General features: G+C 38.5%; 3 protein-coding genes and 1 long non-coding RNA gene across 4 annotated transcripts; 1 reads left to right on the top strand and 3 right to left on the bottom strand.

Annotated features, from left to right (window-relative positions):
- Nucleotides 1-12367: 12367 nt before the first annotated feature.
- On the bottom strand, nucleotides 12368-13618 carry LOC139730288 (neuropeptides capa receptor-like). The gene has a single exon (XM_071641165.1). It carries the CDS (start codon nucleotides 13478-13480, stop codon nucleotides 12368-12370), a length of 1113 nt encoding a protein of 370 aa, XP_071497266.1. The 5' UTR covers nucleotides 13481-13618.
- A 14735-nt stretch (nucleotides 13619-28353) lies between these two features.
- Nucleotides 28354-33986, top strand: LOC139730313 (uncharacterized). Its single transcript, XM_071641186.1, has 2 exons — nucleotides 28354-31438; nucleotides 33202-33986. The coding sequence occupies exons 1-2, from the start codon at nucleotides 31353-31355 to the stop codon at nucleotides 33950-33952; spliced, it is 837 nt and encodes a 278-aa protein (XP_071497287.1). The 5' UTR covers nucleotides 28354-31352; the 3' UTR covers nucleotides 33953-33986.
- A 3006-nt stretch (nucleotides 33987-36992) lies between these two features.
- On the bottom strand, nucleotides 36993-44790 carry LOC139730312 (uncharacterized). The gene is made up of 3 exons (XR_011710916.1): nucleotides 43510-44790; nucleotides 42514-42606; nucleotides 36993-40597 (listed from the first exon to the last, which is right to left on the bottom strand). It is a non-coding gene; the product is annotated as an uncharacterized lncRNA (long non-coding RNA).
- A 612-nt stretch (nucleotides 44791-45402) lies between these two features.
- LOC139730311 (putative nuclease HARBI1) lies at nucleotides 45403-46349 on the bottom strand. Its single transcript, XM_071641185.1, has one exon. The coding sequence runs from the start codon at nucleotides 46194-46196 to the stop codon at nucleotides 45594-45596; it is 603 nt and encodes a 200-aa protein (XP_071497286.1). The 5' UTR covers nucleotides 46197-46349; the 3' UTR covers nucleotides 45403-45593.
- Nucleotides 46350-72089: the final 25740 nt, after the last annotated feature.

Below are 72089 nucleotides of genomic sequence, written 5' to 3'. Positions count from 1 at the left end.
ACACTGTTGGTGCAAAATTGCACCGGGGACGTTGCGGCGCTCGTTGGTGGCCGAATACTGGTGCAGTAGACATTTGCATTCAACCCTTGCATTGAATAATTCCCGTAGACACTAATCATAGGGGTAATTGCCTAGGGGGTACGTAAATTTTGTTTTTCTTTTTTGCTACCATCAAAGATCGTACACTCATACGACCTTTGATATTTGATGATTTTTCAAATTAACATTGATTGTTTTTTTCGTTGGAGGAGCATTTTGCTCGGTCGCAGTCACACTGCACGATATGCGTGCTCAATGTCAATGCGTGTGCAAGGCCGCTGAAAATGCATCGCGCTCTACACTGTTGGTGCAAAATTGCACCGGGGACGTTGCGGCGCTCGTTGGTGGCCGAATACTGGTGCAGTAGACATTTGCATTCAACCCTTGCATTGAATAATTCCCGTAGACACTAATCATAGGGGTAATTGCCTAGGGGGTACGTAAATTTTGTTTTTCTTTTTTGCTTTTGTGGATACCATCAAAGATCGTACACTCATACGACCTTTGATATCATCACACTCTCGGCTTGCTATAATCAAAATATCCCGCAAGAAAACGGCGTATTTCTCGATTTTTAGCGCTTTTTCCGCGACCCGTCGCGTAGACAATACTCTTAAAACTGGACTTAATTCGCGCGCGCTTGGAAAAGTTCCGATTCTGCACTTTTGACGGTGGAATTTGGGATTTTCGATGGATTTTTGGAGGAGACTTAAGGACTTTCCTGTACGTGAATGAGTGTTAATACCGTATGTGTAATTATGTGATTTGCGTGTGATGTGACTGTAGAACCAAAGATCGTACACTTCAGTGTACGATCTTTGGTAGAACTCACTGGCTGGTGATAAAGCACACTGGCAATTAAGTGGCCGAATTCTGGTAGATGACCGAATGCACATTATGTTTACCCCGACTTTGTACTTAGGCGTGGGTCTGCCGCCTTTGACGGCCCCTCTCTAGTTTGAGGTATTTTGAATATGAAAGCATGAAACAGTTTCATTAATTCCATGATTAATTTTAAAGTTAATTTCCAGAGTTTGGACAAATTCGAACCCTCTGTACAAAATTAAACTTTACACAGGAACCAATGATGCGTATGTGAGTGTGTGTGCTTACAACGACCCTGAACGATATACATGCATACCACGAATAGCACCAATTCAGAGCTCTGTTGACTAGGCTTCTGGTCTCTTACTCCAGGGCACATGAATGCTTTATTAGTAATTCATGATGGATTGCCCTGGGCACTGCTAGTCTGAATTCATGGTAAAGGGTAAAATGCATGTACAAGAAAAAAATGCAAGCACATGTCATACACTACATTTCAGGATAGATAAAGACTAGATGTGATAGTGGAATTTCTCATGAATATGTAATAGAGCATTCAAATCCTAGCCATTGTTCAGGACCATTGTCACACTCCCATACACACCAATTGACCCCTGTACAAAGTTGAAGTTTTGTTACAGAGGGTTGAAAATAGAGCAAAATCTGAACCCTGATTAAAAAAGAAATCTTGAATAATGAAACAGATTTATGCTTTCATTTTTAAATTACCTCCAACAAAATTGTACACTATTCAGCTATTGCTCATATTAATGTCAGTGTTATCTGATATATAGATTTCGAACTAAGGATCAAAAGTGGGATATTTACACATCTACACATTATGGATACATAAGTATATAACTTATTTGCATACAACTGTGTATGTATACACACCAAGATTGCATTGACGGACACCAATAATCTTGAATACCTACCGAGACAAATGCAGAAACACACACACACACATACGTACACATTCGTCTTTCACAGTTCCCATTATATTCTTTCATGCGCTTACTCAACTGATGCACGTTTACATTTTTTCCCTTTTTTATGTACCCCATTTAATTATTGATTGAATTTAATGAAATAAGTCTAATTCAAGTCAATCAATGGATCATTTGTATAAACAATATTCTTAAGTTCATTATGATTGGTCTTGAATCTTGGTAAAACTGTGTTTGTGGATTTTCAGCATAATGGGTAGACACAAATCTATTTCTATTGTCACTATGCAATTATCTGCTTAAAGCGATCAATTAATACACGATTGATTGAAACGGAATTTAGTCCGTCACTTTGGTTACACCATATGTTGAAATTCACACTAATATCATTTTATTTATTATTTCCTTCGGTATTTTTTTTTGTATCTCAGTTCCGAGGATGTCTGTGGACAATTGTATTTAGATAAAAACCATTTTTGAATGAAATCTCATTAACATGTGCCAAACAGCTCTGGTACCGCGTGAAGGGGAAATATAAAGCAAGGTAAAACTAGCATATAATAACACAAGGTTGGGAAATTGGCTCATTCTCCTTGGGATCCAAAAAGGGACACGCATACACATATACATACACACACACACACACACACAAACACACACACACATACACACACACACACACACACACACACACGCACACACATACACACACGTACAATCCTTCAATGGCGAATGGTGAAAAAATCTGCAGGGATATTAAAAGCTCGCTATGTTTTTTTTTTTTTTTTTCAGAAAGGTAAAAGATTTGATGCATTCCGACTATGAATGTCTTATGAATGTCTCATTGCAACGGGTGTTGGGACAGGAAGATCCTAGTAACACTCGACAATAGATTTCCATCTCACTAGTCGCTATTCTAAAAATACCCTCAACCTTGTCATCGTTGGATCCACGGGGGAAAAAAAGAAGAAGTGCCGGCACAAACAGAGCGTAGATTCATCAGGCAAATGAAATCACCGTGACGGTAAGGGTAATAGAGGGACATTCGAAACAGGACGGGAGAGGGAATATGTTGAGATGAATAGGAGTGTTTTTTAAAGAGCCATCGGGTAGGGGGAGACACTGATCCAATCATTAACCCATTGCCTCCGAATGACACATCCTACACTTCTCTTTGCGCAGACGATGGGTTGACCTATCGTGGATGCCACCTGCTCGATGTTGATACCATTCGCACGGTTCGCCCCTCTGCGCCAGGAGAAGTCGGTCCGCTGAACGGAACCAGATTCGGTTCAGGCCCCGATGATGACTGATTGGTTCCTCAAGTTACTTTGCGAGCAAGGAGGCAATGGCAACATTATACAACTAAAAGTTTGTGAGACCATTGATCGTAAAATGTTGTTGGCGAAGACATGGAAACTCAAGTATCGTGTGTTGCTGCTACGTTGTCGTTTTTTTAAGCTTCGTTTTTTGTCCTAAAGTCATCAATTTCTATGTGTATCAAATTAATGTGAATAAAGTCTTTGATGTTTCACAGGTATCGCTGTCGTCATGACCACATCTTGTCAGTTCTCTCTGCATCTTTTTGTCTCTTTTACCTTGCCTTATTCCTCTTCATGATCCCTTTCCCCTGTTTCACTTCGTCACCCTCTTTCCCTGTCTGTCTGTTCATATTGAATGGGTTACAGAGGAACCGGGTTTGCTTATTGGCTAAGTGCGGTCATACGCAGAGTGCCTCGTTATTATTCGATATAGCATCCCTCGGCTACTTTGCCGACCACTTAGGGATGCTGAAAGTACAATACGCCATTACGAGCAAGGCGGAGAACGTTAAAGTAATTGTGAAGCAATACAGTTAAAGATAGATCATGGTCTGTTACACGCCTCTGTCGTCTTTTCGCTCCATTGGCCATACCCCATCGCTCGTTGATGCATCCCATGTCTCTATTATAGCTGCCACGTAAGCGTCAAGTGTCTCCACGTCGGCTGCTACAAAATTGACCTGTGTGCTTGTAAGCGGACGCAAGTAACGATAACAGTAGTATACAATAAAGCGGAAAGATGCAAATGACATTATAATCAATTTCAGTGTAAACAGCGTGGCATCGATTTGATTTGATTTGATTTGATTTGATTTGATTTGATTTGATTTGATTTGATTTGATTTGATTTGATTTGATTTGATTTGATTTGTTTTGAGTTGATTTGATTTGATTTAGTTCCCCCTGCCCCACCAGAATTCCGGAATTACAAAATGGAGAGAGATTCTTTTCATCGAAGATGATATTTGTTTAACCGTCGAAATGATGTTATATGGTATGTAGAGTTAAAGCAGTATAAAATACCACCATAAGTCATAAGGGGGTAAACATCAACACTAATTAATTTCCATCGGTGCTTTATCATCTTTGTGGCTCGATAAGAAAAATGGACAGTTTCGGAATTGAAGGAAAAGCCATCCACACTTTTACAGTTTAATGTTGTGAAGAAAGGACACTAATAGAACAAGCGAATATAACAAAAATGATATTATGGATGATAATAATGATATTGTGTAATTTTGTACATTATTACTGAAATGATATAAATTATGCCCCAAACACACGTGTTTCCTTTTTGAACTGAAGAATTCTTGACATATTTTTGCGTATGATTCGCACAAGATGAAAGCTTTTGCAGGAAAGGACTTAAATGTCCAGGCACCATGTCAGCTGGCTCGTGTTAGAAAGATGAGAGAGCGAAAAGAGACGGGGAAACTGAAATTTCTATCGCGTTACCACTAAAGGGAGCCGAAATATAACCACGAGATTCTGCAACACGATACGTCGGATACAATGAATCACAGATTAGGAATACGTGAGTGAACTTTTGATTGGAGTTTTTTTTTTCTCTCTCTCTCTCTCTCTCATCTGTGACATAACCTTAACAATCGCTGTGTATAGTCTTGAACATTCAATCTCTTCAAGGTTCGTGTTTAATGATATGAATCTTAACTTACTTTACCTTATGAACAGTTTTGTTGCTTGCTTGCTTGTTTGTTTGTTTGTTTGTGCTCGTTACACAGGGATTTATACATTTGAATGGATGAAGTTGTAGTCAAAACGGGATGAATAATACTGTCATCTGTTTTTACTATTGGAAAGCTCACAACGAGTAAGTGAAACGGTTCGATTTATTCCGCGGCCGAGTTAAGAGCCGGCCATTAATGGTGACCCACAAAACTTCTTCAATTCTATTTCCTCTTTCATTTTGAAGTATAGGGTCAATCTCTTTGCGTAGAGGGACACTTGTTTCAAACGCTCTGTCCCACAAAAATGCTAATCCATTTGTGGAAGATCATCAGATGGGAGTAATCAATATCATCGACGAGCCCCAGAATGCACTGACTTCTTTCATTCCCTTCTCTGACGAGCGTCTGGTTGTCACGGTTTAATAAAAAACAATACATGTATCATCAATTTCAGCACTGCTGGGCTATGATGGCCCAGATGATATTATATATCGATTCGCCTTCGAGGGGACTTTAGAATATCAGGATTACAAATTGGCAACCAGCCAATGAAGGTTAAAGATCAAGAGAATATTTGATGAATTGTATGGACAGCCTGAGGGCCATTTACCTCAAGTCTTGCGTTCGCTCGCGAAGAAAAGAAGGAATACAGATTATTTTCAATTCGATCTTTTTAACCTTGCAAAACAGAAATTTATGCTGAATCCAATGCGCCACATGCATGACATGGCTACAACGATATTTCCATATGTCTGCCATCATAAGCCTGTCTTTGTCATCAAACTTGAAAACTGATGAGCAATTCCCACATTTTGTTCAAGTTTGCTTCAGCAGATCAAATAAAACCAACTAAAGAGTAAATGCTTCATCAAAATCGTACTTAGCATACGAAGTTATGGAATCTAAAATGGCTCATACTTTCTCGAAACAGTTATACAAGTGGCAAATACAATGTGCAAATTACATGAGGCGATAATTTTATCATCTTACAGTCTTTCGGTGACTTACATACACAAGTCTCCAGTAGCTTTTCGTCATGAAATAAAAGCTGAAAGAAATGTATCCTTCATGAAAGATTTGATGTTGCAGTGTCGTAGTGATTGATATTATCCTTTTCAGACCGAACGAGTTATAGTTACTCAATTACATATGAAATACATGATGTTTTGCTGATTTCGTTGCGCACAAAACAAATGGGAGAATTGTGACTTCATGACATCAATCCCTTAAATAATTGGTTTATGTGCGAGTTCATGCCGTGCGACAAATATTACCTCGGTGGAATCTTGAAAGGAATGGACCATTCAGCGACCTTCTCATTTGTCTTTATTTGAAGTTACATTTTTCTCCCATTCTCTATTGTCTTTTATTACTCAATTTATCAAAGTCGAATCGGACACTTAAATCTGCAGGCCATTCTTGTACAAAATGTTCTCCTTTAAACTTTTTTTTTCCACTGAAGCACTTCAAGGGATCATTTGCTGACTTTGATATTGTACAAACAGCTGTTTGGTTAAAACTTTGAACTGTCACATACCTGAGGCACGTCCTACGAAACCTAAACATGCGTGACGAGAAAGGGCTCAGACTATGTTCAGATCTGTAAACACACACAATATATCCAACTATCACTTTTTCGATATTGTTCTTTATATTCCCTGCTTTCAATTTAAGCAAACATGCAAATCTAAGCAGAGAAGATTCTGAAAAACTGCGGAGAGCTTTTTCTTGATCATTAAAACGTGCTGAACATTAGTAAGTGATCCACTTATCAGACTAGGTACATTTGCTAGATATGGAAAGGTTGTTCACAAACTACATTCGAAAAAATCTTAAACAACTTAGCTCATTTGACACTTAACATGCTTAAGATGATAATATCGGACACTAAGACACAGGAAAGCAAAAATGTCTAATCAAATGAATCAGCCAATTGTGGCAGTATTTGTTTTTTTATTTACCAAATCAAAAAGAAAATATGACACACTTTGTCTCAATGTTCACTTTAGAACTGCATGCATGCACTATCAACTACACGAAGAACTATTTATGCACAGAGAGATTGAAGTAATGTTCGATCATTTGTGTCGTAATTCTAGTGACGCCATAGTCACCTCAAAATGATCAATGACATAATATTTGAAAACGACGAGTTGATCATTTTCAGTGCTGTGACCTGATTTTCACAGACAATCACCAACAACAGAGTTCACAGTGTTTATCTTGAAACCAACTTATTCCGCTTTCGGAATTGCATCTCCGGTCATTATGTCAATCTGTGGGGAGAAAGAAACAGAATTCGAAGCAATGGCTTCACACTTCGATGCATTTGATCAAAGTTGCCTGCACTCTGCCGCGCAGATCATGCACAGAAACCTCCTGGGACCCCCGACACACAACCGGCCTGTGTGTGAATGCTACGTTGTATATAGCTGTGCCATTCAATGTCTTATTTTCTTGAAGGCAGTGACATTTGTAGAATATCTAGTTTCCAAAAATTGTCCTGCTTGGTCCGCTAGAGGTGTCTACCATTTGATGGATAACCCAAGATATCAGCGCATAATGATTCTCCCTGTGGAGCCTGTACAAACATGACAAAGAATATCAACCAACAAAGTTGGAAATTGCTGCGCCGCTGCGAAGCACATACAAACCCTAATGTAAGAATTTTACCGCAGTTTTCACGTCAGCCGATCTTTAAGGAAACAACTGACTCAAGAACCTGCTCTACGCTTAGATTATTCATCGTTCATTAAATCACAAATGCATTCATCTTTCAATAATGGGGCAGCCAGTATTGTTTCAGGACAAAACCTAGTTTGATACACTGAGTTGTACAGAAGAAGTATGCACGGTAATACAATCTACATCCAAAAGGCAATTACTCATAGTGATAGCTATTATTTAGATAGATTAGGAATTATTCTAAAATAAAATGACCCGGAAGTGATTATGAAAGTCCAGAATACAAAATGACACTGTTCACAAACAGAGGATATTAACTGACCCCCGCCACGCAAGAAAGCGAGCCCGATACGCCCAACACGTCTCGTTTATCAAGGTCTTTGCACATCGGTATTGATAAGCCCCACGGTAGTTGAAGCACCAGGAATGGGGATAAATTTTGATAACAACAGTCAACAATTCACGAGACACTGAAAAAATGGAAAAAAAAGAAGAAGTGAAAACAAGGAGTTGTGTTGGCAGATAGGGACGTCTTTTATCCCTATAAAGGAGAAACAAGGTACCCGTAACTGGGGCAGCGCTCCTTTCCTTTGAAAAGCATGAGCGTATCCAGAATTCTATCATAGCACGAAAATATCCATCTCTCGTGATGTACGAGTTACGTGGTAAATTGAAGTGTGAATTTTCAGGATGAAGCATTAACCTCATAATCTATGCAGTTAAGTCACGGCGTTCGTCAAACATCATGAACGCCCCATGACAAACAACAGCAAATACCATATAAAATATCCTTTATAGATACTTAAATCATCTTTTGACTGACATTTGTGTAGACAATTTTCAGGCATGCACTATACATTTCATGATTAAGTTTCCGCGACACTTCTCTTTTTACAGAACTAGAGCGTATACACACTCAGTGGAGGACATTTACATTCGTTATACGTTGATAAAATATGGTACATATCAGTTTACAGTTAAATGCTATAAAGTCAAGACACTTATTTAAACATGTTGCATTTGTGACATCTTTGTCTTGTAGTGGTATATTATCTATAAAGCTATCTCTCATAAACTGACTGAGTATATGTTTTATCTAATAATGGAGAAAGTATTTATTTCCACTAATTCACACAATTTTGGAATACTGTGATGGTAATGTGAAATAATTTTCATCATTTGTAACTGGTCACACTGGGCAAACTTCGCACATATCTGCATACTTTCCAAGCTCCAGTAAGATTTGATAGATGATTCAATATAAATGAGAGAAGAGTAAATATGAATGACTGGTCGTGTCGTTGATAATATCATCAACCGGTTGAGTAAGTTGCTCATTGCCTTGCATCACAGTCAGTGACAGTCATATTTACCTCATATTAGACAGATTTGTAAAGTCCTTACTATTTCATCCAACCTTTCAACGATTCCAACACAGAACGGATTCCTTGCCGCGAGTGTAGGCCACAGGACTCACAGTCGTTACACCAAACGTCAAACTTCTATTAAAGAATAAGTTAGAAATAATTTCAAGCCCTTTTTCTTTTCTTTTCTTTTTATACAGAAGAAGGCAAACTATTACTTTCCCCGATTTAATCTTGTGATTACTTAAAGACCTCTAAAACGTAAAAAAGGGGGTGAAACAGAACAAACAAAATTTTACGCGAGGCTGGCTGTTCAGTCAATTCGTATCAAGTAAGGGGTTATCTCACTGAGCGGCGAATGTTTGCAAATGTTTTGCGAACGTAACTAATTTTACGTTTCGACAGGGTTCGTAAACAGTTGCAATTAAGTTAGCAAACATTTGCAATTAAATTCGCAAACACTTTATTCTTGTTACAAAAAGATTTTGAATATGTTCAAAATTTCTTTGCGACAAGAAAAACTGTTTGCGATAATGGAAATTATTACTGTTTGCGAATTTGATTGCAACTGTTTACTGCAACTGTAAACGAACCCTGAAGAAACCTGAAATAAGCTACGTTCGCATGCATTCGCCGCTGAGTGAGAAACCACCTTTACTTGAACATTCACTTTTGACTATCGGCATTCCGACGTAGGAGAATTTCGTAAGCGTAAATTTGGAAGAAAAAAAAAATATGTTGGTTAAAGAGATTGTTCATTGCAATGTTGAATATGTCGTTTCTGTCGGCAATTTTCTAATGAAAGCTCACTACCTCATCAACCCTATAGACTTACCATTCATCGATGATGCGATAATCGACGCATTTGACTTAGAAGCAGAAAACATCATTCAGAGATCAACGTAAGAAACAACGTAAGATTGTGACCTAATAAACCCAATTTCATGAATACATCGACGCAACCTATTTAAGTTACTAACTTGACACATTTTACGCCAATTTAACGGAAGGAGTACTTGGGGCAAAACGTTATGCTTCCATCGACACAGATTTCGCGCGGAAACGTGTGACTTTTCACCGACGCATTCTTGTTTTCGGAAAAATGTACCGTGAAGTGTGATGCAGCTTGCACAATCATGTCTGATGAAATAAATGGAGATAACGTAGATGAATGGAGCAAGTATGCAAGACAGAAAGATTGAGATGAAAAAGGGCTGGGTCCCATAATAAGAGATACATCAGACACATTATGCTAGCAACTCAATTTATATCATATTTGTTGTTTGTGTCCTGAATCGAGAAATGATTTTTTTTACCTTTTCGAAAAAAACGTAATGCTTTTTAGAGATTTAACCATGTCTGAATAAAAAAAAAAACAACCAAACAAACAGAAAAATCGTCTGAGTCTGAAACGTCTGTAGTATTAAGTCTTCAAATTTTGAATCCATAAAGGACCTACTGAGAACAAGTTGATATGTTTTGCTTATAACAAAGTAATTTATAGATCATCTCAAGTTATCGTTTGGCAAATAGGCATCCTCACGAAAATTAGGCGTTCTTGAAAAAAAAAATGTGTTTCTCTTCCATCACCCAAAAGCCACGTGCAATTGTACTTTCTACAATTAAGCTGGAAGTGAAAATACTGTGATCATTCATAAAAATGTACACAACACTGGCTTTGAACTGTTCGAGTGATGCCAGAGCAGCATTCTCACTCCACATTAAACCAGGAACAGAAGAAAGATAATTCGTCCCCGTCAATTCAATAACTCCTCTCATAAATGACTAATCAGAAATTGAATTTTGAAATATGTACATTAGTTCCAATCCTGTCAGAGAGCAACTTCTCCCTTCTTTCTCTCTCTCTCTCTTTTAATGATATCTCAATCTAAGAAAACTATATAAGCATTCCAAAGAAAGGTACTTAATCGCACAAGTTTCTTCTCAAATTGTTCATCTGTCCAAGTGTGAAATTGCATACCCTCTTTTAGGACACACTTATATTATACGTCTCATAAAGAAAACATGACTGCTGATTTCTAAACACTATGATACATTTTGTACACGGTATATTTTTTTCTTTCTAGTCCGGTCAAATCCTCACAGTGTAACCTCTTGATTCCGTTCTTCCTGGTCGTGTTTCGAAGTTTAAAGATCTAGCTCACTGCGGTTTTGCAACAAATATCGTTGGAACTTGTCGGCTCACGTTGGCGTCAGACTGGTAAACTATCCCTTCCAGCCTCGGTAGAAATGAGGGGTTAAAAATGTTCTCCGTTAGGAAACATTGGCACAATGAAGGTCCGTCATTAGTTAGAAACGATAAGTGTCTGCCTTCCAAGAATAGAATAGCCTCCCCCTTCTCTGTTGTCCTTTGCAACATTGGTGACTTTGCCGGAGTGCCTTCAAGCTCTCACTCACTGAAACTCTCACTTGCCATTTACCACTATCAGGAAAGTAGTTGCACTGGAGCATGTTCTTTTTTTCTTCTTCTTCTCTTTTTTTTGAAGGCGTGTTTTCCCGAACCGTAAATCTGCAAAAGACCCTGCGGGTGATAGAAGTGCGTCACATCTTTCTAGTCAGGAAAAAAAGGCTGCCGCGTTCTCCCCTCCGTATAAAGATGGAAACAGGCGGACGCATCTTCCCGAGAATTCTACGTGTATTGATTGGGCTCGTCGTCAAAATATTTTCACGCTTTTTTTTCTCGATCATATTCCCGACGGGCTGATTCAGTGTTTCTACCCTGTTTTAATCGATCGCTGATATCATCATCATGTTACTGAGTAAACTTCTCGGCGACGGTATCGCCGCCCTCCCTTCTCCTCTTCTGCTCGGAGATGAAATGAACAAAATTGTTGCTCGTTGGCCGTCCAGCGGCACTATAATCAGTAGCCATTAATCAGCCTCTTAGAGGCAGATCCTTTGCCATTGGATTATTTTGAATGAATTTAAATGTTCTTGAACGCTAAGTGTTTTAGTGCAATATTTGAGTATATAGTAGTACACACATTAGGAATGAGATATTCCACCCACTGTCATCAAATTTGAATAGTGATACCATGTCAGTCTTGTAGGTGGTAAAGCTCATATCATATAAACATTTTTACATAACGCAGCTAGGCGTGAAATTTTTCTATCTACATCAGTGTAACGCAACGATAACGTTACAAAACATGACGTACTTGAAAAGCCCAGACGTGTAAGTCTTGTGTTTTGCTGTCCGTATTCCTGTTGCAGATTTAAAAACGATTATTGAATCACCAGCGGTTTTTTTTTAATGAGAAAACGAATCGTGTGCCATCCACCACACAAACTGAGCGTTGCTTGATTGACATCGTCGATACGACTATTATTTTCATTGCGTATTCTATCGCTCTTCGTACACCACGTTATGTTGTCAGCTGGCATTGGTCCCGCGTAGCAATGATGCGGTTGATCAATATTCCCGAGAGGCGGGGAGACGCCACTTGATCCGTTTGTTCTGACCGGAATTTGACTAGTTACATTCGCGTGTCTTGATTGACTTTGAGGTATTCCTGGGTGGTGGCTTGAGTTGTGGATTTTCCCGAAATGAGTCGTTTCGATGAGCGTGACATGCCTATGTGAAATGCCTGCTTGAACGCCTCTCTGTAACGGTTACTCATTACAGTGTAAATAATGGGGTTGATGACCGCATTAATGTATGACAATGATCTTCCCACGTAAGACAGCACTTCTTTGGCCGTTGCGGAGCCAAAGTAATTTTCTCCCGACATTCTCGCAACCATATTCAAGGCAGAGACAAACTCGAATGGTGCCAACGAACAGAAGAAAAATGCACCATTAATGACCAGCATACGTGCTACTTGATCGCGCATTTTCGTATCATTATCCTTGGTACCGCCGTGTATGCGCAATCGTTCGATCGATCTGTTTAAGCCACGTATTATTGCGATATACAGCAGTATGTTAACGACTAAGGAGATGAAGAATGGTATCGTTTGCATACCCAGCGCGTAGGCGGCTATCCATTCGTGAAGGGGATGACAGAACGCGAACGTTGTCGGGTAGTCTGCAAATTGCTGTCCCGGTGGCCATTGGAGGCAGTACTTATTAAACATGAAATTGGAGGGAGTTAAGGCTGCGGCCACGATGGCCGATATGATCCACGAAGCCGATGTGAAGATAGCCGTTTTCGTGAACTGACTAGTCTCGCTCTTTTTCTGGGGACGGCAAACGGCACAATACCGCTCTACAGATACGAAGGTGATGAAAAACAAGGAAGCTATGTAGGCCGCATCAGAGAGTAGAAAGACCCAGATGCAACCACCTCGTCCCATAGGATTATCATCATCAAGTATCGGAGACATTGCATATCGCCAAATTTTCTCACCGATAGCCATCAGCAGAAAGATGATATCAGATATCGCCAGATTTAGGAGGTAGCAGTTCGTGCAAGTTCTCATCCGGGGAATTTTGATCACGACATAGATAAACGCCAGATTACCAAGCACGCCTATTACCATGAGGAGAGGTAAGAAGGCAGTGATATAAAAGGTATGACCCGGTCCATATATCATGCTTGGAATTTCATCGATGGTAAGATTAAAACTGTCTACGCAGTCAGGATCCATATTGACGACGAATATTTTCTAATGCGGGTCTGAAGAAGCAAGAGTCATGATGACTTGGGCTGTGCAAGAGTTTCAGTCAAACAGCAAGAAGTCAGAGGCAACGTTTACTTCGCTGTGAAGACGTGCCCGTGCGAACGAAGCATCGCGACTGACGCAGATTGCAGGGAGAGTAAGAGCGTCTATTCTTTTTTCCGCTCATGCAGCGCATGCGTCCAAGACTGCCGTAACGCTTGACGTGCGGTGATTGGTCGGCAGAGCGAATCGCAGTCACAGCCTTCGATTCAGCACACGTTAGGATTGGCTGCCAAGCTTTTTCTGGTGTCTGGTGTGCAACACCGAGATTCATCGTCAGAGTTATAGCCCGGCACAGCGATATTTATCTGCTGCTCTCATGGTTCGAAGAACGCATCCTCCCCATAGCCCTCTGATTGTTCAACCGTTCTATCTACAATCAATGCCAACCTGAAATAGTCACAAATGACTGCACGCCACGACCTTACATGACGGATGAGAAATATCGATGGCTGTCTTCACAAAGGCTGACGGCTAAGGGGAGATTAGCAGACGATTTGCTCGAAAAAGCAGCAGAAAAAATGCTTTAAAGATCTACTAAAGAGCGAACATATCCAGGTATTTCATACAATAAAGAGCAATTTAAGTAAGCCTGATGAATTTTGATTATCGTCTTATCCCATAATAGGACAGTGATACTCTAGTTTGCATATGACTTTCTCCGTAAAAGTTAGAATTTCATTATCTCGATTGATTTTAATTTCTATATCAGTTCTCACAGTAGCAAGCCGCAAATAACAGTTCACATCGCAACTATTACAATTCTTAGGGTGTGTCTAAAACTTGTAGTTAACACACAATGGTTACGCATCTACCGTTGATTGGATGGCATTGCGTATAGAACATCGGCAATTCATATCGCAGCTAATACAATGCTTATGGTGTATTGCATCAGTCAGTTTCTGTGTATTTAATTTGTATTTAACTTGTATTTAGCGCACGATAGTTACACATCTACCGTTGATTGTAGTATGGTATTGCGCATCGAACATCTATTCATGCATTCATTTTGTTTTATTTATTTCATACTGCAGAGTTGGCCGGTTCGGTTTTGTTAAACTGCTTTCCAAAGGGGCCCTGCAGTAATAACAAATACCATTCTACATGAAAATACACAATACAGTTATAGGTAACACTGTAAACTAAAACATCAAAAGTGGACTAATGATGAATAAGTATACCTAAAACATGGATATACAGGTATATTGCACAATTACAAATCAATTGAATGACTACATAATCTATGGTTTTGCCCTTTTTTTAATCCATAGAGAGATGTACATGTTTGAAAATTTACAAGGAGTTCATTAACAAGGCAGCTCCTACATAATTTTCTTATGCAAAAGAATTTATTTTATATTCTGTCCATGGACGGGAGGTTGAAGTGGGTATTTCAAAGAATAACCTTGTGTCTTATAATTTACTGTTCGTTTTCAATGATTCTAAATGAGCTGATATTAGATTATTTTGCAATTTGAAAACGAGAATACAATATTGATGTTTTATACGTTGCTCAACTGACTGCCATTTCAGCGTTTGTAACAAGGAAGTTTGAGCAGTATGATGATTTGTATTAAAAATCATCTTGGCATATTCATTTTAGAATCTTTATATCTTATCCCTATGGATGAGGGTTTTGAATGGTATCGCGTATCGAACGGTTTGGATGGTATCGCGAATCGATGAGGGTTTCCATTTTGTATTCTACGATAGGGTCATAGATATTGTCTTTGAGACACTCATGGATGTTAGTTAAAACGGAACAGTTCAGTACTTCATTGATTATCATTTCTATTATTATTTATTTTCATGGTTTGTGAAAACAGGACGTTGGCTTCGTCTGACAAAAGTGTGTTTGCGCATGTTCTGATTCGGTCTATTGTGCATAATCATTACTATATGACGGTTTTTGTTTGTTTGTTTGATTGATTGATTGATTGATTGATTGATTAATTGATTGATTGATTGATTGATTGATTGATTGATTGATTGATTGATTTTTTTTCTATCACGTTTTAGCATCAAAGGGATAAAGGGTTTATTCCCCTAACCGGGCAATTGGTGTATCGCATAGATTTAAGAAGCTATCATAAACTGCGTACTTTGGTTTTCTTTAAGCAGTTGTACAGAAGATCTAAAAAAATATTCTGGCAAGTTACAGTCTCTATTTCGTTCATAATAGGTACTAGAAGTATAGAAGAAATACAAAGAAGTACAGTAATTCCAACCGCAGGGGGAAAAGAGTACCAGTTTTACATAGCAGTCACCACTATGTGTGACTTATGAGCTTGAGCTTTGTGTTGGCGATTGGTTGTGATGCTATATGCATTCATAGAATCAGGACGATGAATATAATATCTGAGACTCGAACTATTCTCTTGAAAAATATTACGATTATCATATCCAAGGCCACACTTGTAACAGAAAAAAAAATCATTCGTGTGTGTGCGTGTGTGTGTGTGTGTGTGTGTGTGCGTAATAGTATTTAACAATCACTTATCATGAGTAGGAGATGGGCAATTTCACTCATGTTGGCGGTGGTAGAATCAATTTTGCGTGCGTTAAGACGTAGCGGAGCTGCAAAGCGTCTCCCTCCATGGATATCGTCGTGCATGAGGTATAATGATGAGGTGGCTTCACGGCTGGCCGAGAGTGCCCACTGGCGCGTAAAGCTAATGAGGACGGCGCGCGCGATCCGCATGCGTCATGACTGATTCTGTACATTGTGACTCCAAATCCAAATGTATAGGCCTACCGATGGTCAACAGCTCAGAAACTCAATGAGGAAAGTGGGCTCAGATTAATCCTGTCACGTCATGACAGTCATGCTTTTCAAAAGGCAGTGCCTCTCTGGTGTGAGTAGTCGCAATATATATAGAGGGGGGTTTCTGTTGTTTCTGTTCTTGTAAACCACATGAGCTCGTCATTACAAAAAGTCTACACACGTCGGCGGACAAACTCTTAATGAGGTATGATGTCATATTTTCATTAACATACAACCAATTGAAACCCGTTGCTGGTAGTGTATAATGAATATTCATTAATTGATCACGCGTTGACCTCATTTGCATACAAACACAGGTCAAAGATATTAGCCAATCACGAGCTAGCGCTGGACGGCTGGCTAGCGTGGTCGCGCTCCGCGAAATACCAGCATGCGATGCGCGCAGCTAGCTGTATTATGCATGCACTGAGGGGATAGCTAGCTAGCTATACTAGTAATATAGCTAATGTGACTAGATGTAGTTGTATACGTAATATTACGTATGCATGCAACACAAGAAAGTGTTAGAACTTATTTCATATTTGGACTTCATCGAGTAGGGCTCTAGACCTCTATTCTACAAGTACGAGACTACTTCATTCTGGAACCAATGAATGAACACCCAACCCAAAGACCAAGGAGAAGATGTGCTTCATATTGCATCGGACATTTCAAAAAACTTCAAGAACTTCCAGAATTAGGCCTACCGCGGAGACCCAGGAGAAAACAACTGCAGTGCCAGTGGAACAAAAAGTCAGCATTTGATGTCGAGGTAGGCCTAACGTTAAACTCTACTAAACATCATTCTAATATTTTGAAGCATGTTTAAGTATTGTCTCATGTAACTGTTAGCGCCGATGTAGAATATAACGAATCAAACTAGTGTAATTTATAGAGGGGATTAAACTAGTAAAAGTCAAAACTATTTATGCATTCATCAAACAGTCACTAGTAAAAACAGTCAGTAACACTAACAGTAAGGTATACTGTAAGGTATACACTTACACTTACTGTAAGGTAACACTTACTGTAAGGTATACACTCTAGTCTGTAGTGTACTAGCTATAGTAACTAGTAGTACGTAGTATTAACGTAGTAACAGCACCAACCGTAACCCGGTCCACCAGGGTCAGTGAGCGGTAATTAACACGAATGAGCCTTTTTCTTGCGTATTCAGCGGCAGTTAAATAACGTCCCTCAATTGTTCTAGCCAAGTTACAGTCTCGGGAGCAGGCCTCAGGCTTAGGGTGTAAATTAGGTCCCCCAACATGGACCATGTTGTCAGGAAGGCGGGTGATATGAGCGCCCATCTGGGGGGCGTTTCATCAACAAGTTCGTCGGAGGTTTTCACCGACAAATTTGCTATCAGCCAATCAGACGCAAGGATTTCAGTAGCTTTCAACAGTTGTCAGTGTATATCACTGACAAAAAGTTTACCGTTTCATGAAACGCATCACGTCCTCGACCACGTAATCGTAACACCATGGTTACTTCCTGTCTCCCCCCCCCCCCCTCCCCCCGACCCGGGGGAAAAAATGGAAAAAATTGGATTAATTTTTTTTTTCATCATTTCATTTTCATTTTCATCGACTGTAAATCTGACGTTAGTGTTTAATAACTGTCAACCATATTAAAGCACTGAAGCACAGCAGTATTTAATAAAAGTCCCAGTAAAAAAATAATATCGAACACTTTAGAGACAGTAGTGCGTGGGTAGCTTTTTTCTTATTTCCGTGAGTATTATACTATACTTATAGCACAAGGTGATAGCTTATTAAGTATATTGTCTAGATTGTTCATCTCATTCTAGAAAATCGTTTTCATCATTTCATTTGATAACTTATCATAGAAACTCTAGTTCTTACAATTAATTATTGATGCTCTGTTTATTTTTACATGAAAGATTCTGGAGGAAGATGATCACACGGTTTTAGTTCACTATACCGGATGGGGGGATCAGTGGGATCAGTGGCTGGAAAAGGTAAGATGTATTTTCCAAAATTTAAACTATGGTCAATGGAAAGCCAAATGCCTGTTGACTCCTGCTGATGTGCATGGATGCTGCATACATCTCATTTTATTGTGCTACTTATTCATCTTCACATGTACTTGAATAGATTTTCAAACATTTTTTTCATTTTCTCAAACCTAAGCTCAAATAAAGATAAAAAATACTCCAGAGCACAGTCTGGAGAGGACATCATTTGCCAAACACAAATCAGTTCAACTAACAGGAACGTACAATAGATACTGCAATGTTGTCTTCCCAGAGCTGATCACTTCTTCATAATTATATACAATACCAGCATAGAAGAGAATTCCTATGTCAGAAATGCTGTCCATCTCTTGGAAAATGAAGGCACTGTGAATGTGTTGTACAAAGTCCCTAAAAAAGTCCTATGCTCCAAAAGCTCTTGGGAAGTTAAATTCCACTGTCAATTGTAGAATTTAGTTTAGCTGACTTGCGTTTGACAAATGATGTCACCTTATATATCTGGAGGGTTGTTTATATTTATATTTTTGTTTTTAGGGGGAAGCTTAGATTTGAGGAAATGATATGATTGACAAAAATGTTAGAAAATTTGTCATACATTGTATACAATGTGAAGATGAACAAGTAACGCAATAAAATGAGATGTATGCGGTATTGCACGTCACCAGGAATCAACATGTATAATTGGTAGAGATGCTTGTTCTTAATTGTGTAACATAATTCAAATAATCTATCAGGAATCTTCAGTCACGTGTCTTTTCGTGCTTACTTGAATGCCCTATGGTATATGGAATCTAAATAATGTTTTTACTCTGTAGATTGCTCTAATGTGAAACTGAATGCCCATTATGAATTTTTTTTTTGTTGCCCTATATCGAAATTGAATGACTCTCTATACTCTTCCATGCACTAATACGAAATTGAACAGGAAAACGTATATTCCTAATCATGTAACCCATGTTTAACATTAAACTGCCGAAGGGATAAAGCCATTGTTATAATTCAGTTATACATTGTACATGATTCCTTTCTACCTACTTATCCTTCGTGTGTATACTTACCACTTCTCTAATAAATGATGGGTGCTTAGTATTATCATCTTTGATTTACAGAGAGATTGTATGAACTTGACTTTTAATTTCAGGCGGATCTCATCACCAAAGAAGATTTTTCAGGCAGCTGCGGAACAGCAAGTGATGTCAAGACTGCGCTCAGGCTTGCCATAAAGGAAAAACTTACAATCAGCATAAACCAGAATCCGGAGTGCGTGGCACGTGTCCCTGTAGATCCACTGGTGTTCGAGGAAGTATTTGCACTTTGTAAAAATACTCAAGACCGTAACCTAATGAATGAGCTGAATGCCATCCTCGGACCCGACTGGAACGTAAGAATAACCAATATGGCAGGGGATTTCGCATACGTGAAAGAAAAGGGCCTTTACCTAAAGCTCAGGAAAATGAGACCAATTACCGAATTTGTGGAACGTAGTGGTACCCTGCAAGAACATCACCTGGAGAGAGGGCACTATCTGATGTTGAGGTTCATAAGGTCGTATGGAACTCGAGAAGAGTGGAAACAACAGAAATGAAGTCAAGACACAACAACGTTTTGTTTCAGGGTTGTTTAAGAGTTTTACAGTTTCTTAGTTTCAAAGTTATTGAGACATTTTACACTCACACGTCATTTCCATATTTTTTATGCAGTTTGATTCATTCATGAACTATGGCATACTTTTTTTTAAATGTAGATTTGGCTTTTGTTACTGAAGTTACAAAGTTACATATGCATAAGGGTCCACAACAGGTTTCAAACATTGTGTTTTCTTCTATATGTCAACATTATTCTATGAATATTTCTTCAACTCCTCGTCTACTGAATGCAATAAAATCGTATCTAATCAGACCTAAAGGACTTTTTTCTCGAATAAAGCAGTCACGACGTGGAGGGAAGCAGCGAGCTCTGTTCAGTAAGTGGCTTAAAAAGACAAAGACATGGCAGCTTAAAATTTTGCAGTCAGAATGTCCGCAAAAAAGTCTGCTTGATACCATAAAGAAACTGAAAAGAAAAAATGAGAAGTTGACAGACATAAAACAGAAGCTTGAAAAAGCTTTGAAAAAGAATGAACGCCTTGAATTGATCAGGAAAAAGTACAAGAAACGTGCTCTGCATCTCTCTATGTTACTGAGAAATAGACAATCAGGCAAGCGATCAGCATGGATGAGAAAAGAACATTACTCAAGGAGACATGCCAGGAGACTCTCAATGCATCTCAAAGAAGAGTGTCGGGCCAGGTTGCAATTTCTTGATTCGTGGGGAGTTCGTGTCATACATATCACTGTAACAGACACAAACAGTGGAGAACTGAAGGATATTTCTCTGATTGAAGATACAGAAGAGTTGTGTAGCATGACAGGATGTAATGAAGAGGACATTTTACAAAGGGTAAATCTCGCCGTGCTAGTAAAGGATGCTCATGGCATCTCAGATGAGTCTTGGAATGCACTTGCGTGTATCAGCAATATCCCGAATCTCAAAAAAGTAAAAAGCCACATGACAATCACTGAATGCGAAATGGATATCCCTTTGTCCAAAACCAAGTCGTCTAACCCAGGAGTTCAAAGAGATATAAAGGTACTTTTGAAAAAAGAAATTGAATGTCTTGTAGACAAGGGCATACTTGGAAAAGGTAAGCAGAACGTAGATGTGAAGATAACTGGAGATGGCACAGTGGTAGGCCATTGGCATTACGTGAATGTCACATGTACAATTCTAAACGATGAAGCCAATGCAACTTCCGCAAGTGTACATCATCCCATAGCGATACTTTGCGATGAAGAGAAATACAGTCAGTTGAAAGAACACTTGGTGGATATAGTGCAGGATGTAGCTTCCTTCACAAGTGTTGTCATTGACGAGTTGGAGTACACTATTCGATATCATTTATCAGGAGATTACAAGTTTCTTCTAACCATCTGTGGAATGGGAGCGGCCAATTCCAAATATCCGTGTATCTACTGCCTGATTGATAGTCAACATTTGCATGTTACAGCTCCAAAACAGCCCAGGAGAATCGGTGAAAAGGGATATTCCTGTGTACGAGATCCTATATTCAAGTCGATCGGAACGGAGAACGTAGTTTTTGATACGTTGCACATGTATCTTAGAATCACAGACAGGTTACTGAAGAAGATTATTCAGATGATCAACGAGCTTGACTTGCAAGAAATTGGATCAGTGAGTAGGTGTTATGCTCCTGAAAAAATGAAAAGATGCGCTAAGATGGAAGACATCTTGAAGAAAGCAGGTGTGCGTGGTGCTCCTCTGGCTTATGACAAAGATGCCAAAATGGTCAAATGCCGGGATCTGAGAGGACCAGAAAAACAAAAAGTTGAGAAAGTCTTGGATGACATAGAAAAGCTTGTTGACTCTCATGCACACGGACATGTAGTGGTAAATGCATGGCGCAGGTTTAGGGTTCTGTATGACGATGTTCGATCATTCAAGAAGGCTGAGGCCATGTCTCCTGACAGGCCTGCCAAATTGACAAAGTTGAGAAATGACTTGGTTGAGTGGTATGACAACCTGGTAGATGCTTGCACTTCGAAGATAGCAACCCCCTACATGCATCTCTTTGTAGTACATGCCGCTGATATCATAGAAAGGCTAGGTTCTATCCACATATTCAATGCTCAGGGACTAGAAAAATTAAATGACATGACAACAACGGAATACTTTAGAGGTACTAATCATCGAAGAGGAGTTGAGTCACTAGTCCAGATCATGCGAAGGAGCAATAGACGCCTCTACCGTGCACACAAAGGCATAAAACTTCCACGAAAATCCTACAAGTGTGGAAAGTGTGGCAAATATGCTGGCCATAATAGTGCTACTTGTCAAATGTAGAATTATGTCACAATGAATCATAAATGGTTCATGCACATCCAGTCACCCAGACCATACAGAAGCAATGAAAAATTAATATGGATCTTTATGTTCATCGTTTTGTATAATAGTACAGAGATGTTGTTGATGTTCAAGATAGTATGCATGTCCAAAAAAAAAAAAAGGAGAAAAACGCAGGTGTTTAAACTTTGGGGTACTCTGCCCTACTTTGGGTAAAGGAATCAATTGACAAAACTGACAGTTATTGTAAAAAAAAAAAGATAAATGTTTCTGTCATTCTTTATTGACGCCAATGTAATGTCATGATGTCTTGCCCAGCACATCACTTGGTAGGATGAGTGTCCATGCACAAGAATTGACTACTAAGAGCGCACTAGATAGAGTATGAAAATATCACTAACTCAGATTGGATGGTATGTCATTTGCTTCCAATTGCCAAAGTAGAGCAGTACTGTTCTGATGGAAGTCAACTTTTTGAAACTTAAAAATTACCCTTTGAAGAACATTGCATAATTGTGTATCTTTCCTGAGAATATAAGGGTATAAAGTTCTATTTTCAAATGTCACCGTTTCATGTTTAATAATGTTACTATGATGGATGTACATGGCAAACTTTTTATGCTTCCGCCAGAAGAGGTCCGAGAAGTTTTCGGGTTGTCCGTCCGTCCGTGGATCAATCAAAATGCTACCAATTGTATATGATTTAAAGAATACAATGCCATCTAAAAAGCCCGTAAAAGAATCGTTGATGTAATATGCATTAGCTTCTATGATCGCAGGTCTCAATTACTGGTATGTCTTGAACATTATGTGCACTTCATTGAGCCGTAAGTCTTTACGCAATAATCATGATAATGACAACGGCTTGCAACTATGCAAACTACTAGTATTTCTTCAACTTTATTTTGAAATAATTTTTAAAATGTTTATATTTGATTTTTTTCAAACATATCTCACGTTTATAGAGTACAGCTTTGGGTCAAATTCTACTTTTTATAAGGTGTTCTGAATTTTTGCAAATGATAGTGCAGTATCATTGTTAGGACCTATTGTATTCCTTCACAGTACATGCTAAAGTGCTGTGTCGTGCACACTTAAAAAAGTGTTCATAATCATATCCATGTATATCAGTTAAACGACTTAGAAGCAATGAACACATGGCCCAGTTGTTCTGAAATAGAAATGAGTTTTGGATATGGATTCCTAAATGGTAGTTCTGAATACATGCACTCTGATACAATGATGATACAAACAGGTAATACATTGTACTATATTAGCAACTGAAATTTTCATGATGTTCCTTGTTATCGTTGCAGATTATGAAATTTATATAAGGTTATTTTTTTTTTTTTTTAGGGAATGTGGTGAATTATAATGTAATTCATTTTAAATCTTTCCAAACCTCCGTGAAATGTATAAATTGACTCTCTCATAATCGAAATATCCTAAAGATAAAGTCATCAAAAATATAATTGTATTGGCTGGAATAGTTTAGCTTATGAGTCATGCAGCCTGCTTCACCCGAAAGCTCATCAGCACTGACCAGTATTTTTGCATTCAAAAGAGAAGACGATACAACCCTTCGTGCCGTCTTCTTCCCTCATAAATGAAAGAAGCAAAACAAAACAAACAAATGGTCAGTCACTGATGAGCCTTATGGTGAAACATCCTGTACGTCTCATTAGCTAAACCATTCAAGCCAATGCAATTATACACACAGCTCCCCTAGTTCAGCGCTTTTCCAAACTTCAGTGTATTATGTACATACATTACACTATATTCGTATAAGCAAAAATATACCCCTGTTTTTTTGTTACAAGTTTTACGCGCAAAGGTACAATCCTGCCATGAAATTAATCCGTACATTGTTGACACAATGACTTGTTATTCAATTTCACACGCGCTGGATTCTTTTCTAAACCGTCACATAGTTTTGCAGATATCTACTACCTTGTAGGACTAAATATTTAATTGATAAAGACAATAGATGATTTGTACCAATTCTGTCTCTTGTTAGAGCATTTGTACCAGTTCTGTATCTTGTTAGAGAATTTGCACGTATTGTAATTTTGCAGATGACTAAAAAAAAAAAAAGACTGAATAAAAGCAAATGGCTGTTGGTCTACCTTCATATATACACTGTTTTGTGTTTATGTCCAAAAGGTTTTGTCAGTGTATGACATGTGTATACAGCATGTGCTTGTGTCGATTTTGCTGGGTAGAGGTGTGCCTGTGTGTGTGTGTGTGTGTGTGTGTGTGTGTGTGTGCGTGTGTGTGTGTGTGTGTGTAAGAGAGAGAGAGAGAGAGTGGGGGGGGGTGGCAGGGGATCGAACTCAACGGAATCAAAAAGTAATTACGACAGTGCAGAGCGCAGTGACATACAAGTACATTATGCAATTCAGCCACACAACGACATTGAAAAGTGATTAATAGTTCGAAGTTTATTCATAGCCGTACACAAAAATCTAATCCGAATGATTAAGTGTCAATTCTGTAATGATCAAATTGATATTTTTTTTAATATTACTGATGTAATACTTTTCTAGCTGTGCGAGCTGTCTTTAATATTCAATGGGCATATATACCGTATTTTGATTTTGTCATACTCTACTAGTACGAGTAGTAGTACGAGTAGTAGTAGTAGTAGGAGGAGGAGGAGGAGGAGGAGGAGGAGGAGGAGGAGGAGGAGTCGTAGTAGTAGTAGTAGTAGTAGTACGTCCAAAAAAAAGTGTATGGAAGGGATTATAGAAGGCAGGAGATGCAGAGCACGCCAGTGCAGTGTGTGGTGTAAATGAGTGGACAGGAAAGAGTGTCGATGTAGTAAGGCGGCCATGAACAGTACAGAGTGTGGAGGTCACAAAGTACACTGTATCCGATCGCGATGCAGCGAGATCATTATTTTTGAATCTGGGCCGGTATTCAAATCCATACTTAAGTTAAGTCTGTTATTGAGCTTAGGATTTTACTTGGCTAAGTAGTTTACTTAAGTCGTATTCAAATGCTGAGCAAAGAATTGGCTTAAACTTAGCGAAGATCGATGACATCGCCCGAAGATAAGTTTTTTACTTATGACGTCACGATTTTTGCGCGATGTCTTGGCCAAAATGGGCAGACGATCACCGCTGCGCTGTGCGACGATTTCCTATGGGAAATTACGTGTTAATTGTTTTTCGCACAAACCTTTGTCTAACGTACATGTATTACTCGGAGATCATAGCTACATGTTGTATCTAAGATGGAAGGCGACGAGAGAAGAAAGAAGAATTTTAGTGAATTAGAGAAATATGAGCTGGTGGAGGGGTACAGAGAGTATGAGGCGGTCTTAAAGCCCAAACTTGGCCAGACCGTGACTCATAAAGACAAGGAACGGGCCTGGGCAGCAATCACCATCAGGGTGAATGCTGTTTCGAGGGTAAGGAGGTCGGTGCTCGAAGTAAAAAAAAAATGGAACAACCTTTCCAGCACTATGAAAGAGCACCGTTATCAGGAAAGACAGGAGATGTCAAAGACAGGTATGTTGATTTATTTGATTTATTGGAATAATGAGGTGATATATAAGTAATATGTTACGTGGATATAGAGAGAAACATATGGAACAAATCGTAGATGGCGCAGTAAGAATAACAAGAAAAGGTCAAAATTGGGTCAAATCTTGCGCTTGCGCATAGCAAGTTTAGCCCTTTTCACGATCGACCTAGAGCTCTTCGCTGTCTGTGAAACTGCTCACAAATCACGGTTTTTGTCGGCTGCATACAGTATCAATTTTACTTTTAAAGACAAGTTAGGTCTAGACTACTCCGTCAAAACTTCCAGCAAGCGAGGACGATTTGTATCAGCTTATCTTTCGATTGTTGGATTTGTCAGTACACAGCTCGGGCTCAAGGCGCAATTCAACCATCACTCCGTCAGTCATCCTGCACGCGGGCCACTGGCGGCAGCGCTGCCCCAGGGTGCTCAGTGAAAGCCTGTGCATCATGCATCATCAGTTGCTCCTGTGCAGCTGCATGCTGTGATTAAACTATCCAGTTACATGTAGACTCTAGTCTCCTGTTCTGAGTGATACTAGTTTGAGGGTTCTTCGGATCTCGTTCAGCAAAGAAATAAAGCTAAGTTTTCATTCTACATTTGATTTTTTTTCAACATTGAATATGTAACGGGCTAAGCGTATGCACAAACTGGCCAAATACAAGTCAAGGGTAATTACTAATCGGTAGTGTGGTGCTTCCATTCATTTTTGAATATCTGTTTCAGGAATACTTTCTAAATGATCATTGCAGCTTGTTCGATTCCATTTTCAAACAAATGTGATTTTGTATTTTCTACAGTGTAATTGAGGAATCACAGTTTAACAAGTTAGAATTAGAGCTAGTGTTCTACATTGTATGTAGAGCTTCTAGATCTCAATCTTAAGATTCACAGAGCAGAGTATTTTGGATGTGTGATTGATGAACTTCTAAATATTTTTGTATGTGCACATTGACCGCATACTGGCATTACTGCACATATTATGCAAATTAAATTATGCATGTTTTCTTTGGTACGTAGATGTATCACTTTACAACTACAAACTGCTGAACAGAAACTGGGACATGTAGATCTAGATGTTGTACGGTATTTATAAGAGTTTAATAATAATATTGTCTAAGTTAGATTTAGGGTTTGCCGGTATAGCCTGAAGTTATTGGCGTGGCAGTGTTGACCGATAAATATGTCGAATTGGTCGAGGAATTTGACAGAATGTAATTAGTACGCAAAAATGTGCGTGTCCGGTAATACCATGCGTCCGCTAATACCAATACCATGCTTGCCCCCCCCCCCCCCACTTTTTTTTTCCAGTATTGACAATAGTTCTTCATTTCCTACCACAGCGGGGCCCTGAAGCATTTCTTTAGGTCCCAATTCCACGTTGTGAGGCAATGTACAATTGTACTGATACAGATTGTATATATCCACAGCCCTCGTTCACAATTCCCCTCCTGACCAACAAATGTCAATGAAAAAAGTGAAGTTCCCTGACTAATCGAATCTGACATATTTATTGGTCAAGACCATAGACATATCAATTAAAATTACTAGGCGGAAAGCTTTGTGATACGTCAGCATGTTAAGCATTGTTCTAGGACCGGCCCACTGGAATCAATTGAACGCACATATAGAGGGTCACTGAATAGCTGAATAATTCATCGTTAGTGGACGGTGGTGACGTCACGGGCGTACATGTAGCTGCGTTGTGTGTGGCGCACAACAATAAGACCAGCATGTATCAAGAACGAGGCTCAGGCATTCAGTAATGACATTGGTTAGTTTTGTGTGTGTGTAATTTGTAATCATGAATGATAATTTGTTTACAAATTCGATATAAACCTGTGACCTATTTTCTTTACCTGTGATCACGTGAGCATTCACAGTTCGCTGACCCAACAGTTTTTCAAATTGCGTCGCAGTAATTAAAACAGTTATTGCGCGTATCATCTAACAAAATGAATTATTCAGTGACCCTCTATTTGTGCGTTCAATTTATTTTTACAAAATGGCAGGGCTTGACCCCCCTGGTCAAGACTCAAGTGGCAGTGATGACAGGACGACATATACATTGTGTTGTGATGTGCATCGTATAGACATGGAATGGTGTATGTATTTATCACCATTAATTCATTGACAATCACACGAACCAACAAATTGGTCCCTGTTGGGCGCAAACACAATTTCGAGGAAAACGCGGATAAAGTTTGGGCGGGTTTCGGATTTGTTTTGTACATATAAAATGAACTGTATGCTATAAAGAATATCCCTTGTAAGAAAGCCTGAATTCTGCTGCTTACTATGATGGTAGTATAAACCTTATACAGTCAAAAAATTTATTACTTCAGCAATGTAAAGTGAACCTGGTTACATGCACTGTGGTAGATGTAATGATTCAATGGTTTACAGACCGGGAAGTTAATGTGCATGATCTTCGAACCGTCGAATCACTAAGATTGCATTGGATAGCAAATGATGAGCGAGACTAGAGACTAAAAGTGGCAAATGCTAGCCCTAACCCTATCCCTAACCCCACCTCTGCAGGCATAGGTATAATTTCATTACACCTATGGCTGGTTGGCATTAAGTTCTGTAGTGAACTGATACTGAATGAAAAAAGAAAATGAAATTCTGCTTTTTCCTTAAAAAAGCATTCATTGACATATTCAATGTTTCAATTTCAATAAAAGTTAAGATAAATGTGAAGCAGTATAAGTCAAGAATGACTTGGTTTGTAAAAGGTTTTGGACTGTATTGTCTGAATTTATATATATTTTTTGTAACCGTTAAAATGAAGGCAGGGATGACGTTTTTTTTTAGTCAAATAAAAGTAGAAAAGAAGAACAGAAATAACAGTGTTTGGGTGTACCTCGGACATCAACTTCAGTTGGTAAAATCAAATATCAATGACATTTTCACTTGGAGAGAATTCACAGATTTGTTTTTTTTCCATTTTTCTCAGTCCCACCTGTGCTTTGTACCACACAGTTGTACCATGGACCTACATGTACTACAAATGGACATTCATCACTCGTTAAGTAATTCATGCACCTGTTTCTGTCAAAAGCGTCACAAAAACATTTTAAGCTTGCTTTCCTGCTTTGATCTTACCATCACCGCCGACAACCAGCCTGGATAAAAACAAGACGACGCTTTGATAAATCTAAAAACTGATGTGCAGAAGATAGTAATTCTCTTAAATCAAGAAAAATGCATGTGCAGTTGTAGTGTACATTGGGAAATTATCGCTCAAGTAATTTCATTTGTGAAATGCGCGTACTTTACAAGAGAAAGCAATTATTTTGACAGGTTGATTGTGATTTGTAATCTAATTTCCCTCATTTTTCGCACATTGTTCCAGAGTAAACATGGACAGTAACCGTAGATGACATGTATGTCTTGTCATTAAGCCATGTTTCATGCTTGTCCACAAGTGTCCACTTCAGTAATTTCAATTTTGTGGCAGGAAAACTGTCATGTTTTCGGGTTTGCTTCTCCCTTTCATCAGTATTTATTCAAAGGCAGTTGAGTCTGAAAAGGTACCTCAGCAAAATAAGACTGCAATTAGGGAAATGGTTCTTTTGTCAATGACCATGCACGATTGCACAAGCGTCATTATCCCAGCACCTGAATGTACGCATGAAAAGATGCACATAATCAGGTGGCAGCGGTGATGATGGGATCAAAGAAAGACCTTCGTTTCTAGTCCATGTATAGTACAGTTGTAGGTCCATGGTTGTACATAATAGCCAACAGTGTACACGTGCCCTAACTCTACCCCATGCCATAAATCTACCCTTTACCCTAACCCTAACCTACTTTCCAGTCTTTAGTCTTGCTCATCGTCAGACGCCCGATCGCAGTTTAGTGCGTGCCGTCACAAAGGTGAAATCGCTCGTCTAACATACTTATGAGCGTTTCTGTGTTTGTGTGAATGTTTACGTGTGAGTGTATACATTTGTGTGTTTATATGCATATGTGTGTATGTGTATGTGTTTCAGTGTATGTGTGTGTGTGTCTGTGTGTGTGTGTGTCAGTATGTGCATGTGTGTATGTGTCTGTTAGTGTGCTTACAAGTGAGTATATGATACGTGTGTGTTTGTGTCCATGTGTGTATGTGTGTGCATTTGTGTCTGATGCGTGTGCATTTATGCATGTGTACGTGTGCGTATACAGTGTGTATGTTTACATGTGTGTCTGTGTGTATGGTGAGTTCTATGTGTGTGCGTGTTAGTGTTTAGTTTGTGTGTGTGTTCGAGTGTTTGTATGTGTATGTGCATATATGTGTATATATGTGTATGAGTGTGTCTGTGAGTGTGTGTATATTTGTGGTTGTGTGAATGTGTATATGTATGTTTTTGTGCGTGTGCGTTAGGGTATGTGTGTGAGTGCATCTGTATGTGTGTTTGTGTTTGTATACAGTAATATACGTACAATGTATATGCATGTGTGTGCGTGTGTGTGTGTGTGGGCTAGCATGTGTGTGTATATTATGTTTATGATGCAGGTTTGGAGGCACGCGCACATAGTACATACAATGTACACATGTTTCGATTGGCGGTCAGGGCCAAATTTTACTTGCAATTTTCTCTCAATTGACATTATATTATGACTTTAAAAATTGAAACAGAATAGTCTTTTGTTTGAACTATCTAAAAATGGGAAAAAGTGAAAATCCAATATGTTGACCATTTTTGACGGATTCGTCGGTTCATGTGATCGTCAATGAATTGTTTCGCAAGCTAAAATGTCAGTTTAAAGTACTTGGATGTAGGCTTGGGCCAAAAATATGAATATTTGCAAATAACAAGTGTATGGTGTTAAGGAAAAAGATCTTCATGCATAATATATAATGGCCCAGACTCCAGCCAGTCAAATTTATAGCTGATCAACATATATTTGAGGACATTAAATTAATAAGCCAGTTCGGAGATAGCTCATGTCCACATGGGTACAAATGACCTTTCATTTTTTGCAGTTGGTTAGGCACTTAACTAAATTCAAAGCGACATAATGCAGCAGCTTGCCCAACATAGCAATTTATGGAACTCGTATTCTAACAAAGAATGAACCTGTGTAGATAAAGTGACCAGGATGGTTTGTCAATCAACACTTTGGGAAGCATCTATTTCATTGTGCTGTTTTGACTACATTAACAATCTTTTTCTGTTAACATTGCCAAATACCAGGCTTGCTGTCAGGTGGATGTACTGTCAGGCACTATTTATAAGGATTCCACGAATAATCATAACATTACAGTTGCTTATCTCAGTGAAATAAAAAACCAGCTTGTCTCTCGGTACAAATGACCTTTTTCTGCTCATGCTCAAACTGGAACTCCGAACTGGCTTATTTTACTAGACATTTTAAACTTTCCTTTAACCTGGGGGCCAATGCAATAATGAGAGGAGGTATCTGCCTTGTCTAAAAAGTAATGTCACACGCATAAACACACACACACACACACACGCACATGCAAACTTAGCTCAAGAGCTTATTATAAAGTGATTCTCATCTGAAATCGGCAAGACGTAGACTATATATTTACAAAGTTATCGTCACCTGTGTCTTCTGTTTTTTTCATGTGGATTTGAGGTGGTGGAGGACCAGTCTGTGTGATGACTGACATTGACGAGAGAGTTGAGAATGCCATTGGAGCCAACTCAGCAGCCTTGATTGGCATCCTCAATGGAGCAAATTCCTTGTAAGTTATTTTTCAACCAAATCTCTTGGAGTGAACCTGAGTTTCTTGTTTTGTTATGTAAAAAATAAAATGAAATCGTCAATGAGTATGATATTGTGTAAAGTCTTTATAACAAGGACCTCTTAACCAGGAAATTTGGGTTATTGTATTAATATTCTGTTACAGTGTACCGTAAAACGAATTTTCGCGTGCACTTTAATTTCACGAGCGCCAAGATTCGCGAAATTAAAATGCACGCGAAAGTCCTTGTTTACACTATATGCATTGAATGCCAGTGGCACTTGGAGAATATTTAATGCCATGAAAAAGGCTGTTGGCTCCAATTTGCGAAAAATTCATGCCGCGAATATATCATGTTTTACTGTATATCAGTATTCAAGAAATAATAAAAAAAAAATTAATAATTTCATTGGTATCTCAGAAATATAGGTATATATATATTTCTTTATCCGATATTTTGTTATGTCTAATCTCTTTCTATTGAATTTGCACTGTATCAGTACAAAGTGATTCAAACTTTAATGTATAAGATCTACAGAATTTTTTTTTTAGGGGAATACATGTATGAAAATTTAATAAAAATTTATAAATGAAATTTTAATATGTCACATTCTGGGGGGAGCATTTCCTGCTAAAACATTGTAATGATGGTATTACAAATTGTGTTGCTATGATATAACCAACTCATTTGAATATTCATAAGAAAGGGTTAAAGCACACAAATGGTTTTGGTAAGTTAACTTCAAAAAAATAAAACTTGTTCAGTATTTGATAAAGCTCTTTCAAATAAATATTTGTAACAACTTTCACGCTTGGAACTGAAATAAGAATTACAATGTAACAAATTGATGATAATTACAACTTGCAAAGTGCAGATAACGCTCATCATTTTTTTTTTTTTGGGGGGGGGGAAGGCCCACTGAACAATAAAAAAATAAAAATTAAATCATTTTAGATACAAAATAGCAGTTTCAAAGCAAATCATGACTCCTTGATGAATTGCCTTTATAATCATCAAATATCTGATTTTCTTTTTAAAAATTATATCAAATTTAATAAAACTATCATTGTATTTTAATAAAATTTAATGAAATGTGAGATTAAAAAATATCCGTACTAGTTTATTGATTTGATTTTTGTCATATTTGGCCTATTGTATAAAGGGAAATTTCTTTTTAAGAAATGACTTATTAATGACACCTTTTTAATGATAATATTGACTGGCCTGTAAGAGATAGGAGACTATATTGCCCGATTTGAAATCAAATATTGCCCAAGCAATATTTGTGGGCAAAATTTGATTTAAGAGAGGGTAAAGATATAGTCTGGATGTTTGAAGGCCAGTCAATACTGTTATTATTAAGTGGAAATCCTGAAAATTGTGTCAAATGATTAATAAAATGAATGTAGAACCGAAACAATAACCACCGCTCCCTTGATCATACAACTTGAATGGGACGTATGACATAAATAATGGAATATGTGTACAATTGTAGTTATGAAACAGGTACACGCTATTAAAGCATGGCTGTATGCAGCAGGGGAAGGGGGGGGGGGGGCATTCCCCCCCCCCCCACGTAAATTTTCAAAATTATATATTTTTATTAATAATCATTTTAAATTTCCCTCAATTCGCCCAAAATAGGCATTATATTATTCAAATCTTGTAAAAGCTCTAAGAGTTCCAACTTGTATAGTTTACTGTTTGTGGAAATATGACAATATTATTAAAACAATTTTGTGATTTCTCACTTTTCTTGCAGGCGTGGACTGATACCAGGCCGACAAGCTGCATCATCAGCTGAAGTCCCACCACTACATAGGAGAGCCCCATCACCAGCAGCTGGAGCCCCACCACCATCACCACCACTACCACAAGCTGGAGCCCCCCTGCCACCGGTAGCAGCTGGGGCCCCCCCGCAACCGGCAGCTGCAGCTAGAGCCCCCTTGCCACCACCAGCAGCTGGAGTCCCTACGCAACCTTCCACAGCTAGAGCCCCCCTGCCACCGACAGTACCTGGAGCCTCCTTGCAACGAGCAGCAGCAAGAGCCCCCCTGCCACCAGCAGCAGCTGGAGCCCCACCACAACCATCAGCAGCTAGATCCCCCCTGCCACCTACAGTACCTGGAGCCTCCTTGCAACGGGCAGCAGATAGAGCCCCCCTTCCACCAGCAACAGCTGGAGCCCCACCACAACCGGCAGCAGCTAGAGCCCCCCTGCCACTGGCAGCAGCTGGAGCCCCACCACAACCATCAGCAGCTAGAGACCCCTTGCAACCGGCAGCAGCTGTTGCCTCACTGCCTGGGAAGTCAAACAAGAGGCGTAAGTCAGAGGGCCAACTCTACAACACATACCTGGAATGGGAGATAAAGTGCTCTCAGGAGAAATTCAAGAAACTTCAAGCGGAGCAGGCGAAGTTGGAGCTAGAGAAGGAGCTGCTCACCTTGAAAATAAAAAAGGTGAAGATGGACATTGATGGAGAACACTTTCTCCGGTCTCTTACTGAACAGTAAGGATGCCAAGGGTGTGGCAGTCTATGGTTAGGCCCCCCCCCCCCCCCCCCCCCCCCCAAAAAAAAAAAAAAAAAAAAAAAAAATTGTATACCCTTTGCGACCAACTGAAAATCCTGGAAATTTTGGCTCGGGTTTTTTATTTATTTATTTTATACTATTTCAATTTTTTTCCCCAAAGTTTTCATCTACAAATTTGTGATCTATTTTTTTAACGCAAAATGAAAAATGTGTTTGAAAACATAAATACCTAAAGAAAAACAGATGAAAGAAAGCAACAAAATACCGACACTCTTGGATTTTGGGAATTTGTACTTTTTAATAAGGGCAAGCAAACATATTTTTTTGGGGGGTGGCCTTTTGCGTAGACGCTTGAAATGTGTATCACCTACTGCCAATTGATATATCTTGTTCATTTGGTCATCATTAAATAAATGACCTCTGTACCTTGGCCTGGCAGGGGTGTCACTATTGAAATCTAGAATGTATGAGCCCAGTCTCATTTATGGTTTTGCATATGTACTCTCATGTTGAAAGATGTGTATATATGCTCCCTCTTCCACCACACCTGAGCATGTTTCAAAATTGTTGATTTATATCCTTTGGGATCATGGGTGGGCTCAATTACATTCAAGTTACATTTCTGATTACATTCCAGAGATGATTCAAGGACTTAAAAGACTATTAGTCATTACAATATCCTGCCAAAGCAAAGCTACATTGTAACCTATTGTCCTGTTAATAGTAGAGGATCCCATTTGCAGGTTTAAAGCCTGATAATTTGCAAACTTAGTGCCATTTTAAAGTAGATATCGATAGAGAACCACCATAGAAATACATTTTATGTAAGTTATTGTAATAATAATGTAATTTATGATAATTGATTGATATTTAATTTCATGTGGGATTAACTCCAAATTCAAAACAAGGAAAAGTAGAAATTACGTGGTGCGTAACATATGTCCCCGCCGGAAGTAGCATTTAGTGGCAAAATGTAAAATATAGGTAAAAAATGAAGGTCAAAGAAGTCAAAGGTCAAATTTCTGTGTAGAAGTTTTGAAGCCCTCACCTAGTGCCATCACCAAGCAAACGGAATCGAAATTGGGTTATAAATGGCGAAGGAGTAGCATTTTGTATTCAATGTACAATATAGGTAAAAAACCAAGGTCAAACGTCAAAGAAGTCAAAGGTCAAAATTCCATGTAGAAGTTTTGAAGCCCTCACCTAGTGCCATCACATAAAGCAAACGGAATCGAAATCGGGTTAGAAATGGCGAAGGAGTAGCATTTTGAAGCAAAATTTACAATATAGGTCAATGGTCAAGGTCAAAGGTCACAACTGAAATTTTGTGTAGAAGTCTCAAAGCTCCCATGTAGTGCTATCACATAAAGCAAACAGAATCAAAATTGTCTCATAAATGACAGAGAAATCATGTTCACAAAAGTGAAGGTATGTAACATGGACAGACATTGGTCCCCTTCAGCAGTATATCTTATTCAGAATTTGAAAGAAGCTGTAATTAATATTTTCAGGTACCATGCACAATGAAAGCAAAGTTGAATATTTCCGGGGTATGTACATTATTTTATGCAATATTGTGAAATGTTAACATTGATTAGTCATAACATTATTTACATGTTTAGTTTAAATTCTCTATTAAGCCAATGTGGAAAGCAAGGGCCTTTTAAAACAACTTTTGCTACTTTTTATACTGTGTATGAATTACTTAAAGTAAATGCTCTTCATAGAAATACAATTGTTTAAAGTTACAACACAATGTTAACCATATGGTCAGGGAGCTTGTGTCATTGAAGGTACAAACATGGACAGACGTCTGTCCATGTTCGTACCTTCACTTGTGTAATGGTTCAAAATTTCTAACAAGAGACATCTGTATGCTCTGATCTGCTAATGGAAAAAAATTATTACATGAAATGAAATTATTTTGACCATGTAAAATTACATCACCTGAAGGATAATAATCATGAGGGGAATCTGATCTTGAAGGTACGAACATGGACAGACGTCTGTCCATGTTCATACCTTCGTCTGTCCATGTTCGTACCTTCACATGTGGAATCATCCAAAATTTCTAATTAAAACCATCTGAGCTCTCTAATCTGCTAATAAAAATAGTGTATGACATGAAATAAAAGTATCCAGATCATGTTTAATTCTATTACTAGAAAGATGTCACCATCATCTGTCAAGGAAGGTACGAACATGGACAGACACATGCGTTTACTGTACAGGTTGTCTGTCCACACACGAAAAAATTAATTCACACATATTTTTGAATGATCCACAAAGGAAAGTGATTTCAGACATTGTTAGTATATGATGTCTTTCTGAGGCCATAAACCTTGATGACTCATCTTTCTGTATTTTTTATTAAATTTTATATTCAATGAAGGTACAAACATGGGTGAAGGTATGTAACAAAGTGGACAGACAAGTTTTTGGCTACTGTCAAGTCACGGCAGAAACTTGTGGGACTTCCCTAGGGAGTGGAAGTATACTGATTATGTAGATGCTGGCCTGGCATGTCTTATGAATCCAAGCAACTGCACTGATATGGCTTATTTTTCAAAAAATGAGTCTCCTTAAAATCTGTTACATACCTTCAAAAAGTGGACAGACAAAGCAACACTTAAGTTTGATTGCCAATTGCATTAAATTTGCTTTCAAGCTAAGCTAGTTTTGGTTACAACATTTCAACTTATCCCGTAACGAAACTACTTAATCACCAAAACTCTCTTTCTGCCCACTGGGAACAAAAGAAATTAACAGGTGAAGGTATGTAACGGGATGGACAGACATGCCTATATCATACAGGCTATAACTGAATTCCATTTTCATTTAATAAATGAAGTAAATCTGAAAGGTAGAGACATTTCTTATTTCAAATCTGATGTAGATTGTACAATGGTAGCAAATTGAACAGTTTGATCACGCACGGACGCACAGACGGACGGACGGACGGACACACACACGTACGGAGCCCGTTTCATAGTCCCCTGCTCGAACTCGTTTGGCAGGGACAATTAAGGAAAATCTAGTATATATTTTTGCTTCCTATTCCTGTTCTATGAAATATTGTTAGTTTAAACTTCACAGATGTTGTTCTGGGGTCAGAAGCCATCTGTAGAAGAAATTTGGGAAAGATTTTCAGTGGCTTGCAAGTTGCAAATGGGATCCCCTGCATGTACCTTTAAGAACTGCTCTGGCTAATCCTGGAATGTCATTGAAAATGTAATTGAATGTAACTAGAATGTATTTAAGAATGTGATTGAAACCAACTCCTTTTTGGATTGAATTTTATGGCAAATGTGCCTCTCATTTTTGATCCTGGAGTAGGTAGCTACAGGGGAAACTCGGTATAACGAACACTGCTATTACGAGATATCGGTTATAATGAAGAAATTTTCCAGGTCCCAAATTTCCTCCACACAAGTCTATGTAAAATGCTACTCTTATAGCGAGATCGGCTATAACGAAATAACTGCTATAATGAGATAAATTTCAGACTTCCAAACAAAGAAAAACATAGCCAATCAAACCTGCTATAGCGAGTTAAAGCAAAATGTCTTCAGTAAAGCTTTACTTCGCCTATGCCATCATCTTCCGAGATTGTAAAGCTTGATGTGCCGAAAACTGTCTTGTACACACATAATTATTTTCCTTCAGTGCACTCTAGCTAGCACTGCATGTTGTACGTGTAAGTGTGTGTGTGCGCGCACACTGATACATGCAAAAAATGTGGTGGGACAGCCATATGTATACATCACATCATCATGACGTTTAGCAGGTGTGAGGAAATCTGATGCTGTGATTGGCTTTCTACGAGGGGAATTCCCCATCTTCACACACACGCAGTCATAATGTACGTATACAGAATGTGTCACACAAACACACAGCATTGTTTAGACCATATTCAAGCTTTCCATACAACACACACCCATACTATAACCACATACCAATCCACAGACGATCTTGCATGATACAATCGCAAGCTATACAAATTTACATATTCAAACATCTACAATTAATAAGAAACACATTATTGATATTGGATTTCCTTGGCGAAAAACATCTTTTTACCCATAAAGGTGAGTAATTCCCTCACAAACAATATCAAGTTATTAGTATTGAATGAAATATGATGGGTAGTCCCACATGTGCAAATTAATGTCTTTATGTTATGCTTTCTTTTATGCCTACTGATATAACGAGATATCGGCTGTAATGAGGAAAATGACTCTATCCCGACCATCTCGTTATATTGAGTTTCCACTTTTGTAGTTTACATTCTTCTGTATGCATAGTGAGAGCATGCATGTGTTTTGTAGAATGTAAGAGCATCTTCCCAAATGTATTTTTTTCTAAATTTGTCACAGGCTTCAAGAAATGATCATGTCAGATGGAGTCAACAAAAATCACCAGTCAACAAAAATCACCTTATTTCACCTTTTATGTTCATATTCTATTCAATTATTTATTTATAATACATATCATGAAATAACATCTATTCAGCATACCATTTTCCAAATGCACATTCCATAATATTTGAGTATATTCAGGAATATTCTGAAAGGTTCCATTATTTCAATGAAATTATTTGTTGCCAGGACTGCATGTTAAATCAAGTAGCAGATGTGATACTTCCCTAAAGTGAGAATTTACATCGTTTGCAAGAAAATTTTTGAAATATGTTGGTTATGACTTGTTAGGGAAGATAATTTATTGAAACACACCCTGTATAACAACAACAACTCTATTTCCAGTGTTAAGGGGAAAGTTTCTGTCTTCTATCATTGTCCATGGGAGCACAACTTTCAGCATATTGTAGGGCATTTTCCCCTTAAACAGATTTCTAGGTTGATGGATTAAAGTCCATTGTTCGGTTTAATTAAGTTCCCCTTAAGGTGAAATCCAACCTTGAGTGATGGGGATGATAATAATGATAATAATGAAGGTAATAATAATGATGACAGTAATAATGATAATGATTACAGTGACAATAGTATATGTAATAATGATAACAATATTAATGAGAATACAGTGGAAACTCGATATAAGGAGATCTAATATGAATGAATACCCATATACAGGGGACTCACGTTATAACAAACACAGGTATAACCAGATTTCAGTTATAACGTAGCCATTCCCATCCCAACAGATAAGAGAAAAGCAAATATTCCCAGTTATAACAAAAAATAATTTTTAATAGAATAAAAGTGCCGGTCCCGAAGTACTTCGTTATAATATGAGTCTTCTGTAACAAAGTAATTGTTCAGGTCCCACTGACAATATTTGCTTTGCATTGTCTTGTTTATTAATAATTGTTATTTATTACGAGATACAATGGAAAATAGCACGTAAAAATTTTAGGTTCCAATGACCTCCCTATAGCGAGTTTCCGATGAAATAGAATTTAGCAATAATTACATGTACAGGAAAACCCCCGTAATAATGAGTTGCGATATAACGAGATACCGTCTTTAACGAGGATATTTTACCAGTCCAATTTTCAATTGGACATGTTGAAATGTTAAAAAGATGCATATAATGGTTAAAACGAGGTACAGGTTGTAACAAGGAAAAATTGGCAGTCCCACTGACCTTGATGTAATGGGGTTTACCTGTGGTAAATGACGCATAATGGCAACCCATGTCAATTTATCACAGACACACAAATATATTTATTATATTTTATAAATTTGCTTGTGCCGCTCGCAATCTTTCACAATTCTGTATATTTGCGTCTCGTCAGCAGGTATTTATGCATGCTTGTAATGATAAACTATATTACAATTTGGTATACAATATTATATACAATGCCTGCTCATAATTACAACAGCATATTCTATAATTGTACTTGCAAATTATCTTAATAAGAACACAGAATACTCCTTATTTTTGAGATGCAAGTACCAATATAGAAAATGGGTGAAATAATCATGGCTTTTGGTTTTGTTGGGGAGCTTTCCTTCATGATGTCAAATGATGAATATTTCCTTAGCTCGTTCTGATAACAGTGTAACAAATGTACCAATAAAATCATTCAAATATATAACATGCTATCAACTTGCAATGTGACTAAACAAAAGAAAATTCAAAACTCTGCCCCTCAAAATTTTAGACATAACAGTACAGCATACCATTGGCGATACAGTGATCTTTTCGGTACAAATGAGCTAACCGTTGTGTCTATTTCACTTGTATTCTTATACTTTTCAGCTGCAAGTAATAGTTTAACAGTTGCCTAGGTAACAAGGATTGTACAATATGTTCATCCTGGTATTAGATTGTAAGTGATAATGACATACTTCATGAGGAGGCGTGATCAACATTAATTTAGAGCCTGCAAAAGGATATATCTTTTTACGAAATTATCCAGCCACGTAAATGTATCCATCCACATAATTATTCCATAATTGTGTGCATTCTAACTAAAAGTGGGATTCTACTATGTGACGTCTGTAGGCCCGTGGAACATTGTGATTCATTCCTTGATGTAGTTCCTGATCGGGTTGATCATATCCCTGGATGTCCTCGGCAATGAGTGGAATCCTCATGTCTTTGGCAAGGTTGTGTAGAATGGCACATGCTGCTACTATGCAGCTGGCTTTCTCAGGTTTGTACCTATAATGTAGATGGATGTGCAAAGCTCTCATAAAGCTCTATAACCAAAAAAAAAAAAAAAAAAAAAAAAAAAAAGAAGGAATTATGGAAAAATCTATTATTGAAGTTCTCGCCATCTACCTGGTAAAGAAGAGCATCTACACACAATTTACAAGTCCATATGATTGAGAGGGTATGAATCCACAAATCTGACAGTGGAAGATTGACTGAAATCAGTGGCGCATCTAGCGGGGGAGGGGGGGGGGGGGGGGGGGGGGGCAAGGGGGGCATATGCCTCGGGCGCCACTTCAGGAGGGCGCAGAAAAAGGAAAAAGAAAAAAGGGGAAACCTTTGTATTTAAATGCTTATTTTTGAAGGGGTATATATCATGATTCCCCTCCCCCCCCCCCAAGAAAAAAAGAAGTGGGGGACGGTGTACATGCGTTATCACCCCCCCCCCTCCATCATCCCCTTCATAACTGAAAAAAAGTCTAATCATTTCCTACCTGCGCAAAAATGAAGAAAAATATGGGGAAATGCCTCGCTGAACTTGCTTACACAAACTCGTATGCTTTGTGAATTTTTCAGTTATTCAATATAAGTGATTCATAAAGCCAGTCATCATCACAATATTAATAATTACTTGAATTATCAACCAAATATTGAAGAGAATCATGTGTTTCCTATATACGTCATATATTTCCCCTATATCCTGATTAGAATTATACAATATGATAATCAAATATTCCGTGCCCTTAAGCTGAAATACCTAAATTTTAGACTCGCTCGCAAAAATTTGAATCTTTATTTTTCAGCTCCCCCCCCCAAAAAAAAAAAAAAAAATTAATATTTATTTCTCTCATATTTTCCACTGGCGAATAACCCTTTTTAAGAGCTTGAAAATGTATATTGTGCACTGTTTTTTCAGTTGCCAATAATACGAAAGTTGTGGAAGTTTGAAGTTGGTGTAAATTCATATAGCAATGATATGGCTCACAATGTTATTGAACTTGCACGATATAAACATTAGTGTTGTGATCCCCTCAGCAATGATTTGTCAAGTAGACGATCTAATTAAAAATATATACATGTATATCCAGCCTTTCTAATAAAATTTTAACTTCACTCATCCTGGAATGTATGATAAATCATGTATAGAATAACAATAAGACTTAACCTTAAAAAAGGAAAATTAGGGATTTCTTAATTGATTAGGGAGTTGTCAGGGATTAGGGAGAAGGTGAAAGTGCCACTGGGCGTGTTTCTAAATTGGTCACCCCTCAAAACCAAACTAATTTTCACAGTTTTCTCGGACACGATATTCACTTTTTAGGGAGGTATCACATGTCCTCATTGATAAAATATCAATTCCCTTCACATGTTTCATCATCTGTAAAAGCCAAACTTTTTATAGAACATCATTTTAAAAGGTACGACATGGTCGGTTTTTGCAGCACTGCACAAATTGAAAAAGGATAATTATGAAGATATTCTTATATATTGAAGGCCATGAATGCTCCCCATATCCAAGTACAATGATATTAATTTAATAAATGTATCTCCGATTAAAAAATGACAGCCATATCAAAACGAAATTCTGTCCGGCGCGCGTCCAACATGCTTTACGACAATTTTAAAACAGGCCCCACTGTGAAAATTACACCTCATCAAATATGTATGTATTTTCAATTTTCTTGAAACTGTACTGCACTTAACAACTTTCTTAACTTTCTTATTTGATGGATTTTACCCCAAAAATTATCACTGTGCAGTTGCCATTTCATGACTAAAGCAAAATTTCTTTTTATATATGCAATGTCAATACAATATGCCAGTTATTTATTAATATGTTTTTAAAGCTTAGATATATTGATAGTGTGCTGTCATCCACCATTTGTGCAGAATATTTGAATAGATCTTTTAGTTCTATTTTTTACCTTAATTCACCATGAAGGCAATGAAACCTTCTCTTCAGTTGACCGATTCCTCTCTCCACGAGACAGCGTGTTCGCTTATGTGCCAAGTTGTATCTGTGGTAACAATGGAGGAAAGCATTCACATAATACCTCATATCTGGTTATGCCTCATATTCTTGGTTTAACAAACAGGACCAAGACTAGTGTTCATTTTGTTGAAATATGTATCCAAGGTAAATTTTACTGCTTCACAATGGTATTTTTTTTTCTAATTGAAGATTTCGAAGATGAGAAAATTTCTTCGTGCATCTTTACAACTTACTACACCAGTAACAAAGCTATCAGCATCACCAACACACCAACACACCCACCCACACACACGCACACACGCACACACACACACGCGCACACACGCACACACACACACACACACACACACACTCGTGCAATCACGTGTATTTCGAATCAAGTACAGTAATGTGTAAGGCAATAATGACACAAACACACAATCCATTCTCATATTATGTACAGTATTTGCACACTTGTAAGAATGCCCGACTTATGCTCTGGCATATGTAATAATAGCTCCCACGGGAATCACAATGCTAACCCAGAACCTAACCCTAGCCCAGTCCCTATCTTCAACCAAAAACCCTTTCATAATCATAACCCTAATTCTCTCTGATGAGAGATTTCGCCGGAGCAACTGTCGCCGGAGCATATTATGTCGGATTACCACTTGGACAGGCATAAAAATGCATTTAAACATAATGGGGATAGTCATTCTTAAATTGCACTTGTGGGTAGTTGCTCATGTCCCTGTCCACTCAAATTTTGCGTGCCATTTGTTGAACGTCCGTCCGTCCGTAACGCTTTGAAAACTGGCATAACTTTGCTCCAATGAGTCCAATTTTGACTAAACTTCGATTTTACAAGCTTCTCAAGATACCTAACTTTTTATGAAACCTCAAATTAATGCAATTATTCTTCGTGAGTGTGGTTTTATGGAATTTATACCTTTCTTCTGCATCATCCGATGGACGAGCGATTGGAGTAAGAAGCCAGCACTTGAGAGGATAGCCACTGTCTCCTAGGAGGTGTCCTTCACTGTCCTGCAGTACCTCCTGTAGTCCACTCTCGCGAAGCACCCTAAAATGAATAATTTTCGACTTATCAATTAATTTTACACTCCTCTCAAGAAGAAAAAAAAAAGTTGATTACGTCTGCTAAATCAATAAATCAGAAAATGTTTTTTGTTTGTTGTTTTTTTTTTATGGATATAAACTATGGCCATAATCAGCGTAAGCTTTCAAAAACTGAAAATACGTTTCCCCAACCAGTTGCTGATTTGGGGAATGGGGGTATTTGGTGTAGATAAAAAAAAAATGACACTTTTGATCGATAATTACTTTTTACTTACACAACAGTTATCATTCCATTTTCGTATGTAGGTAGCAGAAGAGTGTACAATTTTACTGAGTATAATTGTATTAAATCAAATGAAACTAAAATTATTTCTGAAAGTGATTAATACCCCCACCTCCTGACCAGTGTTTGTTCAGAGCATGTGGTATCGTTAGGGCGGCAATGAGGTGGATATACCAAAATAAGTATTTACCATGGCAACGCATTGTCCGCTTGCAATCCCAAAGGACATTTTAGGCAATTACTCTTAAAGAGCATCATATACACCAAATTTGACCTTCATCGCTTAAATGCTTTATCTTCATACAAAAAATGAGTGGTTACCATAGCAACATACATATATCTCATACTATCAACATACATATATCTCATACTATCACATACACATTGGTGTATTGTATAACTATATACATATAGATCATCGTACATACTGAAGTTGAACTTAAGTGATTTAATGATGTTGAAGTTATTCGATCTGCAAGGTTTTGGTAAAATAGTTTTTACCATGCCAATGCCTTGGCTGGAAAAAAAAAAGATCCACATCTATTCCTCAAGACCATAATGCCTACCAATTTTGATTTCAGTTGCTTCAAAACTGTGGAACTAGTTCACAGGATTTTTGAAGGAAACGTGCGGTTACCGTGACAACGCTTTGTCAAGTTAAAATACTAGTACAAAGGGTGTCTTGCATAAGTTCACCTATAGATTAACATAGATACTAATTTTGTTCTTAATTGCTTGAATATTGTGGAATAAATGCAAGTGGTTACCATGGCAACGCATTTACAGACGAACACAAAAATCCTATCTTACACATATATTCCTCAATATCATAATTTCCTCTAAACTTTCATTTACATTGATTCAAAACTGTAGGACTTCGCGACGCGAGATTTTGCAACGGACCAACCACCGCCCGCCATCACACCGCTTCATATATTATGTATGTATGTATATATATATATATATATACACATATATATACATATATATATAATATATATACATAATACATACATTATATATATATATATATATATATATATATATATATATATGTATACCCGCTTCAAACTTCGTTTGGCGTGGATATAATAAAATGTTTGGAAATTATAACTACTATAGGCTTTCTATAGCTCAGTCGGTAGAGCACCGGTCTAGCAATCCGGAGGTCTCGGGTTCGACTCCCGATGGAATCCCATTTTCTTTGCTTACTTTTCCACTAAGAAATTATAACTATTTAGAGTTAACTCATCAATCAATACAGCGAAAAGTGCAAGTATGGAATGCCTTACTCTTTAGTAACATCTGGTTCAAACTACAAATATTATGGAGTTAATCAGTTATAAATTTCGGTAACGTATCTGTTTTATGGTTTCATAGAGCACTGTGTTCACAATTACGTGCCAATGTTACATTGTTAATGCCCTTAATGCGTTGAGAATTTACTGTCCTTTTTTTTTTTTTTTTTTTGAATACCCGGCATCTATTATTGTTTATGCACGTATATGAAGACAAGTTTTGACTCAATATTTTGTTGCTGATTTTGGGGTTTCACTCTGACTGAAATTGAACTAACACTCTATGTGAGAATGTCCCATATACCACAGTGACACATGTTTTAAACAAAATCGAATCACAATGATTAATTAAATTTGAAAGATAGATGATTTTTATTACCTCGAATCATGAACACTTCCTGGCCATTGTGCATTCAGATTGATGATCTTTGCATCTGCGTCTACCACTACCTGAACGTTGATGCTGTGAAAACGTTTGCGATTAACAAATTGGTGCTCATCCTCACTTGGTGCTTGTATCTTGACATGAGTTCCGTCGATCAACCCGATCACGCCAGGAAACCTTGCTATCTGGTAAAACTTCATCATGTTCTCAACTTGCTCATGTCCTTGAGGAAGGCGAACAAAGTGTGGTAACCTGTCGGTAAGTGCCGTGCAGACTGTCTGGACAATCCGTGAAACAGACGCCTGAGAGATTCCAAGCGTGTCTCCGTCTGTTCTCTGGAAACATCCAGTGGCTAAAACATGAAGGGCTATGCAAACTTTGTCTATTGGGTCAATAGGATGGTTGTTATTTCCTTTCGGTGTGATGTCGTGTCGGATAAGATTAGTAATGTAGTGGATACCCTCCCCGTTGAATCTGTAGCGCTTGATTAATTCAACGTCATTGTAGATTTGCAACGGATGAAGTCGTCTGTGTACTAGTATTCTCTCCCTTCCCAATTGGTAGTTCTCATGGAGATGGAGAAGAGCTGCCATGGCCACGTCTTCCCCAGCTCAAATCCAATAGCCAAGTGGCAAACAACCTACCAGCATTTCTTATCTTAAGTAACCTACGAGCATTTCTTATCTTAAGTATAATACTTAACATGAATGACGTCACTCTGCAATTTTATTACTTTAAGTAAAATACTTAAGTAATAAAATTGCGACAAAATCTGTCTTAGCCAAGTATAATACTTAGCGGGAACTGAATCGCATTTTTAAACAAATTACTTTTCTTAAGTAAAATACTTGATTTAAGTATAAGTATTTGACTTAAGTATGGATTTGAATACCGGCCCTGAGGTTCATTTACATGAAGCCAATCACAGCGATCCAGTGGCGTGAGTAGTGATGAATATTAATGAAATGATCACGCGGTGACCGATTGCCCGAAAACCTATTAGCCAATCAGAATGCGGTATCCTAAAGTGCGGCACGCGTTAAATACAGTGTATCAGAGGCAGATTCCGTCAGCAGCTAAGGAATATGAATATTGCAGAGGTACCTATGGGAAAGTTTTTCCAATTGGCTAGATATTTTACATGAATATTCATTAGAATATGATTATTCATTTTAAGGAGTTACTTTTTGGTTGTGCGACAGGAATAGTGGTTCTTTTACGTCTCGAAGTAGGTCATTCTGATGGGACCTCTCCCTGCCTGTTCGCGCGCACCGCGCCGTTCATATAACGCGCGAAAATGTGTGTCCTTATGCGGAGTACTGAATCCTAAGGTGAAAAACAGCTAATTTTCAACTCAAAAGGTACCTATGTAAAATGTGTACAGAAATGTAAAATTTCTGCATCTACTCCTTGTGTACGACCTACATTTCCATTTTGATGAGTTACTTTTACTTCCCGAGATATTACTGCGCAGCTTTGGGCTCATGAACTAGACTTTGCGTGTATTAGCCCTATACCTGTCTATGCACTCAGATGAGTGCTTTTTCAAAACGCGCTCTGCGTATGGAAGATGTCACTTTAGAAATTGTAATGGACAATTTAAGTGGTGGGGGTAGCCGCCAGACGCCCCCAAAGACCCAACTCTTACCAGCTAGGCTATAGCCTAGCTGAAAATTGAAGTAACCCCATGAAACCCCACTGGAACATGCTCTATAACACTTACGGAATAAATGCATTGACCGTTGCCAGACGCTTTAAGTGGTGGGGCGTAGCCCCAGACGCTCTCAAAGACCAAATTTTACCAGCTATAGGCTAGCCTAGCTATAAAAGTAACCTGAAACCCATTTGAACTTGTTCTTTACACTAAAAGGATGAATCAATGATTGTTCCCGAACGTTTTACGTGATGGGCTCAGCCGCCAGACGCCCTCAAAGACCCAATTTTTCCAGCTAGGTTAGCCTACCTGAAGAGTATGATAACCTATAGTGAAACCCACATGAACTTGTTTTTTAACTCAACACAGGGAGGTGGTTCCACCTCCCTGCTCAACAGTTGCATGGATGACCTTCAAACACATTCTATTAGAGAAACTAGAAATGTCGCTATGGCGACTGATGCCTCCGCCATAATGCATGATTCTCCCAATAGGTGTATACGGTGGCGTATCTAAGGGGGGGGGGGGGCAAGGGGGGCACGTGCCCTGGGCGCCACTCCCCGGGGGCGCCACAAACGAAAAAACGGGGGAAAAAAGAAGAAAAAAAAAGAAGAACAAAGAAGAAGAAGAAGAAAAAGAAGAAGAAAAAAAAAACTCGCCCGGACCGGGGGGGGGGGGGGGGGGACAAAATGACAATGTTTATTGTGTCCACACAAGAATTCCACGTTTTGTAAGCTGAAATACAAAAATTTTCGGCTCGCTCGCTGAGCTCGCTCGCCAAAATTTATATATACAATATATATATATATATATATATATATATATATATATTTTGTATTTGTTATATATTGAATTTGTCCAAAAAAAGTTAAGAACAAAACGTGATGATGACGCAGAAATATACAAATTTCGGCTCACTCGCGCGAACTAACTCAGAGTATTTTTTAAGTCCTCTAGTATAAACCGTTATCTATAAGGCCGTCACTATATCTTCATTAGAATTGTAAGATTGAATAACCAAAAAATGACAAGAATTCCATGTTTTGTAGGCTGAAATACAAAAATTTTCGGCTCGCTCGCTGCGCTCGCTCGCCAAAATTTATATCAAAGAAAAAGAAGATAAGAACAAAACGTGATGATGACGCGGACAAAATGACAATATTTATTGTGTTCACACATGTCATTTTATATTTAGCAGGCAAAATATTACACAGAGCAGCGGCTGCAATTTCTTTCGTTCTGAAGCGATCGCCGAATGGATCAAAAGAAGACGCCGACGGTTTCGAACGTATACGGGGTTGGGGGGGGGGGGAACAAATCAAACAAGATAAGAACAAAACGTGATGATGACGCGGAAATATACAAATTTCAGCTCACTTGCTCGTAGTAATTAAGAGTATTTTTTCAAGTCCTCAGTTTGTTGGTATAAATTGTTATCTGTAAGGCCGTCACTATATCTTGATTAGAACACTGTAAGATTTGATAACCAAAAAATGACAAGAATTCCATTTTTTTGTAAGCTGAATCGAAAAATTTTCGGCTCGCTCGCTGCACTCGCTCGCCAAAATGTATCAAAATTTATCATATTTGAATCACCCTCAAAAAACTCCTTTTAAGTGCTTGAAAAAGCATATCATGTTAAGTTTTTTAAAGACCCTACAGGGATGGGGTTGGGGTTGAACACTTTTTCAGAAATTGATAGGGGCGCAATTTTCGCGCTTGCCCCGGGCGCCGTTTTCCCTAAATACGCCACTGGAAATGGCGACAAGTTATCGTTAAACATAAACCATAACATACATTTGTTATTTTGCTCTTCAGCAATCCTTTGCAAGCTATTCCTGATCATGTAAAGATTAATGAAGTTGATTTAATCTGGATAGACAGTATAGGCCTACTAAGATTTTAGGACTTCACATTGATAGCGACTTATCCTGGCAAATTTTGTCACGAACGCAGGAATTCTAAACAAGCTGAAACGTTTTTCCCACCCAAATACTGCATACATCATATAGTTATTCTAATACAATTTCCCGATATTCCAACCAAGGAATTCTAGAGTGGGGTAATCCATAATGTTTGCTGGGTTCGCTTTTCCTTCTTCAAAAAACGCAAGATCAGAATGAAGTCGGGGGGGGGGCATGCACACTGTGCCCCTACCATATTTTCATTTGCCACTCCTACACCCTCTACCCAATTTCAACTAAATTTGGTGACTTTTCCTGAAATTTTATTGCAAACATTTTGATATATAATAATTTAGCTATGTCCGATATTGTTGGTTGCCATGACAACCGTAAACTGACGGCCATTTCTGTCAGATTTTGCATTTCTGTTCCAATATAGGCTATAGATGGATGAAATGGGGGTTTCTTGCCTGTAATTTGCTGAAGGACCAAAATGTGAAGAAAAAGTTTTATTATTTCCTTCATTTTTATGTGACATATACGTCAAACAATGCATAAAATAGAAATACATTGTAATTGAAAATACACGTGATGTATTTTTTCCAAAGACCATTCTTTTATTCTGTTTCATTTTCACACAAGTTTTGCCGTAGTATCATTTGTTCATCATATCAATCTGCAAACTCAAAGTTCCAATACATGGAAGATGGGGTCTAGGAACATTACCCCCTGGAAAAGTGCCCTCCAGACAACTACCACACCCGGATAATTACCCCCAGGACAATTCCCCTCTATTAGGGCAGCTACCCCCCGGACAACTACCCTCCTAGAGCAATTACCCTCTAGGGCAATTACCCCCTAGGACAATTACCCCCCCCCCCCCCCCCCCCCGACAACTCCCTTCCTAGGGCAATCACCCCCAGGGCAATTCCCCTTTGGACAACTATACACCCTTGGATAACTGGGGGCATCCCACGAGACCGACACCCACGAGTCATACGGTCCACGAGACCGACATCAATAATAGGTCCATGAGTCATACAGCCCACGAGTTATACGGCTCAGGAGTCATACAGCCCATGAGTTCGACACTACGCACAAAAGGCTCATGAGACCGACACTAAGCAAACATAGCCCACGAGACCGACACTAAACAATAAAGGCTCATGAGACCGACACTAAGCAAAGAAAGCCCACGAGACCGACAGTAGGCAAAAAAGGTCCACGAGACCGACAATAAGCTGAAAAGGCTCACGAGACCGACACTAAGCAAAGGAAGCCCCCGAGACCGACAGTAGGCAAAGAAGGCCCACGAGACCGACAGGATAAACAGCGCCATCTACATGTCAATCACCTGTACAGGGTGTTCCATGAACGGAAAAATAACATACTGGCGGGTGTAATTTCGTAACGCTATCAATAAATGAAAGATGGTGACCATCTACGTAATTATGAACGTCATCAAATATGTATTTCTACATACTTCTGGGGAGGGGGGGGGGGGGCAAGTGTGTCGGGGAGCGACATTGTTATCAAGTAGAAAAATTGAATTGTATTCTTCATGCCCCCGTTCCCCCCCCCCAAAAAAAAAAAAAGTTAAAAAAAATAAGAAATAGAAAAATTAGTATTCTTCATCCCCCCAAAAAAGAGACAAAAACACAAATGAATTTATCAGAGGACAATAACGATGTATGAATTAATTTTAGAGCATTGATAATGCCATCGTGCTATTTTTAATAGGCTTTCCCAGTTTTTAGCTAGAAAATGGACAAGATATAAATTTTCCCTCTCTTCTTTCCCGATTCACTAGTTACTTATTCTATTTTATATATTCTACCCTCCTGCTTTGACGTTTTGCAGTAAGATCTATTTGTAATTTTCTCTGTCGTATAGGGGAGACCCAGGAGACTTGAGCCACAAGGAGAGTTGATCCACCCCCTAAATCTCACACTTGCACTTTAGATAAAAAGTTAAAACTCCCTCTGCTGGTAGTGTACAATATAACTTTCTTTCCAGTTAAGTCAGCAAGATCCATGGTAACTCATGGGAGATTTTGTGAAAGGAAAACCAAATATCGCGCTGAAAAGTGGATTTGAGAGTTAGAGGTAAGACCCTTCTTATTATTCATATACTAGCAGTTACTTTGGTCGCAATATGGGCAACGCGTAGCCTCTGCATTGTTGATTATTTCTGATGTTTTTGGTTAAATATGATGCAACTGCTCTAGTGGTAGTTAAGTCACATGCAAAAATGGCCGACCTTTGGAGAGTTGAGCCACTCATCATGAGGAGACATGATCCATGGCTCAACTCTCCTTTTACCATTATCTTATTTATACAAATATTTACTTTTCTTTCAGACAATGCCACAAATACACAAAAGGACATCAGACCGTGGGAGTGATCCATGATTGCTCCAGCGAGGAGCAAAAGCAGTCGAAGAGTTGAACAGTGTTCGAGCTGCCGCTCGAGCATTTGGTGTAGATTGAATGACACTCAAGAGATACATGGATAAACAGAAAAATGACCGTTTTTGTATAGGGTTCTTTATACATTGTAGAACCCTATACAAAAAGGGTCTATAAAGAATCTTAAATACGGGACAAGAAGAGGTTCTAATCAGCACATTTTTTCTAAGAGTGAAGGGCACCATCATTTGTTGTGTCATTATTGTTAAAGTCGTGTTGGTTCACACTGCAATCATGGTATTCTGCATTTCGTTGAATCTAACAAATCATTTGTTTGAGGTCATTTTGTTATTTTGTATTGTTTTGCCACTCGAGGTAGATGGAAGAGTCACTGGTTGGCATTATGTTGTTCATAGGACTACATTTTTTGAGCAGATATTGTTAACAATATGATATCATCGTCTGAAATTTGAAAGGATGTAACTGGAAAAGATGTGACTGTATTCAGGCAATTCTGGAAAGTTTTGTGGCCCCTTGTTGTCTTTAGACGTTGAATGAAACCCCATGGAAATTGAAATTCACAACAAAGAGGATGATACATAAATATCAATAGCATAGCCTGAAGCTGACGTGAGCTAAATGAAACAAATTGTCATGTTAATTTCCACGCACTACAATCTTTATCTCCTGTTCAAGGTTGCATATCTGTTTGAGCGAGCTCTGAAAAGCATTGTAAGATCTATGTAAGGGTTATATCAGTTGTGTTTTAATGTTGTTTTAAAATTTTAATGAAGCTGCCAATGGTTTTTCGCTTACTCAATTATTGTCTTCATGAGTAATGATTTCTCAAAGAAGTTATTGTGTTTTAAAGGGTGACACAACATACTCGTATGCTCCGCGGACAATTATTGCTCTGACATTGATATCTCTCCGAAGAGAGAGTGAGCCTCGTGGGTATGATTGAGTTTTTGGGTCAGAGCAGGGTAAGGATTTGGATTAGGGTTAGGGTTAGGGTAGGGGTAAGGGTTTGTGTAAGCTTCAACATTAGCAATTCGCGCCGGAGCATTTGTCGCCGGAGCATATGTCATGGAAGTGTTTTAAAGTTATTGATTGTCGGCCCCAGGTAGCCAACTCTAAGTCAGAACATTTCGATGACATCATCAATTTGTCTACAACTTGTAAAGCCTATCTTGAAGTTCTTTCTATCTGAAAAAAAATTATAGTTCTCTGTTAGAGTCATTGTATTTCAATTTACAAAATAGTGATATTCGATAAGAACAGCACATTAAATGTATTTATGCGGGCCCATCCTCACGAGATATACGACTTTCCCACTCCCTAGTACAGTATGGCACAACTCTCCCATGGGTGGCTCAACTCTCATTGCGGGTATGCTCAACTCTCCTCGTCCTACAGGAGACTTGTGCCATTTGACATCTTTTTTTGAACGGGCTCTTATTCTGAAATGCAATCACCTTCCGTATAATTAACAAAACTGGATTATGACATATGATCTTAACTTCCAACCATAAGAAAGTCTTCAGCCAAAAACACAATTAGGGGAAAATATGACAAATTATGTAAAAAGTGGCTCAACTCTCCTGGGTCTCCCCTAACTATGATGTAATCTACTGATTAAAACGTTTTATGTCGCAGGGATTCACCTCAATTTTGTACCTTGTGTTATTCTCCTCCGAACAGTACATTTTATCGTGAAATACAATAGCTGTTTTCATGGATGCATCTGTTTTTTTCCGAATCCCTAACGCTACCTTAATAGACGATTACGTTATTTTTTATTTTTAATTGATACTAGATCAACACCCTCGCAGGTTTATTGTAGAAAGATCTGTTACACACTTTTAATAATAATAATAATAATACATACAATTTCTATAGCGCCGTTCTCCACTTTGATTAAATGCTCAAGGCGCTTTACAATTGTACATCAAAGCAAACAGACTGAAGATACAAGTACATCACCGTAATAGAAGAAGATGAAGAAGCAGAAAAAAAAAGACATGAAAGTCTGCCTTCAAAAGACACTGGTCTTCAAAATGCACTGCTAAACAAATAGGATTTTAAATTACTCCTGAAAGATGTTATAGAGCTTGAGTCTTTCAGCTCACGAGGAAGTGAATTCCACAGTGTTGGTCCAGCGTGAGCGAAAGCTCGTTCCCCCCAAGATTTCCTAGAAAACGGAATATGTAAGAGACCTGAAGTTGAGGATCGAAGAGTTCGTGAAGGTTGGTATTGACGAAACAAACAAACATTGTAATCAGGAGCTGTTCCCTCAATAACGTGATAAACCAAAAGAAGTACCTTAAACCGAATACGCTCCTGTACAGGCAACCAATGAAGACTCTTCAGGATAGGTGTGATATGACTGCGTTTACTTGACAAAGAAACAATACGTGCAGCGGCATTTTGTAGCTTTTGTAATTGGGCAATTTGCGAGTTTGGTAGATTGAAAAACAAACCATTACCGAAATCAAGGCGTGAAGAAATAAGTGCATGAACAAGTTTTTCCGTGGCAGAGCGAGTCAAATACTTGCGAATAAAACCAATATTGCGCAATTGATAACGGACTGATTTAGAAATGTTGGTGATTTGATCAGACATAGCCATGTGAGAATAAAAACATAACACCCAGATTACGACATGACTTTGACAGAGGAATATCATTACCTACAATCGAAATACAATTAATATCCAACTTATTCAAGTGAGATTTAGAACCAAAAAGGATAAATTCACACTTGCTGTGGTTTAGGAACAATGAGTTAGACCTCATCCAAGCACCAATATCAATGATGCAATTTTCTAGACAGCGCAGTGCATGAGATGCTTGGATTTGATGTGGTGGAAAAGATACAAAAACTTGTATGTCGTCTGCATATAGATGATACCGAACAGAATGCCTTTGAAATATTTTCCGCAGACCGATCAAAATAATAGATAGAAAAAAGGGTGGGCCCGCCAACAGAGCCTTGAGGTACACCACAGCCTAATGGCTTTGAAGACGATGTGACACCATTCAAAAGAACAGACTGTGAATGGTGTGATAGGTATGATTTAAACCATTCGAGAGCTTGTCCCTGGATACCCAAACTTGTAAGTGTATTGACAAGAATTCTGTGATCTACAGTGTCGAAGGCCGAAGATAGATCCAACAAAACCATTGCTGTGACGGATCCGGAATCCATTTCCCTTAAAATATAACTAGAAACATTTATCAAAAGGGTCTCCACACTATGGTGAGGGCGATAAGCCGACTGTAAAGGATCGAATAGATCATGTTCCAGCATATAGTCTGAGAGTCTCGAAAACACAACTCTCTCTAAAATCTTGAACAAAAATGAAAGATTGCATACAGGACTTATCCAATGAAGGTTTTTTCATCAAAGGACGGATCAGACCTTTCTTTAAAGATAAGGGTACGGTAGCTTGCTCGATACTGAGGTTGACAATTTGAGAAATAATCGGGGCAAACGTGGGTGCGCAGTCTTTTAAAGGACAAGTTCACCTTCATAAACATAAGGATTGAGAGAATGCAACAATGTTAGTAGAACACATCAGTGAAAGTTTGAGGAAAATTGGACAATCGATGCAAAAGTTATGAATTTTTAAAATTTTTGTGTTGGAACCGCTGGATGAGGAGACTACTACAGCTTGTGAGTCATATGCGTACATCAGTATAAAGAAAATATAAAGAAAATTCAACATATTTTCACTTTTTTCACATAATAAAAGAGCACTTGACTTGGCTGTTTCTAAAGGCAGGGGGAATAATATTACCCATAACATCATTTGTCGGTAACGAGTCGGGGGAATGTGATCTTTTTTCATAAGATGAAATTTTGTGAAATTCTCTTTATATTTTCCTTATATTGTTGTACGCATGTGACATCTAGGTTATTCACACACTGCAGTAGTCTTCTCATCCAGCGGTTACTGCACAAAAATTTCAAAAATTCATAACTTTTGAACGGATTGTCCGATTTTCCTCAAACTTTCAATGATGTGTTCTACTAATATTGCTACATTCTCTCAATCCTTATGTTTACGAAGGTGAACTTGTCCTTTAAGAGAATGGTTGGAACCGGATCCAATGGACAGGATTTAGGAGGCAATTTACGAAGAAGGAGAAGTATTTCATCTGTAGTTGTATGTTGGAAGGTTTCCAGTGTGGAAGAGGTACATAACAGGTTCAGATTCAGGTAGTACAACATTACAATTGAAATTATCTCGGATTTTTTCAACTTTCGAATGAAAAAACTGACTAAAAGTTTCAGCCATGGCACAGCCATCGACATGTTTAGGCAATGGAGATGACTGTTTGCGGTTCAAAAGTCGATTGGCGACGTTGAAAAGCTTCTTATGATCATCTCCGCAGTTTTCGATGAGTCTGGTGTGATAGATGCGTTTGGCTCTGGACACAAGGTAGTTTACTCGGTCTCTCTGATCACAGAACAACTTTCTGTCTGTCAGCAGCTTTCCATTGTTGCGCCATCTCCTCTCAAGTCGCCGCCGCTTTTTCTTTGCTTCAGAGATACCAGAGTCATACCAGGGACTGTACTGATGAGACTTCACTTTCCGAGTCTTGGCTGGTGCGTGAATGTCCAGTAACCTGCTAAGTTCTGAATTATAGCGGTTCACAGCATCATCAACGTCGGCTGTTGACAAGGACAAAATGTTACTGTCAGACACGTCGTTGGCGAAATCAGTCCTGTTGATGCCTTTTATGTTGCGAGATGAGAACGTAGCATCATTCCTCTTTGGCTTGTTAAAACGAAACAAGCAGGTTACGGCGGAATGGTCGGAGATGCCGGGAATAACTCGTGTGTTAGAAAATAGCAGTCTGTCAGATTGCCGTATCAAGATGACGTCGAGAATATGGCCATGATCATGTGTAGGTGTAGTCACCAACTGGCGGAGTCCATGGCCATCGACGAGGTCGTTGAACTTCAGCGTGTACTGGGATGAGAGCTTATCTAAGTGTACATTAAGATCTCCTGTGATTACGAGAGAAGATAACTTATACAACTTTTCATCTAACAAATCCGAGAACTCATCAATAAAAGATGAAAAAGAACGATATCCTGGTGGTCTGTACATAACTACAATCTCAAGACTAGTAGTGTTGTTAGAGACCACGGCTGACATAGATTCGAAACTTAAATGGTGATCTGATGGATTGAGAACTACAGAGAGATTGTCCCTGTACAAGAACCCAACTGTTTTACTGTACTTTGTTCATTTTTTTTTCACAAACACACACCCATGCAAACACAATTAAAGATCCTGATCATTTGGGGGGGGGCAACTGATGGGGTAACACCCTGCCGGAGATGGCAACTCTTCTTTTCATATCTTCCTATGCTATTATCAGGACACCCTATACAATTTATTGGTCTATAGGTGGCGCTGTTCATCCTGTCGGTCTCGTGGGCCTTCTTTGCTTAGTGTCGGTCTCGTGAACCTCTTTTGCGTAATGTCGGTCTCGTGAGCCTTGTATGCGTAGCGTCTCGTGACGTGCACCCGGATAACTACCCCCTGTACTACGGATGCACGTCACGAGACCGACACCCACGAGTCATACAGCCCACAAGTTATACAGCTCACAAGTCATACATCCCACGAGTCATACAGCTCACAAGTCATACAGCCCACCAGTTATACAGCCCACGAGTTCGACACTGAGTAAATGAAGCCCACGAGTTCGACATCAAGTAAAACAAGCCCAGGAGTTATACGGCTCACGAGACCGACACTACGCACAAAAGGCTCATGAGACCGACAGTAAGCAAACAAAGCCCACGAGACCGACACTACACTTAAAAGGTCCACGAGACCGACACTACGCATACAAGGCTCACGAGACCGACATTACGCAATAAAGGTTCACGAGACCGACACTAAGCAAAGAAGGCCCACTAGACCGACAGGATGAACAGCGCCACCTAAAGACCAATACATTGTATAGGGTGTCCTGAAAATAGCATAGGAAGATATGAGATATGGAAAAGAAGAGTTGCCATCTCCGGCAGGGTGTTACCCATCAGTTGCCCCCCCCCCCCCCCCCCCCCCCCCCCCCCCCCCCCGAAATGATCAGGATCTTTAATTGTGTTTGCATGGGTGTGTGTTTGTGAAAAAAGAAAATGAACAAAATACGGTAAAAGTGTGTAACAGATCTTTCCACAGTAAACCTGTGAGGGTGTTGATTTAGTATTGATTAAAAATAAAAAAATAAAGTAATCGTCCATTAAGGTAGCGTTAGGGATTCGGAAAAAAACCAGACACATCCATGAAAACAGCTATTGTATTTCCCGAAAAAAAAAATGTACTGTTTGGAGGAGAATAACACAAGCCACAAATTGAGGTGAATCCTTGCGATATAAAACGTTTTAATCAGTAGAATTACATTATAGTTACAGAGAAAATTACAAATAGATCTTACTGCAAAACGTCCAAGCGGGAGGGTAGAATTTCTACACTAGAATAAGTAACTAGTGAATCGGGAAAGAGAAGAGGTAAAAATTATATCCTGTCCATCTTCTAGCTAAAATCTGGGAAAGCCTATTAAAGAATAGCACGATGGCATTATCAAAGCTCTAAAATTAATCCATACATCGTTCTTGTCCTCTTTTTAATTCATTTGTGTTTTTTTGTCTCTTTTTTTTTTTGGGGGGGGGATGAAGAATACTAATTCTTCTTTTTTTTGGGGGGGGGGGGGAGGCGGGGGCATGAAGAATACAATTCTATTTTTCTACTTGATAACAATGTCTCTCCCTGACACACTTGCCCCCCCCCCCCCCGAAGTATGTAGAAACACATATTTGATGTCGTTCATAATTATGTAGAGGGTCACCATCTTTCAATTGATAGCGTGACGAAATTACACCCGCCAGTATTTTATTTTTTCCGTTCATGGAATACCCTGTACAGGTGATTGACATGTAGATGGCGCTGTTCATCCTGTCGGTCTCGTGGGCCTTCTTTGCCTACTGTCGGTCTCGTGGGCTTTCTTTGCTTAGTGTCGGTCTCGTGAGCCTTTTTAGCTTAGTGTCGGTCTCGTGAGCCTTTTTTGCCTACTGTCGGTCTCGTGGGCTTTCTTTGCTTAGTGTCGGTCTCATGAGCCTTTTGAGCGTAGTGTCGAACTCATGGGCTGTATGACTCCTGAGCCGTATAACTCGTGGGCTGTATGACTCATGGACCTATCATTGATGTCGGTCTCGTGGACCGTATGACTCGTGGGTGTCGGTCTCGTGGGATGCCCCCTGGAGAACTACCCCCTGGATAACTACCCCCGGAGAACTACCCCCTGGATAACTACTCCCCGGAGAACTACCCAGGGTAACTACCCCCCGGATAACTACCCCCCATAACTACCCCCGACAATTACAATCCGGATAACTATCCCCAGGTTAACTACCCCCTCCCTCGATAACTAGTCGCCCAGATAACTACCACCCGATATACCTCCTCCGATAACTTCCCATGGATGATTACCCCGGATAAGTAGGCCTACAACTCCCCCTCCCCTATAACTATCAAGAGGAAAATTACCCCCAGGACAGTGCCCCAGGTCAATTATCCCCTGGATAACTACCTCCTGGGTCATTGCCCCCCCCCCCCGTAACTCTTACTTTTGATACTAAGAATATTATTACAACAGAAAATTACAACACAATTATTTGTCAGGAATCACGGAGATGCCATACTGATCTTATGAAAACAACATCTCAAAGATATACGATTTGTATCTTTTGTATTTAGGACGATTTATGTACAAGCTTAATATCTCCCTTCTGTATTTCGACTCTATGTTCATCCAAAACGAAACTGTCCCTGCATATCCTTTCCGGTAATCCAGTAAATGTCATTGCTTTTAACCAAAACTATTTTCGCTAAATCGGTATCTTCCTTTACTGTTCGGATTTCTCTTGATTAGTATTTTAAAAGAATTATAAGTTTGAATACCTTTACCACTGAACTAAAGACATTCTAAAGAAATTTTACACTTCAGAATGAGTAATACTTTTTGCAATAATTTTTCTTTTAACCACAATTGTCTATCGTTTATCACAACTCAATGCTACACTTCTTTATTTTGAGAAGCTTATATCTCATGCCTCACGTGCCCTGGTTTTGACCCACCATCTTCCTCTTCCCTCTCACTTTTCTCTCTGTCCACCATGAAGGTAGTCTCTTCCTGTCATTCATTCCACCCTTAAGGGGCGATCACACATCGCCGGTTTAGATGGCGGTTCATGGCGGTATGGCAATTCGCCGTGCTCTGCCAAAGACCATGTTCACACCGTACACAAACCCTGGTCATCCGTCACTCATCCACCATAAGCCCCGAGAACCGCGGAGAACCGCCAGAAAAATTGAACATGTTTAAGTTTTCGTGGTGGTCTTGGCGGTTTGAAATGGACCATGTTCACAACGCCGTTCACCTTGTAAAGAACGGCTCCTCCGTGTTTGCACCGCAAGATCCGCGATAATACCGTGTTAACACCGCCATAACTTTTCATCCAAAACAAATAAGGGGCGACCACACATTGCCGGTTTAGATGGCGGTTCATGGCGGTTCTCAAACCGCCGTAAACCGTGTCCCAACAATGGCGGAAAGCACCTAAACGCGATGTGACTATGTTCTCAACACGTTGTGAGCACGTCGCTAACGCGGATTGCGCGGTAGTAACACGGAAAGGTGGAGGAGTCCATACCAAGCCCTTGTAGTTGGATGCAATCAGAGCCCTTTCACTCGTTTTCAATGGGTTACAACAAGGAGGTATTGCTTTGTTATAGGTACAAAAAGAAAATTTCAAAAGAAATTGCGAAACGTTGTAACACCCTGTGTATTTACAGATTGACATAAGTGATGCAATAAGTAATTTTCTTCATGTTTCAACATGGTTTTTCCCCTCTCTTTTAACTTTTAAAATATCTGTATCAAATGTTATTAAAAAACATAAAATAACATGTCAATGCAGAATCCAACATAGTTCATAAATTTCCTGTTCATTTACAGGTTTATATATATCAAGTGATGTATAGAAGTGCTTGCTTGTTTCAACATCTCTTTTTTTCCCTTTCTTAATTAACTTTTCACATATCTCTCACAACAGTCAATAAAAAGACATACATACTTATCAAAGAAGAATATAGAATTATCTACATAGTTTCCCGTTTATTTACAGTTCACGTAACATGATAATGGTGTTTCCTTTTTTCAACATCGTTTCAACGTCGCTTTTCCCTCTACTCTCTTAAGTTTCAACATGTCTGTATCAACATGTACTCTTACAATAAGGCGTACATAATCACGAAAGCAGAACCAAACATATATACATAAGTCTTCTGTTAATAACTTATACAGGATCACGTAGCTGGCCATCCTTTAAGCTATCAAGCTTTAACAAAATTATGCACACCTCTTTAAATTAACTGATGTAGGCTACTACAATTCAACAAACCTACAAACTTTTTGAATGTTAAATTTTCTGTTTTACTCTATGTGTTAAAACAGTAAAAAAGTAATGAAACTTTAGTATTCAATACAATATTTACCCGATCTAGTGTTATGGGTTCATCTTTGCTTTTTTCCCCATTTTTTTATTGCTCCGCCACGAAGTGTCGCCGGAGGCATTATTCTCTTTTAATTTCTACATTTGTTTTTGCATGAAAAGTTATGGCGGTGTTGAAACGGTATTATCACGGATCTTGCGATGCAAACACGGAGGAGCCGTTCTTTACACAAGGTGAACGGCATTGTGAACATGGTCCATTTCACACCGCCAAGATCACCACGAAAAATTAAACATGTTTAATTTTTCTGGCGGTTCTTTTTCTTTTTCTGTCGGATGAGTGACGGATGACCAGGGTTTGTGTACGGTGTGAACACGGTCTTTGGCGGAACACGGCGATTTGCCGAACCACCATGAACCGCCATCTAAACCGGCGATGTGTGATTGCACCTTTAGTATTGAATTTAAAAGAGAATGTTGCCTTCGGCGACACTTCGTGGCAGAGCAATTAAAAAAATGTGTAAAAAAGCTAATGTGAACCCATAATACAAAATCGGTTAAATATACTGAATGCTAAAGTTTCATTGCTGTTTTAACACATAGTGTAAAACAGAAAATTTAATGTTCAAAAAGTTGGTAGGTTTGTTGAATAGTACATCAGTTACATTAAAAGGCGTGTTCATAATTTTGTTAAAGCTTGACAGTTTAAAAGATGACCAGCTACGTGAACCTGTAAGTTATACACAGAGGACTTATGTAAATATGTCTGGTTCTGCTTTCGTGATTATGTATGCCTTTTTGTAAGAGTGTATGTTGATACAGATGTGTTGAAACTTAAGAGAGTAGAGGGAAAACCAAAAGCGATGTTGAAACTTGAAAAAAAAAACACCATTCTTATGTTACGTGAACCTGTAAATAAACAGGAAACTAAGATGTACCGTACTCTTCTTTGATATGTATGTCTTTTTATTGACTGTTGTTAGAGATATGTGAAGATGTAATTAGGAAAGAAAAAAAAGTTGTTGAAAGAAGCAAGTACTTGCACATCACTTGATATATCAACCTGCAAATGAACAGGAAACTTTGTAAACTACATGTATGTTGGATTCTGCTTTGACATGTATGTCTTGATAATGACGTACAGTTAAAACAGATATTTTAAAAGTTAAAAGAGAGAAAAAAGCATGCTGAAACTTGAAGACATTTGCTTATTGCATCACTTTATGTCAATCTGTATATACACAGGGGGGTTACAACGTTTCGCAATTTCTTTTGAATTGTGTTCACTTAACAAAGCAATACCTCCTTGTTGTAACCCATTGAAAACAAGTGAAAGGGCTCTGATTGCATCCAACTACAGGGGTTTGGTATTTCTCCTCCACCTTTCGGAGAGATCCGTATTATTACCACACCAATCCGCTTCAGCGACGTGTTCACAACGTGTTTAAAACGTAGTCACATCGCGTTTATGTGCTTTCCGCTATTGTTGGGACACGGTTCACGGTGGTTTGATAACCGCCATGAACCGCCATCTAAACCGGCGATGTCACCTTTCCTCTTTCTCTCATTACAAGCTATTTGTCTCGTGTGTCTTAATGTACAGTGCACTCCCGTTATAACGAAATGCTCAGGACCGGCATTTTTCTTTCATTGTAACGACATTTCGTTATAACCGAACAAATATTATAATTATGCAATGTATAACGAAAAGAAGGAAACCACGCATAAAAAAAAAAAAAATGTTTGTTGAATACTCATCATACGCTGGAAAGCTATGTGAAATGGGAGGGTACCTTTTTAATTTCGTTTAAATATTACATTTTAAAGAAAGCACAAAGTTGTTTGTGTTGTCACACATGTGTAGAAAATGACGGTTAATTTGGTTACAGTTCGCTATTCCAAAGGTTGGTTTCACTTTAAGTTCCTTACTCCGAAGGCTCCTTATTCCGAAGTTTCGCCATTCCCGGGATTCCGATGGTTTGTTTATTTGAAGCTTCGCATTTCCGAAGATTCGTTGTTCCGAAAGTTCATAATTTAGATTAAAATATTACATTGTTCATTTTCCGAATGTTCGTTGGTCTGAAAATGGAATGAGGTTTGTCATTCTGAAAGTTTGTAAATATAAAAAAAATGAGAAAGGTTCACTATTCAGAAAGTCCGTTTTTCCGAAGGCTTTTTCATCCGAAAATGAAATAAGTTTCGTTATTCCGAAGGTTTGTTAATTTAAAAAAAAATGAGAAAGGTTAGATATTTCGAAGATTTTTTTATCTTAAGACGATTATAAGGATTACATTGAATTCTTAAGTTTTGTTAGTGTACTCACCTTTTTCCACCATGGATTAACGATACTTTTTGTAATGTTCCAATTAACGAACGTTTTGAATTCCTATCATTTTCGGACAAACGAACCGTCGCAATAAGAACCATAGTTCATTGTCGGATTAACGAACCTTTGGAATAACGCCAAAATGTTCTTAATAACAAACCCTATTTCATTTCCGAACTAACAGACATTTAGGTGTATCAGAATCTGTGTGTTTTGTAATAAAGGACCTTCGGAGCAATAAAACGAACCTTACCTGAATTCAGATTATTGTATTACAGTAACGCAAGTTCCCCTCGGAAACTGTGCGTCATACACGGAGAACATACAGTGATGTGAAGCCTTCGCTCACGCATAGACGCTATAAAAATGCTTGTCCCGCTACGCATTTTCGAATGCGATCCGCATTTCGTTATAACGGAGCACATTTCTTTTGTTTTTCTTTGTCAGTGGCGCTCAGAAAAGACTTCGTTATAAGGAAAATTTAGCTTTAACCGTGTTCGTTATAAGCGAATTTTGTATCATAGACTTTAATGGCGATAATTTTGGGACCAGAAGCATTGCTTCGTTTATAACGAAATTTCGTTATAACCGTGTTCGTTGCAACGGGAGTGCACTGTATCTTTATGTGTGTACTTCGTCTCTATCTTAATTTGCTTTCTGTGCCTCGTTTCATCAGTTTCGTAACTATTTTACTGCTATACTGTTAACGCTCATTTAAGAATTGTCCTGCTGCATCATTGGGCATTAACAAATGGTATATCGGGAAGAGATTGTCACCTCCTTGGTATAATTACAACACAGCTTTACCTCCCTTGACAATTACCCCTTGTTAAAATTAGGCTCCAAACAATCACCCCTCTTACAATAACCCTTCCCCAGAAAATTACGTCTCCCATTGTTATTTTCGAACATTTGAATTGGGAAAAAAACACTTTTTTTTTCATATCGTATGGTTTTGGTCGAGACCTAACTTCAGGTTTTTAACATCTTTTGGGTGAGATAATTCGAAACCCCTTACGAAATATGAAAGAGCATGTTATTCCAAGAAGGATTCAAGTTTTTGTGATAAAAAGAAAAAGAGTCTTGAAATGGCTGGAATGAAACAGAGCAGCCATAATGTAAAAAGGATTCTGTCAACTACAACTCTCTAGATCTATTCAAAACGAGGGTGCAGGACAAAATACTTCGTTAACAAGTAGGGGTGTTTTGTAAAAAAAAAAAAAAATACCGTTAAACTCGTAATATTCTACTCTTTCTAATCAGACTAACTTATATTTGAAGTGGATTTCCCCTTTAAGCATCGTGAACATTTAATTTGAATACTAGCACAATTCTACTTGTATGTAAAATGGCAATTTTATTCTTAGGACAGATTAGGGCACCGTATGATAAAAGTTGCCAGTTATGACATCTTGTTAGTCTCTAATAATTTCAATAAAATCCTGGGTTCTGCTTGATTGATAAGCTCTAGTCACTGCCTTGTTACTATGAACCTGCTTGGATCGACCTACAACGATTGGTAATTGTGTGGGACTGACAGCTTGTCAGGACTGACAACTTTCATAAAACCGTCCTATCAGAAATCATGACTTTATATCCAAGGGTCCCTCGCTTATGTTAAGTGATCATTTTCTTATGTTTATCGTCTTATGTGTTATAACGCTAGGAAATGACACGCCAAAAGAGTAAATGATGACAGTGTAAGAGAAAGGTGCATTAATGTACATGAGCTTTGTCTTCTGATATGGTGCTATAAACATATGGAAACATTACAACGGGTGGTAGCTTTGGGGGGGGGGGGGGGGAGGAGGAAGGGTTGTCCAGTGGGTAAGTATCCGGAGGTAGTGACGGTTGGGGCGGGGGAGTTGTCGGGGTTTACTAATGGGGGGGGGGAGGTAATCTGGGGGTAGTAATCCGGGTGGTAGTTATCCGGGGGGTAGTTATCCGGGGGGTAGTTATCCTGGGGGTAGTTATCCTGGGGGTAGTTATCCTGGGGTAGTTATGGGGGGGGGGGTAGTTACCCAGGGGGTAGTTCTCCGGGGGGTAGTTAACCTCGGCGTAGTTCTCCGGGGGTAGTTATCCAGGGGGTAGTTACCCAGGGGGTAGTTATCCGGGGGGTAGATGTCCTAGGGGTAATTGCCCTTGGGGATAGTTGCCCTAGGAGGATAGATGACCGGGTGGTAGTTGTCCTAGGGGGTAATTGCCCTGGAGGGAGATTGTCCTAGGAGGGTAGTTGTCCGGGGGGTAGTTGCCCTATAGGGGGAATAGACCTGGGGTAATTATCAGGGTGGTAGTTATCTGGAGGGTAATTGCCCAGGGGGTAAGTGCCCGGATACGGGAAATATGAAATATGATACCAATATATGTAGCCATCCCAAGAAATACATCATTGGTCTCGTATACTTTTTTATATTGTAATGAATAGCGCCCCATGTGACCTTGAGAAATTTCAACCGTAAGAACTAGTGCAAAGGTTGACTTGCTTTTCCTATGTGACAAATAATGATTGGTATAGAATATAAACACACTGGGGATAAATATAAAGAAAAAAACATGATTTTAGCCTATTTCCTATTAATTTCTTTATATTTTGGTAGGCAGTGCCCTCAATGCGTGACCTTGAGAAATTTCAGATATTGGGTAATGTAGAGTATGAATTGCTCTACCCATGTGTCAAATATGACGGAGATACATCAAAGAAGTTACATAGGGGCCTGGAAGGGGTTAAAATAACTTGGGCTTCATGGGGTTAACCATGCTGGGTATCTATCTTACATAAATGCTTCCCCCCCCCCCCCCCCCGACAGTACATGAATTGCATCTTTGCAGGTTGTTTCAGAGAGTTCTTTAGGGAGAATGTGACGTTTAATGGTGAAAGTGTGTTTTTGATGTACAATAGGCTCATTGTTATATGATAAAGTTATCCATAATATTTTTTGGAACTTCACACGTTGTATTAATGATAGAAAATAATTAGGACGAGCTCGACAAGCTTTTAAAGCTTATATGATGATATTACATCTGTAACTTATATACTATAGTTAAAGAAGTAATAATGTTGTCAAAAGTTTCTGTTATTGATGGGTACTTGGAGTGAGCGACTATCATCATGGTAATGATGATATAATGGAGAGAGGGAGAAGGAAGAGGACAGAGAGAGGAAGAGAAGTTCACATCAGAATTAAAATCTTAGAATTTTATTGACTCTTTCAATCCCTTCTCAGGGTATGAGAGTACAAACAAAGAATAATAATAGTACATGTATATCAGACCATTGAACACAATTCTTGTGGATCATACATAATGACACAAAAGATATAAAAATAATATAGTTTATGAGAACACCAACATGAGTAAAATGAAAAGAGAAAATAGACAACCTACTACTGTATTACGGAATGTAAACGGCAGTCTTTTACAAGCTAAACATCGAATGCTGCTTCACTAACCTACCATTATGTATATGTGTATAGGTCTAACTCTTTTTGTACCATCTATGGTACTTGAACGATTTTCTTTCTCAGAACCCAACTTGTTCTTTACTTATAATATATGATTTTCATCATGAAAGTTGAAAATTGTATTATTCAAAACTGATGTGAACAGTTTGTACAACTGAACAAGGTAATTCCTCAATAGTTATCTGGATTTGTATTTTCACCATTATTCTTTAAAAAAAGAGGAATAATCACTCCCATACAGCATCCAGAGGGTACAGTTTTACTGTCAAAGATAACATCGAAAAATCAACGATTGTCATGCGCATCTCCAAAGGGAAATTTTTCAAAATTTCATTTCTTATTAAAGCATTACAACAAGCTTTGCCATTTTTGTTCAATTTATTAATAATTCAACCTCTTCTTTGAAGTAGGTGTGTTCAAACAATCATGTTGTATTGTCATATTGAGATCACCCAAAGTCATCCTTTCCCCTGAGTGATTACAGATTCATTCACATTTCTTACAGAAGTAAAATGTTGTACAAGCTCACTTAGAGAAATATCGATTGTACTTTTAGTCTGACAACCAATACTGTTCAAAAAAATCCCAATGTTGCCTTTCTTTGAAGACCATAAAGATGCATTCAAACCTAACTTTCTCCTTTTATATCGGTATTTTTTTTTCAATTTCCAAAAGCAATTTAATTTGTAACACGTCTTACATCTAATCTTCTGCATAGCTTGGTTTCCCTGAGTAGACTGCACTTCATATAAAGATACACCTTATGGGGAACATCACACTCAGCACCACACCATAACTGCAAGTGATAAAGAATACCAATCATACTGTTCTTATAACACTTAACCTTCTCTGACTGTTTCCTCTTAATACACACACCAATATCTTGTTGAGCCTTTAAAAAAGACTTATAAATTTTAGAGCAGCAGTGATCTACTACTTCCTAGCTGGCATTTTCATTAATACCTTCCACAATAGTTGACAATTGCAATGTTAGTTCGTGTAGCCCATAGATGTATCAGAGTCATCATCGTTTCAGGAATGATTCAGGAAAATGGAGGGGGTTCAATTATGGCGGTATGGTTTTTGTTATTGTTTGTTTGTTTTCGTACATAATTTGCAGATGGTCCCGAGTTGCTCGCGTCATAGCATGTTTACATGTAAGCCTATGCTATTTGACGTTGTCAACGTCTGAACCATACCTTATGTCGATACATGTATTACTTTCTTCGTGAGCGAGCGCTTGAGAAAATTATGTATATATCCTACAAGATGGAATACTGTTCAGCTCTGTTACCTCTCTGAAGGCGGGCGTACGAACGTCATGCAATAGAAATATGTCAAATATTGATAAAAGCACATTTCTGCTTCCTCCATTTTTCCCCTCAAATTCCAGAGGGGGAATGATTGTACAGGCCACCCCCCCCCTCCTCCATTTGGGGGGGGGGGGGGGATATCCCCCCCCCCCGGATTTACGCCCATGTTTTATAGCAACGAAGGTGCTTGAACAAAGGCAATAAAGAATTGCTTCTACACTGAACCAGAAAGAATGTCATAATTTTTCCACATATGCAACGTTTTCAACAGCACTGGAAAAGAATTGACCGTTTGAAGTACGAGTATTGATTGTATTCATTAATTCTGATGACTGTGAATTTATTATTGGCCTTCAAACGGGAAGAACTGAGAGGAAGTACTGCCATCACAAAAAAAAAAAAAAAAAAAATGTGACAATGTATCACAGCAAAAGTTAAATTGGCTTTGTGTGAAGCTCATCAGTTCCCCAAAGAACAGGATATAGGTCTTACCATATAGAACTTTAGCAATAAATGGTCACAATCACCATGGTTAATGGGCGTCAACGTTGTCGTCGCCATTGTCATCGTGATTGTCAACCTGTGTACGAAATTTGGCGCTTTTATCACAATGCACAATAATTGTTCGGCTATGCCGCTCCATTATTTCATATGTACATGCACTAGCACTGCTTGCTTTTATCAAGCTATTCTTTGCACTGGAAAATCACTGATACTGAGAAACCCCAGATATCCTGTAATAATATAAGTAGAAAGGGGACGAATATCACCCGACTTAACTAACAACGGCAATAGGGCCTACCTTGTACGAAAGATGTGTCAACCACATTCTCGCACTCTCCTTGGTGATTAATTTGCTCCCTCCTAAGCGCCTACACCGCCACCAAAGGAATGGAAACGCACCTTGTACTGATACGTCATTAAAGAGGTAACTGTGTTCTAACTCCATGGTGTGATCAAGCGTATTCCAACTGCAGCATCGCCGAAGTGAAATTTATGTACCCAAATAATTCAAGTATATAAAATGCGTTCAAAACAAGCTAACGGGTGATGCGATCCCCATAAATAAAGAACCAACCAATTTTATATCCATGTATCATACTTGTTTTGTAACAGATTAACATGATATGATACACGTATGTTAAGTATCTGACACCCTGTTTTGACATGCAGGTGGACAATGTCTATGGAACGTTCAGGACAGTACCCCATCCGTATCTACCCAGCTAGTAACCATTCATGCCCGTTACTTGGACAATGTCTTCACTCTGGGCTACGCGCTCTGTGCTGGAATAAACTGTCAAGCACTTACAGACGGATTCTGAATCATTTGCGAACTCAGGCGCGGCTAAGCGGAGGGAACTTCAACCCAAGAGTCGTCGTGCATGTCGTGTGCGATTTTGAAGCTTCCATTCATCGGGCCTTCACGGACGAATTTCCAGACATCAGAATTCGTTCATGTTACTTTCACTTCGCACAGTCACTCTGGCGGAAGGTACAGGAGCTAGGCCTGGCCGTTGCTATCGAAATAATCGACGTATCCAGAGGCTTTGCAGACTCCTTTTCGAGTGAATTTCAACCTTATTCGAAATCGACGACACACAAACCAGCTGATCCAAAATGAACCTGCGTTGGGCGAGTTTTTCGACTACGTGAGGAACACCTACTTGGATGGCCAATTTTCCATAAGATCATGGAACGTTTTCGATTGCCGAATGGAATATCGAACAACCAATGTTGTCAAATGTAAGTATCTTCGTGAGTAATTGTGTTTGCTCTCTGACACTTGTCGAGGGGAAAAAAACAAGCAAACCCCAAAACCATCACAATTAAAAAGTTTTTTTTTTTTTTTTAAATTTGAGGTGATCATTGAGAGTTGCATCTAAATTAAAGTAATGGCGCTTCTGAGATTAGGCTCCCACAAGCTTATCATTCAAAAATATAATAAAATGAAGAAAGATTTGACGAACAGAATACGTGATACTCTGGTATCATTACCTAAACAAAGATATCAAGAAGGGTGAAAGATTTTATAACAGTTTGAGATGTCAAAATATAAAGTTATTTGGAAGATATGACGTAACAAAAGATGTATGATAGATATCACAATCAAAATCAATGAGTTCGGACTATGGATCCAAACACATTTTTTTTTTTAAAGTTACAAATACAAAATTTAGTTGAAAAGCACATAGGAAACTTATAAAGGATTCCGGAACCTTTGCTACTGATCAAAATGTTTTACCAGAATTTAAAATGTTTATGTTTCAACCCATTTAAGTTTATGATAGGATGGGCATTTTCATTCCAATGTATCAAAATCAACTTGTCAAAAGCTAGAATCCATAAAAGGACCAAGCCCTGACGGTGTAGGGAAAATATCATGTCACCAAAAGAGTTATCTGCTATAAAATACCCCTGATATAATTGTTTTAAGACAGAATGTATTAAGTTTTTCTAATTGATTTGAAATATTTTTAATTGTGCGTATCATAATGGACAAATGACTGCCAGGCATGAGGTTAGAAGAATTCCTTTGCTTCCAAAAGAAAAGAAAAAATAATATTCTGCCAAAATAAGTTTAATCTTTACTGCACGTATTAATTTTTTCTAATCTTCACACTATGTTTTGGTTACATAACAACAACCAAAACAGATCATCTTTACTACACAAAAGTTTGAAAGTGGTAATTGTTGGAAGATCTATAGAAGAGAACTTAAGGTTACCGTATAATAATTTGTTATGCACTAATATTAATCATATTTCTAGGTTTCCTTTTTTATATTTTATACTTTTTAAAAGGCTTTCGATTCGGTTTCATATGATTTTATAATGCAGGCATTGTTTTTCTTTTTTTTATAGTTTTGGCAGTTATATCAAGACATGGGTAAAATTGTATTGTTTTATGGAAGATTCATCCTTTTTATTTTGGTTAAAGTGATACAATAACAGAATTAGGTTTGCACAGCGTACTTATAATCTATTCAGTGTTGTTTCACAAGGCTTTACATTACATCTTTATCTGGAGCACACCCCCATAGCACGCAGTTTGGTATCTACTTAAAGGACAAGTTCACCTTCATAGACATGTGGGTTGAGTGAATGCAGCAATATTAGTAGAACACATCAGTGAGAGTTTGAGGAAAATCCGACAATCCGTTCAAAAGTCATGAATTTTTAAAGTTTCTGCTTAGTCATGGCTGGATGAGAAGACTACTATAGCTTGTGATGTCACATGAGTACAACGGTATAAAGAAAGTATAAAGAAAATCCACCTTATTTTCACTTTTCTCGCATGACAAAAGAACACTCGACTTCTCTCTTTCAGAAGGCAAGGGGAATAATATCATCCTTAACATACATCTGTAACAAGTCCAAGAAATGTGCACTTTATTCAAAAAGTAAAATTTTGTGAAATTCTCTTTTTATTTTCATCATATCGTTGTACGCATGTTACATCACACACTGTAGTAGTCTTCTCATCCAGCAGTAATTGCGCAGATACTTAAAAAATTCATACCTTTTGAACTGATTGTCGGATTTTCCTCAAACTTTCACTGATGTGTTCTACTAATATTATTGCATTCACTCAATCCACATGTACATGAAGGTGAACTTGTCCTTTAATATCACCTTAAATTGTTAATATACCCCTGCTCCTCCCAAAGTCAAATATAAACCCCAAAATAACTAAACAAAAATTAAGAAGAAAAAACATATAAACTATACCTACAAGACAAAGGAAAGGGGAACCCCCTACCAGCACCCGTACCGCAGTGCGGGGATACGTCTGTTCCGTCGACATTGGAGACTGCGCATGTATGAACAGTGGCCCATGTCAACGTCGGTGAAGTCTCGATCTTTCCCGGGAACAGACGCCTCCT

This window comes from Diadema antillarum, unplaced genomic scaffold, assembly GCF_040938485.1.
Source record: "Diadema antillarum isolate AM-2024a unplaced genomic scaffold, OU_Dant_1.0 seq00000301_RagTag, whole genome shotgun sequence".
NCBI classification, from domain to species: domain Eukaryota; kingdom Metazoa; phylum Echinodermata; class Echinoidea; order Diadematoida; family Diadematidae; genus Diadema; species Diadema antillarum.
This window is presented reverse-complemented; position numbering and strand designations above follow the sequence as displayed.

What these genes read in the sequence shown, in the direction of transcription:
- LOC139730288 (XM_071641165.1), bottom strand. Translation starts at nt 13,480, where the DNA reads ATGGATCCTGACTGCGTAGACAGTTTTAATCTTACCATCGATGAAATT.
- LOC139730313 (XM_071641186.1), top strand. Translation starts at nt 31,353, where the DNA reads ATGACTGACATTGACGAGAGAGTTGAGAATGCCATTGGAGCCAACTCA. An exon ending in CTCAATGGAGCAAATTCCTT is followed by an intron (nt 31,439 to 33,201) that starts GTAAGTTATTTT and finishes CTTTTCTTGCAG; the next exon opens with GCGTGGACTGATACCAGGCC.
- LOC139730311 (XM_071641185.1), bottom strand. Translation starts at nt 46,196, where the DNA reads ATGGCAGCTCTTCTCCATCTCCATGAGAACTACCAATTGGGAAGGGAG.